Genomic DNA, 60,948 nt, shown 5'->3' with positions numbered 1-60,948 from the left:
GTTGGCCACGCCATGGGCAGGGAGCAGAGGCACGTCACAGGCAGTAGGAAGACGTGGGATCAATACAAGCATAATACTAGCGTTCACTTTACCTCCTGGATTTTGCAGCATTTGATAACTGTTACAATGTCGTATTTTATTTAAAATAAATTTTAAACGTTGTGCTGCCTGGTAATGGCTGCCTGCCCCTTATGTTCTGTACTTCGCTCTGATTTCAGCTTGTGAAGATGAAGCACAATAATAGCACAGTGCTCGTATTGACATACATTGACGTTCTCTGCCATTCTGGTTAAGTTTGAAAAGATTTTAGAAAAAATGAGAGTATGTAATGCTGAAGACTTTTCTTTACTTAAACGTCCCTGGCAAAAAGTGCAAACTATTAAAAAATGTTTTTTATTGCAGGCGAAATGCCAGCCCCTGAGCAGACCCCAATGGTGGAAGAAGGGCTGCAGACAACGCAGGAAACTGCCACCAGCCCGGGAATGGAACCGGAGGCCACTGCCACTACCATTTTAGCTTCTGTAAAGGAACAGGTACGGGCTTGGTTTCAGTAGTTCAGAAATCTGCTCTTTCAGATGTAGCCATCATTTCTTCCTACATTGCTGGAAAGAAACATTGTTTCTGAAATTTATTTCCTTCTATTAATGTAGTGTATCTTATAGGTCAGATATTAGAATCTGAAAGGGATCATTTAACTGCAGTAAAGAGAATCATCATTGTGGTATTTGGTGCCCATTGCAATGCGTGCGCTGTTATAAATCAGATTTGAGATGCAGGTTTATTGTTTAAGCAAAAATGTAGGGAAAATAATCCACCAACATTGTGGAATTGATGCAATTCTGAGATCCAGACCCTTTTGTCCATTGTACACATTTGTGTGCAGTGTTTTATAAGGAGACACGCTAACTGAAGATTTTGTTGGGGGGAGGAATAGAGAGAATGGTTTGGTTTTCACTCTCAGAATAATAGGTAATCATCATCTCTCTTGGGTTAGTACAGAAATTGTAACTTACAAATTTCAGAATAAATGTGTTTTGGTGTCTGTTTCAGACATTGTAAGGTAAATTGCTACCCTGATAAATTCAACCCTGAGTGTAAGCACTTGATACGTTATTATTTGTCTACCATTGATATTAGAAAACAAAACAAAACAAAAATAACACAAAAACAAACAAACAAACAAAAAAACACCAACAGAACCGAACAAGAATTAAATTATGTGGTCTGGATACAAACAGATTTGGTACCTGTGGAACCTTCAGTCTTAAATGAAAACTTTCTGCAACATGATGAAACTTAGATCTTCGTTCTCATGGCTAAATACTTGTTTCAAAAGCTCTTGAGATGGAAGTAGGCAGCCTGTTCATTTCTCGGTGGTGTTGAAACTGATCTTCCTGCGTTAAGGAAATTAATGCCTGAGGCTATCAAGATGTGAGTAATTGCAGTCAATTGGGTTAAAGTGATCCTGAGTCACCTCATGTGAAACGCTGTTGGTCTTGTGATGTCAGCTTATCACAACTGTCAGAATTTGTTTGCCAAAAGTTCATCTGTGGTGATTTGAAGTTAGTCCATTTTCTTTTGTTGTGGACAAAGGAAAGCTCGAAACGGTAGCTCAGATGGCGAGATGCACTGCAGTAAATGACAGCACTGCAATTCCCAGTGATCACCAGCCAGTAGCTGCTGGGATTGCTATCCAGAGGTGCTTTTGTGCAATTTTAATGTGGTATTGTTGAAGCTGAACATACCATTATGACAGCATTCCCTACATCAAATTGATACAGAAGTGTATATAAAAAAGGCATTGCTGACATATCCTTTCTTACCCAAAAACCATTTTTTTTATATCTTTTACTTTGAGAAAAAATTGACATGGAATATTTCTTCATTGTAAAAAGGAGATTAAAACCTCTTCTCATTTTCATAAAAAAGACCATTAATATATGGACTATTAAGTTACTCCTTTCTGATCAAGAGGAAAAAAAAAAATTACAGTTGTGTTTTTGTAGTTGGTGAAACACAAACATCAAAACTGTGGTCCAGCTCTGTAAAGACATATAGGCATGTTAGAATGGGTGGAAGGAAAGTCGTGCTTCACCCTTGGAAATAATGTGAAGGCAGTAAGAACCAATCTGCAGCTTTTGGTTATTTTTTTCTGTTGATATTAATTACAGACAGACACTGACATGTTCAACACCCTTCCTGTATGGCAGAAAGCCCAGAACAGAATATTTTCCAGAGCAGTTATTTACTTTATTAAGCTTGAAAAGAAGCTAGTGTGATGTTTACTATGGCTCAACTTCCTTTTAGTCAGGAATCTCTCTTTATTTGCAGTGAATCTGGTATTTGTACAATAGAGCTGCCACACCTTAAATTCATTACTTCAGAAACATTTACTAGAGTGGAACCACAGTTCAGGGAGAAAAAATAACTTTATTCATTAAACTGTACCAAATCTTAATGTGACCAAAACTTTTAAAATTACTGCAGTAATAGTTCTGAAATAGGCAGGTACTTTTATTGAGTGACTTTGTTATGCAGCGTCTGCCCCAGTGGCACGTATATGACTATGTAAAAAGTTACAGTAATTACTAAGCCCTTTAACCTGACAAGCCATTTCAAATAAATTCTCCATTTGTTTCTTTTTCATGTGAGCGCAAATCAGTTTGAAGCAGCCTTGTTATCAAACTGGAGGCTGAGCTTTGAGCACTCCCCTCACTGAGACAAAGTTGTCAGGCAGCTGTCTGAGTCTCTTGGCTATATTTTTGGGGAGCAGCCATTTTCACCAAACATTAATTGTAATGAGCAGTAGAAGAGTGAAGAAAACAAGTCTGCTTACAGCTTTGTCTGTGCTCTTCTGACACAGCTCAGTTTTTTGAAACTAAAACGCATCCCTACAGAGTGTACGTGATGCCCCTGCTGCTATCGCAGCCTGACGGGGTAGGGAGGATCGTTCCTTCACCAGGAGGAGCTTCTTAGTTTGCCTGACAGGTTTGGATGAAAATCGGTGGGAACTGACTTAAGAAAGTTGCATTTCTGGTAGCAGATTTCCTCTTTGAATGCAGGGAATTTCTAAGTGTAGTGAGGTTGAAATGTGTTTCTTCTGTTAGTAGTTGTATGGATTTGACGGTGTTTGGTTTCATAGCAATACTAGGTGGTTTTTATTCGTTGGTTTTTTTTTTTTTCCAGTTTGCTTTTTGTTTGGGGGTTTTGCTCTCCTTCTTGGAAACACAAAGGCAGCTGGCTGTCAGCTACTTCTCTGCATGAAATTATAGATTACTGGAACCGCTGCCATTTTACAAGTGCAAGCTTTATGCTACTAAATTTAAAATGAATTGCTTCTGAATACACAAGATCGAATGTGTGACTGGATGGTTTAGAATTTAATTTCCTGCTTAGTGATAGTTTTCCTTTTCAGTGATTGGGCTGAGAGAGGAGGAGGTCTCACAGGAAGAACTATCCATGGCTTCAGCTTTGAAACGTAACGTGAAAATACTGCCTCTGATTTCTGTGCCAAGGGAGAAGCAGTTACAACGGTGGCAGACAGATAAACCATGTGTGTATTTAGGTATATACATTATTGTTTCCTTGGTCTTGTTGTTTTTGACACTTAAAGATGGACAGCTTTTCACCTTTTCCTTTTTAAGTAGGTGATAACAGAGAGAGAATGACTGGATGTGCTTGTAGGTGTGTAATCATAAATCTCTTAGGGTTTCAGAAGTGTTTTTCTAGAAGCGTTTAATTTCAGCACTTCAGTAAAAACGTTTCATTTTCTAGAACTACATTGAACCACATACTAAGAAACATTCTAATATTTTTTCTTGCTTCTTTGCTGTCTAAGTACAGTATTATTTAGATGGCTCTTGAGATTCTTTTCCTGTAGTCTTCACTGCTTCTTCTGATGAGAAATTCCCTTTGAAGAAGGGCCTGCCTGAACCTGTGAGTACCCATCAGGTATATTAGAGTACAGGTCTTGTGAGGCTGTGGGATTACCAGCCTCTGCTCGGCAGCAACTGACCTCTGACCAGCAGTTGGCAAACAGTGTGCTTAGCCCCAGCAGCAGTTTAAAATATCCTGCATTGTAACAAAGTTTTCAAAGAGAATGGTGCTCGAATGAAGTCACTGAATACCTCAAGTGGCATTCTTCCTTTCTGTCATTGACTAAGAGTACTTTTGTATGAATTGCTTAAATTTTGATCCCTCTTCTGCTAGAGCAGCACTAAATTGTTTTACCAGGCCAGTGAACAGTGCAGGCATAGAAGTATTAAGGGCTTTAATGGTCTACTGCTATTGAATACAGAGTAAGTGTAATCAGCCAATCATTGTAGCAGTGTGATTTCACAACCTGTAATCTGTGGTTCTCTTTACCCTGCCCAATTTTATTTTTTCTATCTTGTATTTTGGAAGCTACTGAGATACTGAGAGCGTGAAAATGTGGTTGTGTGCATGAGTAAACCTTTTTATTGAAAACTTTAAGGCTGATCTAATGCAGTTAATTAAAAGTTTAGTGTTGCCTCAGTAGACTGTGGTGGAGAAATTCAAATATCGGGTCACTGAAGTACAGTATTCAAGTTGGGACAATATTTTATTCAGCGCGTTTTGTTCGGTTCCTTAACCTACCTCAGAACTGCAGCAGGTGTGAGCATGCAGGACTCGTATTATGAAGAAGGTGCAAATGAACCTAGCTGTGTGTGTCCTCTGCTTTTTTTGCACTTCTGTGTCCTAGAAATGTCCAAAACATGGTTGTCTTTCCTTAGCACCATTCATACCTTCACAGGCAGTGAGAGTTGTGTGGGTCTGTGTTGTGTGTTGAAGCTGACCACGAAACAGTAACTGCTGGGGAGAAGCATTCCTTTCAAGTGCTGGCTGTGTTTCCGTAGGTTGCTGGCTGTTTTTATTGACTCAAACTACTGAAAGAGGCTCAGCTGAATGGTTCTACAAAGTGACATTTGGCAATTCAAACAGCTTAGCATATCACGACACTACTGCGGCTTGACATAACATCCCATCCTGGCCCTGTATTCTGCCACAGCTTGTTTCAGGTACCATTCAGAACTGGTAGAAAGATGCTACAAGATGCATCTCTCAGTGGCATCAAGAGCATCATGTCTGACATTCCAAGTGCCTGATCCCGGTCTGATGAGTAGGGCTACACGAGTACAAGTGTTGTCTTTGTTTGTGCTAGTGCTACTGATTCTTGCATGTCTCTGGAAAGCCTTCAGTTGGCCAATTGGACTTCCCACCCTTTAAATAAAGCTCTAAGTTACCTGTATTTTGCCAGAGGTCTCAAATCACAACAGGAGGAGCGGGGAAAAAGGTTCTTTTTATTTTTCAACATTATGAATCTTGAGTCCTCATTTTTATCCATAGTACTGAAGGAGAAAAGTTCCTGCTTAATGAAAATAAGGTCATCATATCTCTGCTACGCAGTATTATCATGTAATTACACAATTGCTTCTAAATCACTTATTGTCCAAAGCTAGCAAAAAGAGAATGATGGTCTTTATGTCCGTCAAACAAATTACATTCCCATTACTTACCTGTTTTCAAGTATTTGTTTTAATAGCCAAGCAGTGTGTGTTCACAGTTTCTTTTCAGTTGGCAGAGAGCCACAAGCTTCTAAGAGGAACTCATCTCTCAAATGAAGACAGCAGTGAGCAGAGTGTTTTCAGGATTGATAGAAATTGTCTCATCTGTGGTTTCTGGCGGCAAAGACTGTAAACTGACTTGTGTGAGAGATTGCAGTATCATTGCGGAGCGGTTACTGCTTGGCAGCAGAGCTAGCTCTGTTTTCGGTCAGCTATGGTATACACCACAATATCAGCACCCCATGCAAGCTTTGCCTTCTGCCTCCAAGAGGAAAGTTACTGAGCTCTGGAAGCTTGCCTGCCTGCAGTCAGTGATTGTCTTTCGGTAGTTTGTTTCTTGAACCACGTGTTATGCTTCCTCTCCCTGAAAAGTCACTAAAAAGATAGCTTTTTTTTGGTTTCATGAAGTGACTGAGTAGTTACTGCCAGCAGATGTTACCGATGCTAATAGAATTAGTACTTTCTTCAATTTTGGAAGAAAAAGATAGCTCTGATCAATGCATTATAATTTCAGTTTCAGAAGATTTGGTTACTCTTTCATGCAGTATGGAAGTCTGTGCTGTCATCTGCATATATAATTTTAGTATTCCCTTGCCACGTAGATGTTCTACAAACAAAAACAAGCATACTCTTTATGTTACTTGACTCCTGTCATTTTGTTGCAAGCCAGTGCTATAAAAATTAGTTGATTCTGATGTTGGTCTCAGCCAGCAGCCTTGTGTCGCCAGCTGCCAGCACTCTATGGAGCATCCTGCACATCCCAGTCATTTCAGAGCAGCTGGCTAGAGAAACAAATCCAAATAGTTTCCTGCAAATACAAATAGTGTATTACCTGATAGGCACACATTAGTGGTAGGTGTTCTTTCAGAGTGCTATTTCCCCCTTCTCCCAAGTTTGTTGTTATCAGCATATGACCTGCATTTAAAACAACAATTACAAAAGCTTTTTGGTTTTGTGTATTCTTCTTATTTATTCTTATGGAACTGACTTTGAGGTCTAAAATGAAGGATAAATGGTGGTTAATCAGGCTTAAGAGTAGGGGCAATGCAAATGATATGAAACAGCCCCAGTTCCTTTAGGTCCTTTAGACCTAACAACTACAGTCACAAATGCTGAAGTAAAGAAGAGACGGAAGTCAGCATCCATTGTTTCAGTGTAAACTTTGTTACTTCATTGGAAGCACAGGATTTACATTTATTGTAAATCTGGGCATTTTCCACTAACTAATTAATGATGGGTTGGTGAATTGGCTGTGAGGTATGTTTCATCTATATTAGAACTGGACAGTACATTGTCATGTATAAATTCCTTTGACTTTTTTGTTTAATACACTCTTTTATGTTTCCTCTCCAAAACTCAGGCTGCCCCAAGAGCTGACAGGCTGCATGTGTCCCTCTTTGGTATCGCATGGAGGGGCAGCAGGCTGAGGCCTGGGATCAGACTCTGAAGGCTGGGTCTGTGCTGTTCAGTGCCATTGCACGTTGTACGAACTTCCTGGTAGTGCATCCTTCCTTCCCAATAAGATTTGCTGTGGTCCACATGTTGTCACGTTTATGCTACTTTTTGCATCAGGTCATGGGACTACAAGGACTTTCCTTTAGAGTTCTGTTCAGAAGAGGATTTTAATAAAATCCCAGGTTAGGGTGCATCTGCTTCCCTTAGCCCCCGTGGTTTGTGTAATTGTTTTCAGGGAAAGGTAAATGATTTTTTTTCTGTAAGTATGGAACTATTTTGAAGTCAGAATGCTGTGTGACATGGAAGAAGGCATTGTATGCCTGGGTTTAGGGAAAGCCAGGTGTTTGGGTTTTTTTTAATGGTTATTTTGTTTATCTGAGTCCAAAACAACCTGAAGGTATGTCAAGTTTCCGAAATGTCATCCTGCTTAACGAAGCAAGTTAAATTTTTGCTTCCAATAGAGACCTGAAGTTGGGTTTGACCACTGCCATCCAGTCAGACCTCTGCTTTCAGCTCGGCAGTATGTTGTACTGTATGACTGCAGTTTTCAGGCTCCCTGAAATCCATCTCAGTGTTTTCTTGCGTATCGTTTTTAACAGTTTTTAGGAATGTTCAGGTATTCCTCCATTAATATTTGATTAGGGGAGGGCAGGCGTGTCAAGTCTATGAGGATGCCAGTCCAGTCTGATGATTCAAGGGAGTGCACTGCTCTGCTGCAATTGCCGTAGCAGAGCAGCAGCTAAGTGCAGTGTTGTTCTGTGAGCGATGCCGTGTCTCGTGGCAGCAGTGGGTGAGCTCTGCATGCTGGAGGCAATGAGCTCTACCAGCCAGTATTTACAGTGTGGGGATTCGTTCATTCACTTTGGTTGCTGAGCTTTAAGAAGCGCTTAAAACGGCCTGCAGTGATGTGTTCCTGCTGGGAGGGGCACTCGGTTCCACGGCGTATCTTTAACCAGCCTGTTTGTTGCACAGCACTCAAGTCACACCTTTGGAAGGAGATTTCTTTTTCTTTAGCTCATTGTATTGAGCAGCATAGCCTACAGGTGGCTTCCTGAAGAAATCGGTTGTAATTAACCTGATATTTGGAGCTTTCGTGAAGGCAATCTCATTGCAGAGATCGGAAGAAACCATATCCTGAGTCCTGCTGGATGATCCTGCTTTCATGGTATCAATTCCTGCGCTCTGAGCTCTTTGCCTCTGGGGCTGGAGATGGGAGCCATAGGTGCATTGCTGAGCCACGCCTGATCTTACTGAACAGATGCACAAACAGCAAAAAGTAGAGAGTTCTTCAGGGACCACTGAGGAAAATAAAGTGTTTAAGGCTCGTTCTGTGTGATGTAAGGTGTGGAAGAACTGTTTGCATTAACTGTAACCCAAGAGTGAAAGTGACTTCTCTGATGTGGCAAGGCTAGCAACTAACATGTGATATAATTATGTGATACACATTCATCAGGAAAAGCTTGTTAGTGATTCACTTTTTAGAATTAAAGGAATACTTGTATTTCATATTTCAGTAATTTTCAGTATTTATCAAAGTATAAAATAATGATGTTCATCTACTTTAAATTGCATTCAACAGTTCGTATAACGTTCAGGGAATGGAGAATATGAACTTGAAAAATAATAAGAGTTGCTCTGATAGAATCCTTATCTGTATTTAGCAAACCCTAACAGTGGAGTAAAGCTTCCCTAATACCCCTTGATGGCAGTATAGATTTCAGAGTATCATGTTTATAAAGCAGTATTTCCTGGTTTCATCAACACAAAAAGATTCTGAGCAGCTGCTTGTATTTCCCAGGTCTTTCTGGGAGCACGATGTTGCAAAATAAAACTGGCTTTCATGAAGGCTGAGTTTTGGTACCGTTGACCAAGAAATACAACAAAAGCTGAACAGAATAGCACATTTCTATCATCAACCAATTTCAACTAACAGGCTTTGAAATTTTGAATAAGAAGTCAGAAGGTAATGTAGCTTAGGATTTGAAGTTTTGCAAGTGAAAAGGATAGAATACAGTGTTTTCCAGTGTGACTCTGTTTTAAACAAGACTGAAGACTTTGTAGGCACCAAGTTCCTTAAATTGACAACATAAGTAGATACCAAACATTTTAATTGTGGAAGGAAAAAATCCACAAATGCTTAAACGTGTGTCTTTTTGTAGCAGATAATTAATGTTTGCATGAATCACTGATATAAAGAACCATTAAATTCCCACTTTCATCTAGTAGTTCCACTGAGGAAGACTCCAAAGAAGTAACGTGACTGTGATGAAACTCATTATTTTTCAGAACTAATCCATACCCATTGTTTAACATCAAGAATGCTTTTCTTTTGAAATTTCAGGAACTCCAATTTCAAAGACTTACCAGAGAACTGGAAGTGGAAAGGCAAATTGTGGCTAATCAGCTAGAAAGATGTAGGCTTGGAGCAGAATCACCAAGTATCGCCAGCACAAGGTACAAGTCCCAATGACTTCACTTTCATGTATCCCATAAGTTAAAGGGCCTCTTATGTCCTGTATCCATGTATTTCCACTAACAGCTGTTCACCTCCCATTAATATCTGAAGTACAAAAACACAGATTTGCTTTTAAGAGTTATGAGACAGTTCAAAAAGGCCTAGTCGTTCATTACATAAATGTAAAGCTTTAATTTCTCTTTAAGTATGTTGAAATTTGTTTTTAAGATTCAGCCAAAGAGAAATGCAGTAGACTTGTAAATATTAGCACTAACAGTGCTAGTTCAATGCAGTAATCCTGACAGTTTGTTTTTCCTGAATTAGTTACCTGGTTTCATCCAGCTCTTCTGAAATCCTTCCTCTTGTTGCATTTCCTTTCAGGAAATACCGTGTGTCACGTTCTTGTTAGCGTACTTTTGGCAGTGAGAAACATGCCTAATAATCTAATGTGTGATGACAGTAACTTTAGCAAAGTGTTTCATATTTCAGCTGTAATGAGGAGGCTGATTTATTTACTTCCAATTTCTTAGCAAACTTCATTCTCTTATGAAGCACTTAAACCTCATTTCAAGATACAGCGAGCTTCATTTTGACATACGCATAGCAGATTTGCTCTGAATACTGTAATTTTTTTCTAGATAACTTTGTTTCTGTATTCTTTCAGCAGTAAACTCAGGTATCATTATATAGTGTTTCCTTCTGGGATCATAACAAATATTTCCACAAATCAAATGAAAAGTTATTCCTACAAAACCTTAAGAAAGTGGGCATGATTATTTGCAATAAATAAATAATCCCTTGCACCATCCAACACGGCTGTTTTACTTGATCATAGCACTTAGCTTATGTTTCATTTGACAGTATTGTTCCTGGCATGAAGTTTCTATTTGAGAAACTTCAAAGTACTCAAAAATATTCTTTGGACAAGACTCCAGCTTTATGCCGTTCCTGCTTGTCCATCTTTGCTCTAGCTATTGTTCAGATTTTGTTTTGAAAGCTTAATTTAAAAAAAAAAAAGTTCTCATGGAAGAAAAAATAAAAAGCCTTTGTTGTTAATTAGTTGTGAATGTCAGAAGGTCCAATTTCAGTGAATCTTAATGAGTAGTGTACAAGGGAAAATGTTTTCTGTGTCCCAGTCTAGAGGATTTGGAGAGCAAAGAGCAGTACATAAATATGAGTGAGAAGTGTGTGTAGTTTTTAAAATTATGTACAATTACTGATATCTACACAGAGTTCAGTACCATACGGGTATGACTTAGACAGGCCTGAGTAGTGGGCCCAGGTGAACCTCATGAGGTTCAACAAATCCGAGTGCAGGATCTTGCACCTGAGTTGAGACAACAGCCCCTACCAATACAAGCTGGGGAATGCAAGGATTGAGCACAGCCCTGCCCAAAAGGAGCCGGGGCTGCCGGTGGGTGGAAAGCTAGACATGGGCCAGCACTGTGCCCTCGTGACCCAGAAGGCCAACCCGATCCTGGGCTGCATCAAAAGCAGCGAGGCCAGCAGTCAGGGAGGAGATCCTGCACGCCTGCTCTGCGCTGTGAGACCTCACCTGGAGCACTGCATCCAGATGTGGAGTCCTCAGTACAGGAGAGACATGGAGCTGTTGGAGAGCGTCCAGAGCGGGGCCACAAAAATCCCTATGAGGACAGCCTGAGAGCTGGGGCTGTTCAGCACGGAGAAAGGAAGGCTCTGAGGTGAGCCCGAAAGGGCTGCAAGAAGGGGGCAGACTCTTCAACAGGGTCTGCTGTGTCAGGACAAGGGGAAATGGCTTCAAACGAAAGGAGGGAGATTGGGATTGGATACAAAGAAGACGTTTTTTACAATAAGTGCACTGAGGCCTTGGCACAGATTGCCCGGAGAGGTGGTGTGTGCCCCATCCCTGCAGACATTCAAAGTCAGGCTGGACCAGGCTCTGAGCTCCCGATCCGCCTGTGGGCATCCCTGTTCAGTGTGTTCAGTGCAAGGGAGTTGGGCTACGTGTCCTTCAGGGTCCCTTCTGACTCAAGCAATTCTATGATCTATACCTCTGTCGCTTACCACGGTGGTTGTTATGGTTTGGTATACAATCATTAGTTCTTAGTTCCTTTCTTTATAGCTAAGCTATGTCTACTTATATGAAAAAGTTGATGAGAATTTAGGGGGAGAAAATGTTAGTGCATAAATTGGTTTATTATATACTTTTGTGTGAGTGCACTTGAGTGTCTAGATAAGCTCTGCATGCACTTGTTTTCAGGTCCATAAAATATTATTAATAATTGTAGAAAATATAGACATTCTAAAATAAAGATGAATTATATTCATATAAAAAAAGCATATCTGCATGTTCATATACATATATTTTTGCAAGCACCCTTGTATTCTGACTGCTGTTCTACCTTTTTTAAATTGTCTTATGTCATCTGAATCTAGTCCCAGAAAGAAAAATTCTATATTTGAATCAGATTCTTCAATTTTTTCATAACCAGCTGCTTCTGATCAAGTTAGTGTTCAAAAGAATTAAGGTAAAACAGTAGTTTGGAGGAGTTTCAAAGCAGATGCAAATATAATGGCAAAATTTATATCTTAAAAAAAATATCGGTGTGTTTCCTCAAACTAAGTGATGTAAATATCTTGCTAGCTGACAAGGTAACAAGTAAATATGAAGAGGGCACCTGAGGCATAAGAAAGCTTGGAAACCGAATGCTTAGTTGAAAGAGCAAGTGGGAATGGCTGACAGCCTGCTCGAAGACCCACACTGAAGTTGAGCACTTACGCAGCAAAACAATATTCCATCTAGCCGAGAATTTTCCAGCATGCTCTTACCTAAAAATAAATAAATAAGAGGTGTGTATGCTGCCTTGTTTTTACCATTTGTTCGGTTTTTCTTCCCCTGAGGAAATCAGTAACACTTTGTTTCAGAGATAGTGCTTTAATCTTCTTTAATGCGGTTAAAGCGGCTGGGAGCGTTTCATGTCAGACATCCAACTGGAGGCTGTGTTCACCTCAGTTGTGTGGCAGCGTCTCTGATGTTCTTGCTTCTAAACTGGATTCCTGCAACGCTATGTTGCTTGCAAAACCGATGCTGTCCCCCAGTCGTGGGTACTTCTGAGCCCATTTGGTTGTTGCAGCTTGGGCTTTAAGCTGTTCTACGCTTCAACCAAGTCATCCTTCTGAACCAGCTCATCAGCCTGTTGCAGGAGTCCCAGCTCAGTGGAAGTCATTGTAACAGCTGTGGTAATGGGGAAGTACAGCACCACAGGACAGAGCACACTCCATGCAGAAGTAGGCACCATTTGCACATCCATGCCTACAGCCACCCTGCAGGTTGGCACCAGTGGTGAGACTGTAAAACCCTGGGAGCTCACCCAGAAGGACTGGTGTTGCAAAAGCATGGCTCGTTCCCTTTCTGTTAGTCCTTAAGAAATGTGTTTGTTGCTTTATCACATGTGAGCAAAGGGAAGCAAAGGGTAGTTTGCAGTTTAGGTTTGTTAGCCTGTTGCCTACCTGCCAGATTGCTACGTTCTAGGAGCCAGCCTCACACAGGCACAGCTGACTGTCTCACTCTCTTAAGAGGGGTATGAATGCTGACAGAAGCAACAGATCTGCAGGTACTAAGGAACTGCAGTGTGATGGGTAGAGAAGCAAGAATTAGATCATCTGCAGCCCTGAATTAAAAAATGTTTTTATTTTTGTGTACTTGTAGATGACTTGCCTGTTAAAATGATTTCATCTCATAATTATATTTATAAATGGGTATTTTGCTCAGCCTTTATAAGATATTTCATGCCATCCTATATGTTTTACAACATCTTAAGAGACTGAAGGAATACATGGGGATTAGAGTTGCATGTAAGTATTAAACATTTTTAATGCATTATATGCTACAAAATTGGAGATGACAGAGTGGGAAAAACAATACCAAATTTCAGTTTTATCTTCTTATTTTTTTTGTGTCGTGTTATAACATGCACAGGTTTCTCTGAAGAAGCCACTGGGATGTTCAGCCTCCCATATAATACAGCACTGCAGCTAACTTTCCGTCTGTAGCGTTACTGATTCAGTTGGACTCAGTCCTGGGCTGCCAGGTGTGCTGGAGTACGTGCTGATGCAGGTAGATATCAGTGTGTGTCGAGGGGAAGAAGTCAGACTCTCTTTGTAAAATGCATTGCCTGACCTCTCAGGTGGGACTTTGCTGTGTGACTCTCAGGGTCAATTCCTCTCCCTCTTTTCATGAGTTATCATGTGTAGCTTTTGAAAGTGGTGTGATCTGAGAAACCAAAAGACTCATAGTTATTAATTTAATTGTAAAGTATTAGGCTCATTATAGCAGCTTGACTTGAATGCTTTAAGAAAAAAAGTGCCATAAAAGGCACGCTAGGCTTGGTCATTTAAAGAATCCAAGTCCTTTTGGCAGTATGCTTAACTCAGAAGCGAACACTTCAAGTACTAAGTAAACTAAATCAATCACGTGTGAGTAACGCTGTGCTTACCTGATGTCTTTTGACTTCTGTGAAACGATGTATTTACAGCTATCAGGATGGTTTATGTTCTCTGCTTTCTGTACATATAATCCCTTTTTTCCAATACCGATTAAAGTGCAGTGCGAGCTCTCTGCAATAGTAGAAAATATTCCAAACTGATTCAGTAGTGTTGCCCTCTAATTGAACACTGATCATTTTCTGTGAGACTGCATACTGCGCTTTCATGCTCAGACGTCGGTTCTCACGCAGTGGCAGGATGCTGTCAGGCAGTCAGCAGAGCAGGTGCTTTCTGCTTGCAGGCGGTGCCCCGTCACGCCGCGCTGGGAGCCTGTGCCCCCCAGGAGCAGCGCTGCTGCCACGCTTCCAGCCGGGCGCCGATCCCCAGCCTGGGGCACTCGGTGGTGTGCAGCAACAGGCGTGTGCTGACAGCACTGCTCACTGCTGAGCGCGGCCCTCTGTGCAGATGCTGCGTGCGTGTTGGTACGGCCTTCGTGAAGCCTGACGTGTTTGATGGATCTATTTGAAATTGCCTGCATGTATGATTCCCCCGATTTCGTGGCACATTTTGAGCACATTCCTCAGACTTTGTAGTTCTCCTTAGGGTATTATAAATCCTTTTATCTAGTGGTAGGGTTTCTGTCTTCTATATTACAAATAATTGCATAGGAAAAATAAGAATTTTTTATTTTATAACTCCTTGGACTGCAATGATATCATGACATTGTTTTCCAAACATCAGAGTGGACTGTTAGCCTTGTTTGTTCTCCTGTTGGCAAAACAACGTCACCGTGTCCTGCTCTGTCGGTACCAACTGATTACCCTCTGAAATGCCCTTACTTCAGAGCTGTCTCAGGGAACGAACCCATTTTTTCTTATATTCCATTTCCCAAGTAGAAAGAATAACAAGAATGGAACCATTTGCTTTTGTAACAGCATCAGCAATTTTTCAAGATTTTTCATGTTTTCTTTGAAACTTACTTCCAAGTTACTTTTTTGATTGGACTGACGTACCAGAAATTGCCACTGTCCTTCCCTTCTACTTCTGCAGTTTCTTCCTTGCTACACATAGGACTTCAGGTTTTTAGGTTGTTCTGGGCATGAAAATACAATAATCATGCTTGTAGGCATTTTGTTAGTGGTTAAGGTGGACATAAAAACTCTGTTGTGTATGAGATGATCAAAAGATTCCTTTCTTTGCCTATAAAATTCAGTTATCCACTTGAATTATTCTTGGGTGTTGAATAAGGTAATATCTTCTCCAGATTTCAGTACTCTACATAGAGGTTCTTAAGCTCTGCAGCTAGAAGAAATCCTGGGACTCTTCTACAGATAATTTTTGTCATTAAAATATCAAGTAACTTATTGTAATCTCATGGATTAATTTCTCATGACTAGACACATAACTGTGCCATAGGCTTTGTCAGAGGCTTTGAAATGTGGGAGCAATCTGATAGGCTTGCTGCTCACTGTCTGCTCTGACCGCAGCCTGAGCAGGTTAAAGAGGCAGCTGGTCTTTCCCAAAAGCTGTCTTGGCCTGCTCCTGTCACAGACACTTCAGTGTGTGTTCCTAATTGGGTTCGGGTAACAACTGAAACTCAAATATCCAGCATGTTCAGTATGCTCTGCAGCTCCTTTAAAAGTGGCACTGGAAAAACAGCTGCTTACAGCAGGGCTGGGGGTGTTTTACCGTTCGGCAGCAGCCCTGCCAGCAGTCAGTGCCATTCAAGCACCACGTCTGTCAGTCCCAGCTGAGGGGCAGCTCGGTGGATGGGAAGCTGCTCCATCCCCTTCTGAGGTGGTTTTGAGGATTCGCTCGGCCCTTCCGTGGTGTTCTGTTTCATCTTCTAGTTGAATGGATGTGGTTTCTTGGTTTTTTTAATTACATTTTTTTTTCTTTTCTGATAACTGGAGCAATTCAGGAACTGCATTGTTCTTAGGTTTTCTTAATTCTGTTTTGTTTTCTTTTTCTTCTCTTGAAACTTTGCTTTGATGTTCTGTTTACCCAGAAAAACAGATAACAGGGTAATTTTCTTGTTACAGCTCTGGTGTGGTATGTTTGTTTTCTGCTCACACAGACCGTAAGCATTTTTGGAGGTCTGTCAGAGCTTTGAATGCCCATGAAATGGAGGCATTTTGCTTTTTATACAATTTGATTTCTAATTTTCAAATATGTAAAAATGTGGTTTGCCGATGGGCTGCTCTGCTGATAAATTGAAGAGCAATGAATTAATATTGACTCGAGCCGCATATGTAAACACCTACTGTGTTCTGCAGTCCTGACTGGGCTGTGAAGCTGGGCTGTTCTCCTGTGAGCAGCCCCCTGCACACCATTTAGCTGAATGAGGTGAGGCTGGCCAAGGCCGCGTCCTGGCTGTGCTCTGTGGCTCCAGCAGGCAGTGCTGTGTGCGGGGCAGGGCTGGCGTGGTCAGCACCAGCTTCAGGATTCAACCTGGAATAGCAGAGCCTTCCAGTTGGGGGCCAAGTTTGGGTGCAGTGCTCCAGATAAGGCCTTCTAAATTCCTACCCAGAGCACGAGAGGCTTGCCTTTATCAGCTGAAAACCCTCCCTGCAACTCGTCGTGCCACTTGCTCTTGCCACGCTGCTGAGTTGCACGTGGGACGTGAGGTGGCTGTGGTACAGCAGAGCGGGTGCAGTGCTGGCGTGTTGGTGAAGGCAAGAAGGTGCCAATAGAAAAGCTGGAGCTGAAAAACCATCTTGAAAGTGTATCCTTAGTTCAAATGTTACTGAGAACTTGTGCTTTCAACAAAAGAATCAAAAATACAAAATCTCATTATGCTTATTTTGATGGTTACTCGTTACTAGTAACGTTTATTACGGTATATAGATTTCAACATATACTTTTTTTTTTCATCTGCCTCTACCAGGAATTTAGTTATACACAGCTTTAAACCTTCACACTACTATGAGTGTGCTCCTGATGTAGGTATTTAACACGGCAGATGAAGGACAGCTAGAGCATTCTGTGTGAACAGACATGAAGTGTTGACTGGCAGCTCTGGCCAGGCAGTAGGCTTACAGCCCTGTAAATAAAGCACTTCCCCTGGGCATCAGCAGGTGGGATAGCACAGCTCACATCGACACAGTGCTGAACTTTGGGGAAGGTAGTTGTTGGTTGTGTAAGTTATACTCATTATGCCCACAGGATGATATTTGTATGAATCTGTTGCTTATCCCGATTGGCACAGAGTTGGATTTGTTCATCTTTGTGTTTAGTGATTCTGACACTGGACCTGAGTTCTGGAGCTCCTAACTGCACGTTTGTTCACAACAGCATCGTCTCTAGAGAATGTTCTTTGTTTTTATAGTGCATAGTACTTATCCAGTATTGTTCAAGTTGCTGTGCTCAAGTATTGTTTATAATTGGTAGCTTTGGTAGAAAAGTACAACAAATAATGCAGAAATAGATGCATCTTATCCAACAGCCCAGTTGCCTGCTGATACATAGACATCATGAAGTCTGATGGAGGTGCTCATATTTTCTTCTAAACAGTTTTTTGTTTGGAAAATACTACCTTGCAATCGTTGCAAAACGGTGTAACACCCGAAGTTTGATAATCAATATGTAGAGTGAGGGAGCAACGTTTTTTATTTAAAAAGAAAAAAGTATCCAATGGATGAATTTAGCATTTGTCTGTAAAAATAGTCGTGCATTGATACTATATCAGCATGTGAGAGAGTGCTTTTGTAGAAGAATCAAAATGATTAAGATAGTTCTCTGTAAAATAATTATTTGTAAAATACAAGTAGAGATTTACACAGTTGATAAACACCTGCTGGATCCTGGAAGCAGTTGTTTCCCAAGGCAGGTTCCACCTAAACCGCGTAAAAATGTGTTACCTGTTTGTACTTGGAGGTAGGCATGTTGCGGTGTGTCAGGTGGCTTTGCTTTTTACCGTATGTGAAGGATCAAATTCTCTCTAGGATCTTGGGAAGGAAAACAACAGCTAAATGTGTGGGTTCCATTTCTGCTCATTTATTCAGAATGCATTGCACGTCGATGCACACTGCACTGGAGCTGTGATTCCCGAGCTTCTGTGCTAGGCTCTGCCATCAGCAGTGAATGCTCTTTTTGGAAGTTGTTTTACTGCTAATCCAGCACACGATTCTGAACTTCTGCTGTATAGGATTGGTTGCACCATTGGGCCTTAATAAGGCGTACATCACACCCTTAGCTTTGCTCATATGGAAAAGCCAAACTCTTTGGTCATTTGTCAGACAGTGAGTTACGTGGACTTCCTCCCAGTTAGTTCAAAATGAAAGCCAATACCCAGAGGTTTAGTTGCAGTTTTAGTTGTGCTGGTTACTGAAACTTTGTCTGCTGGCTATTGTACAGTTTGGTACGCTTGGTTTAGAAAGAAAGAAAGAAATCCTGACTAGAAATGTGGTTCTGTTAGTGATAACTTTTTTTCTTTCCGCAGCTCTACTGAGAAGTCATTTCCTTGGAGATCACCAGGTATTATCTTCTATGCGTACGTTTTGCCTTATGCCACAAACCCTTTATTTCCTTGGCATTTATTGCTTGTTTTGATGTGCTCTGAACATTAGCAGTAATGCTGTGTGTCTTTTCCAGATATATTTTCTAAAGCAGTCTTAATATACTTTTTCACACATGGGCTTTTTTGTTCCTTTGTTATTACAAAAGCTTATTTAGCTTAGGTAAGGGTGGTTGCGGCTGCTTTTCTTGCATCTTTTTGTGCCTTTGTGATTTTTGTGTTGTATGATACTAACAGAAACTTTACACGTTTGGTGTCCTTCACAATTAACTCAAAAATAATTTTGAGTCTTCCCCATAGTCCATAAGGACCATGAGAACAACGTGTGTGCTTTAAGCCTGAAGTCTGTTTTTCCTTCGTATGGCTATTCTTACTTAACCTACATCCTCCAATGAGCAGAGGTTTCTCTGAGAGTTCTTTTTCTGTTTCTGTATCTCAGGATATCTCAAACTCTCTTTCCAAAATATGAAAAATTACTCTTATGGTTCTTCTGAGTCTACTATTAAGTATATTGCATGGAAGTGGGTAGGACTGTAGATTTCAAGTGACATCCAAGTGTATAATCTGAAGGAACTGTCAGAACCATCCGATCTGATCGGCACAGATCAGGGCAGTATTTAATGATTGAAGAGTCAACCTTCGACCAGCTGGTAGTTTCTTTAGAGTGATGAATGTATCTGCAGAAATCAGCACTGTCAACACCATAGAGCAGGACCAGAATAGGACCTTGGCTCCCTGCAAACTGCTTTTTGCATTGGACACTGTTTTCCTAACTCATTTGTAAATTCTTGAAAGAATGTCATGTTAAGCAAAACTGGTTGAATATAATAAAAATGCAAATGCAATTGTAGATAGCTTGTTACTAACTGAAGATGTATTAATACTGTGCAGAGCCCTGTATAAAGATGCATGCAGTTTTAAGAACTATCCAATACTTTGCATCACGACACACCATAAAAAATAATGCACCGTAATTGTCTGCTTGCTCACTCAAATGTATTGACCATTATCCATATTCTTGGTAAATCCATCTCTTGAACCATCTTCTTTCCCTTTTTATTGTTTGTTTTGTTTATAGATACTAAGTTCTTAAACCTTGTGTGTAATTCTATTTGCACAGTTTCAGTTGCCATCATGGTATCACCTCTGCTGACATGAGGTATATTAGCTTTTTTATATTCAATCTAATGTTGTCACAGCCTACTTCCCATGGCATTCAAATTTTGCTAATCAGGGTGGTGCTTTGGGGGTATTTTTCTAACACTATTTTGAAACAGAAATCACATTAGCTGGACTTTTTGTTTGATTTTTTTTTTCCAAGTAATTGAGTTACTTTGGTGTGTTGTTTGTTTTTTAACTTTCATTCTGAACATTATTTGCATGGCTTTATGTTCTGTTATTTCCCTTGGCTCTCTAATGTTCCAGTGGCAGTTCACCACTGGTAAAGGTATATTCTGACACACCTCAGCCTCTGTTTTACAGACTTATCCATTCACATTCCATTCCTTATTTCCTCCTCAGTTGTCCCTATGACTTACTCGGCTGTTGCTTTTTCTCCTCGTCTTTCCATTAGTTTGTTTCCTTCATCTCTCCGCCCCTATTTTTATCTTATCCTGTTGCTCTCTCCTCCCGATTGCTGTTTCTTTTCCTTAGAAATCCCCTGCTCTGAGGTCACTTTGCATTTGGCAAAATGGCAGAACTTAAGAGAGGGGAAGTCCGAGAAGTCAAGGAATGCCTTGGAATGTCTTGTTTTAGAACAGGGTTTGTGTTCAAGCTGTAACAGTTAACAAATACACAAGCTTTAACTTAAGAGCTTGTGCTTCTGCTTGAATAGTGCACGTGTATTGCCCAACGAGATGTATGTTGTGCATATCTGGGTGAATCTAAGGCTGTTCTGCAGTAATGGCCCAGAAGTGGGCATGTTTGAAAAAAAAGTATTTTTTGCTTGGAACTTTAACTGATGATGGGAATTTTATTTACTGTTCGTGTATACGTGGTGAGTGTAGCATGATGGTTAGATACTTACTTACGAGTTCACTTTGGAGCTTTATCTTAAAGAAATATCACTCAGCGATGTCTTACTGACTGTGATCTGAAAAATACTGGCATCAGAGGTGAAGGACGGGGCTGCCTGCAGTCAGCTTATCTGACTTGCAGACGGCAGTTTATGTCGAAAGACATCAGCGGAGTGTGGTGCAACCTTACCTGAATGCATCAGTAGAAACGTACAGAAATTTTAACAGAAATGTAGCATGACGTTGTTTTGCAGATGCTTATAAAAAGAATATTAGATCAGCAGCCATTTATAAAAGTGCTATTATTTTTTTCAGGGCATTCTCCTCATGATTGATAGTAGCAGAGAGAGAGAGAGAAAGACAAGACCTTTTATTGTGCTTTCTTGCATTTGTTAGGGAGCTTAAACAATCTTCATTATTTAGCCTTGTGAAAGCATTTGCTTGGTGGCAAATGTGTGATAGAAGTGAGGTTTTGGTTTGGATCTCTGTTTTAGGAACAGCTGTGCAGCGCTGCACAATTGAACGTTATTCTTCGGATGTGTTTCTCCCCAGATCAGTTATTTGTCAGCTTGGAATAGATTTCATAATGATGTGACAGGCAGGAGGCAGCACAACAGGGCCTTGCATTACTTAAATAAAAAAGGTCAAAAGTTAAAATGTTCAAGTTAAAAATAATTGTAAATTGTAATTTAACTGCCCCTGTCCCTGCAGCCTTTTAGTTTAAAGAGCACGTGTAATACCCACTTCTGTCTGTCAGCACTGAGTTACTTCAGCATTGGTTTTCTGTATCATATCCAGAGATACTTGTGATGAAATTAATGCAAGTGTAGTAACACTTCTTAAATCTTAATTAGATTTGGTCTATTATACTCCCATTACAGTGAATTGATTTAGCATCAAGTACAGTAGAGGGCTTGGCCTAAGAACGTTCTGCTCCCCGGTAACTGTGCTGGCTGCATGTCATCTGTAAGGTGTGTTGTCTTTATGTCTTAAATCTGGTGTTTGAACAGTGTTCAAGCATTCCTCATAATAATAATTAGTAACATTTTTAGTATGGAAATCTCATTACTGCACAAACAGCACGTGGTGTGCAGCTATTGGTAAAAATCAGGTGAGTGTATTTCTGCTTTGGCTTGTCAGAGCCAGGAGCGTCCCTTCCTCTTGGAATTCCCTTTCACGGTGTACTGCAATAACAGCTGGAATAAAGAGTTTTTAATAGGCCATCTGTTGTTTTTTGTGATTTTTTTTCCTGTGACTACTGACAAATTTTATATCAGAACCATTATTTGTCAATGTTAGACCTTTCTTTAGCCCCTGCATGGAGTTTTTCAGCCCTCTTTCATATTTTCTTCCTCAGTCATTCTCAGCACAGGTCTGCTGTCAGTCTGTGCTGGTTTTTACCCTGCTGGGAGGTCTGGTTTCCAGGAGTGCTCCACAGGCGTCGCAAACGACTCACAGCTTTAACGTGAAGCATTCACAGCAGTTGTTAAACCATTGCTTCCCAGCATGTGATTTTGGGTTTCCCATCCAGGTGCATTCACAAATTCCTCCAGCACAAATGTACATCTCTGGTGATAACTTTAAATGCAATCCACATTCCCTAGCATCTCTGACACCTGTTCTTATCAGTATAAGTGTGACATGGCAGTTGAACGACAGCTGAGTATTTTTGTCAAAATAATTTTGATTCACTTTTCTGTTTGGTGCCCTCATCTTTGTCCTTGATTTCAGACTGTTCAAATTTCTCCTTTCTTCATAACACTGCTGTGATGTTTTCTTTGCTTTCTCTTACATATGATGAGCCTTCCCTTTGCTACAAAGTTCTGCTAATATTCTAAGAACTGATGTTACCTTATGAGTCATTAAAAAATAAGCACTTGGATAGCAATATATTAAATAAAGCATTCATAAAATTTGCAACAGCTAGTCGATGATACACAAGTAGGGATGGAGTTCAACTCAACCTTTTATTTATTCAGATCTTGAGTGTAGTTAACAAAATACGCAAGTTAGAGATGTAGTCAACGAAATACGTAAAGTGGGAGCTGTCAAGGTCATCAGGCGTAACCAGGCGTAATCTGTGTGGGCCCCTGAGTAGGTGTTTAAGACCAGTAACTACTATTCTGTGCTCTGCAGTACAGTTCCATAAAGTTTCTACTCTGCAAAGTACATTTACTAGGTAACCAATCACGCTTTTTTATTCATGTATGTTGGAAAGTATTTTTAAAAATTGGGAACTGTAGAACTACCTCAAAACTACAGGAAATAAGATTCCCAGACCTGAGTATGGTAATTTCTTTCCTTTAGTTTGGTAGACAGTAACTGCTGCCTACTAGTAGGCTGCCTTTATGTTGGAAGTTCATCAGTAGTGTTTGAGAATTATTATTGAGTTTGCAGGGGTTCTGCATGTGAAGTACTACATTCCTCTTCTTAATTTATTCTTTCAGATCCAGCAGCCACCAGTGCAAACAAACCCCTCGTATCAGAGGGAGTTCATACCAATGCCTATCACATTAGGACAGAGCCAATACAAGGGAACCTCTACTCACCGGAACAGACATCTCTCCATGAAAGTGAGGGTCTGTTGTTTGCATTTTCAGTATTACAGTACATTTATTTCTGTATTAACTGCGTTAAAATACAATACAGTTATGAATGTAGCGAAGAGCAAAGTTCTGAAATACTTTATTTTCCTACTGTTATGCAGTTCTTGTATTCTTATGCTGGCTTCATATCTCCAGGGTCTGTAGGTAACTCAAGAAGTTCAACACAAATGAATTCTTATTCTGATAGTGGTTACCAAGAAGTAAGCAGCTTTCATAACAGCCAAAACTTGAACAAACCAGAAAACAGACAGCAGCATTCCCTTATTGGAACTGCTACTAACCACTTGGTGAGAAGCTCACGAGCTGAAGGGCAGACTCTAGTCCAGGTATGCTCAAAACAGTCCACTTTCTATCTATCTGTATGCTGCCTTTAGCACACTTCTAAAGACACTCAATGTATAGCTGGACTTATGCTTTCTGTGGGATGTAATTAACATTATGTTAAATTCTGTTATTTTAACTAACACCTGCACTGGTTAGAAAGTGGAAATGGCTTACAGCTGAAGTTGAATAAATCTTGAGGTCTCCTGAGTGCAGAGCATGCTGCTAATACATAAATTCCAGGAAAGCATCTCTCAAAATTCTTTCAGTTGTGACGTTTGGGAAAACCTCAAGATTTTGCCCACATGTGAACACGGTGCTTAAAGAAAGATGGTGTTGGTGTTCCTGTGCCTCCTTCCTTTTCTAGCCTTCTCCCCTTTCTTTTTCATTAGTCAGAATGTTTTTAGTTGGAAAAGCTTTATTAGCTTATTCTAGAATTCTTTGCAACGCTGTTCCTCAATTTCCAGAGTTAATTATTGAAGTAGTAAGAAAGCGTGTTAACATAGAAAGCCAAGTAAGAACGAGGAATGGAGCACTTCTGAAATGGCCATTTCAGATATGAAATTCTGGCTAGAAAAGACTGTTTTGTAGGGAATCTTGAAGGGATGATGTTTAGAGTAGCAGTTATTCTTCAGCAGCAAAATGTATTGATAAATTGCTTATATTTCATGTTGGCTTCTGTCTTATGGGAGAAAATTATCTACTGCGTGGCCTACGTGGTAATACTGATAGATGTTTTGATTTTGTTTTTGAACAGCCTTCAGCAAACGTCGCTACCAACCGAGCCATGAGACGCGTCAGTTCAGTCCCGTCCAGAGCACAGTCTCCCTCTTACGTGGTCAGCACAGGTGTCTCCCCTTCCAGGGGGTCTCTGCGAACATCTCTGGGTAGTGGGTATGGCTCTCCATCAGTTGCTGAGCAAAGATCCCTCGCTTCTCATGCGTATTCATCCACTACTCTGCCAGTACAGCGGGCGGCATCCCCGTATGCTGCACAGAGACCTGCTTCCCCGGTGACTGTGCGGCGGATTGGCTCGATCACATCCAGACAGACAGCAAATCCCAACGGTGGGACTTCCCAGTACCAAGCATCAGCTAGAGTTGGCTCTCCACTTGCCCTCGCTGATGTACAAACCAGAGTTGCTTCTCCACCCCAAACGCAGCTGGGATCATCTTCCCCAAAGCGTTCTGGTATGACTGCAGTTCCGCAGCATTTGGGAACAACACTGCAGAGAGCAGTCCATGATATTGAACAGTACGGACAGCAGTACGATATATATGAGAGAATGGTTCCTCCACGTCCAGATAGCCTTACAGGTTAGTAAAAAATAAAAGGTAAAGACACAGATTAAGTCTTGTTGCAAGCCTAAAACAAAATTAAACAGACAAATGTTGTAGCAGTAGGACACGACTGTGGTGCATTTTGTAACTGCTAATGTCAAACACTGTGTGTCAGTACAAGAAGCTCAAAGCAAATACCATCTTTCTCTCTGGTTTAGCGATCAAGCTAGCAGTGCGCTGCATTAAGTCGCATGCTCTAAGATTTATGTGGCTATGTGAAAGTCTAAGTCTTGCAAACAGAAGCATTGTGGTATTTTTGAAGATGAAGTACATTTACGTGTATGTGCAGGGTCTGCACACAATAGAAGATGTTATGCTGGGACTAGTTTCACGTATAGGTCTTTCTTAAAATAGGTAACAGTGCCATTGAATTTTAGTCTCTCTTTTTTTTCCTAGTAATTCTGTTCTCTCAAAGTATTCAACTTAAATATAGGGTAATATGGTCTTAAAACAAAGTCTTAGACACAGACTCTATTAATCAGAGAGGCAGGTCCTGTTGAGATGCAGTTACTGTGTGCTTTAAGTTCTTTCTGTTTGCTGTTTTTGTCTGACCTTCATCCAAAGGAGCACAAACAGGTGTGATCTTGCAGTTAGGACTGTATGCTTTTCGGAGCAATGACTGCAACATCTGTTTTCTTTTAAACTATTGTATTTCAGGCAATCCCAAAATGTTTCCCAGCAAATAGAATAAGGTGTCTTGTCTCTGACCTCCATTTGCAAGGCTTAATGATCTACCAATTTGCTATGGACAAAAACTGAAATGGACACGAAGGCAATTCAGTAGTTAAAGGGGACACAGTCCAGTGGACCACATAGTTTGACAGAACAGTAAATCTGTACTCTTAAAGTACTGTTAAGGTACTTTGCAAATATCAGTGCTTCAGATTCTCTTCTCTAAACAGGTGAATTAATATATCCTCTTAAAAGAGATGAAAAGACTTACTGGGTTAAATCTGATTCAGAAACAGATTTTGAATTCAGAGCATTTGTAGTGTTAGGGAAATAATTAGCAACTGCTGTAGTCATGCTTAGCAATTCATTTTGTAGCCATTTTTACTATAAACTTTCTAGGAAACTTGCAGAATTATTACTGTCCTGTGCTTAATCCAAAAGTGAGAAAAACCTTACCTTTCCTCCTATAAAGTAGTTCTCATGTTTCTTTAGGGGAATAATTTAATACTGAAATCTTTATTGGGCCCAGGGGAAAGGTCGGTACTGATGCAGCTGTGCTTTTAGTACTGTCCAGAGCTCTTCCCTGCTACATAAGCTGGATGAGATGTTGGCTCTGGCAGTGGTGCAGCAATAGCAGTAATAAGCCCACTGCTGAGGAAATTACTTTAAACACAGCAGAGGTAAAATAAACAGAACTCAAGGTAGCCAGCTAAAAGGAAGGTGAAAAACAAGCAACTCCTACAGTTCCAAAGCACAGGATATAGAAACACAGAATCATCTAGGTTGAGAAAGACCTTCAAGATCACCAAGTTTAACCATCAGCCTGACCTGTTGTGCCTAGACAGATTATTCACCGTGCTCAGTTTGTGAACTGTGTGTGCTGACTTGGCTTTCACTCAGACTTTAGCTGTAGATGCTACAGTAAAAAATTGAGTTGGAAAACTTAAAGTTGTCAGTATTTTATTGAGGGAATGCTGACTTGTCAGTGAATGTTTTGATATGCATCATTTAACAGTGGAAAGAAGTTTAAGGCAGAAATGTTGTGTTAGAGTTACCTAACTTGTGTAGCTATAATGCAATTTTTTCTTGGCTAAAGTAAGAAAGATACAATCATCTTTATTTTCAATCAGTGTGGGCTGTGCACACATTTACCTCTTCTTGGTTTCAGGCCTGAGGAGTTCGTATGCTAGTCAACACAGTCAACTAGGACAGGAATTACGATCAGCTGTATCTCCTGACTTGCACATCACCCCTATCTATGAAGGCAGAACTTACTACAGTCCCGTGTACCGCAGTCCAAATCATGGAACAATTGAGCTCCACCAGGGATCCCAGTCAGCACTGTATCGAACAGGGTCAGGTAGGTAAAGGGCTTACAGAGCTCTTCCATCAGCTGTACCAGAGCTGTGCTTGATTTACACAGTGGAGCTTTTCTGGGGCCTGTGGCATATGGGAGATAGGTAGCTTTGATTTCGAAGGAGAAACTATATGGCATAAACCAGAGTGGGTAGAAAATAGGTTGGAGGTACTTAAATGACCAGCAGGAATTTAAAGTTTTTATGATGCTTGCAGGAAATACTTTGGGCTGTATGTCAGTGTCAGGTTAGGATCAGAATATGTTCTTTGATGACGTGCACTCAGGTACATTCAAGCAGAGTATTTCATGACGTAAACATTTTATTGCTTGCTCTTTCATTCTCTGTGCATCATTCACATACCAGCTGAGCATGTTCTTTTTTTCCTTTTTAAATTCACCAGGGCAGTAAAATGATAACTTGCACAAATAAATTATCTACCATGTCTTTCACAGTAAAAATACAGTTTTTCCCTAACTTCCTAGCTGAGGATAATGTCAAAATGGTACATCTGAAGATAGCACAGTGAGAATGAAATATTTCTGTAGTAATTGGTAGAATTGCTACTGACAGATTATGAGGTGCATAGGCATTATTAGTAGTATCAGAACTGATTCTCTGTAAAGAGAACGGTTGATTAATTTATGTAGTGGAGTAATTTCTAAAGACTGTGGAAATAATAGAGTTATCTAACTGAACTCTCCAGAAATATTTACAGAGAAGTGTCCAATTCATATGCCTTACATCTCTATATCTGAAAACTGCTTCTTAGAGCATTTCATATATACAAAATACAAAATACAGAGAGCACTGGATATTCAAGGAGGCAGTGGCTTTTGCAGTTATCCTCTCTTCCACAGCATACGGTAGATACGCCAGTATTTCCACTAGATATAACTAGCAATTTGAATTCTCTGTTTACTTGTCCACCTGATATTAGTTACTTTGGAAGAACAGAAGCTATCACAGCAGTTCTGCTAAGTCAGGAAGCTACATACATGTTCCTGGCTTTGAAACCATTAGCTTAATACTTTGAAATCATGCCCTCACTAGCTCTTATTCAGGGAAAATGTACAAGTAATTGTGAAAAGTAAAACAGAATGTGAACTACGTAAACTTTTGTTTAATTCTTTTTCCTTTTTCTTTTTAGTACTGTTGGCAAATTGAAGTTACTGTTGGTAATTGAATTTTATTACACACCTTAAAACATTTTGCATCCTAATTTCTCCTTAATGGCACAAGATGCATATCTTTCTTTAAATGCTCAGGCAAGCTGGGGCATAGGCCTGATTCCACCAAAGCTATATTTCTGCAGCCAGCCTCTCTGCCTTCTCCGGGATGTTGAGTAACTGTTCCCTTATAACTGGCGGCAGCTTTCAACGTTGAGCACTATGCACCTTTTTTAGACTGATTTTTTTGCTTACACTTTTAACTTTGTATTGTCTCTTTTCTTCAATAGACATTTGTTACCTGGTTTGTTTTAATACTAATTTTATACTAGGAGTTGGAAATCTGCAAAGATCATCCAGTCAGCGTAGCACACTCACATACCAAAGAAATAATTATGCTCTGAACACAACTGCTACCTATGCGGAACCCTACAGGTCAATGCAGTACCGACTGTCAGAGTCTGGCTATAACAGGCTGCAGCACGCAGCGCCCGCCGACGATGGGACCACACGATCTCCATCCATAGATAGCATTCAAAAAGACCCCAGGCAAGTCCACTTGTGTTTCGAGAACCGAACGTTCTTTATCATAAGATGATATTTACTGTATTTGTGAGAGAAGTCTATCGTTGCCATAGGGATGGTCACCCTCTGGAGCAGATCGAGGTGGCCCACGCTCTGTGCTTGTCAGTATTGAAGATGCATTTAGGTAACGCCCTGGGTAATGCGCTGCTAATGTTTGCTTAGCCAAAAGCGATCGGGCAGTTGGGCCAGATGACCTCTGAAGGTCCCCTTCAGCTGAGTTATTCTTTTCTACTGTTGTTAGGGAGGAATAAATCTCGAAGTAGTTGTTGAGTGACTCAAACCAGATGAGTAACCAAACTTACCTTTTCTGATGAGTGGATTCTGGGGTGATCTGACAGGACAGGCTGCGTTAGCCTTTGAATAGCTATTCAGTACTCTTCTTAGCACATCACTTCCTTAGGGTTTTGAGAATAGAAAAACTTAAATGCTGCTACTTTTTTTCCTTAACCATTCCTTTACAAAAAGAAGAAAATGGCCTAACAACAAATGGTAATGGTAATTTTTCATCTGGGAATTGGGCTTAAGTATGCTTAATGACTTCTCCAGGATTTGACTACACAAAACTGCTGCGTTTGATAAAGTTTGATTAAAGTTATTTCAAGTTTAGTATTCCTGATTAACTCAAGTCTTTCAAATTTACTGCATCTGATGATGAAATCTTGAGACTGCACAGCTTTTGTTCAAGTACAGTTGCCTTCAAATAAGAACACTGAACGCTGAGGAAAAGATATTGCATGAGGATACGCACTTAAGTGGCAACGTTCAGTGTGCATCTTGCACTATATATTTCAGCTGACAGACATTTATACTTAGTTGCAGTGTTTTAGTTGGTATAGTTTTAATATGTATATCTGTGTTGTCAACAACCAAACTAACTCAAGAGTACAGAAGACGAAGGGTCCTTTTCCACGAAGAAGACTAGAAGCTGATGTGGCATAGTTATTCTAATGTAGTTGGTTTTCCTCCTACTCTCAATACTCCAAAACAAAAACAAGTTATTTACAATACTTAAGATACTCTAGTAGTTTTACTTAGTAAATAAATGTACATTTGTCACTAATGCCTTTCCTTCACTGTGTTCGTCCAATGAAGGGAGTTTGCTTGGAGAGATCCAGAACTGCCTGAAGTCATTCACATGCTCCAACACCAGTTCCCATCGGTCCAGGCGAACGCAGCCGCCTACCTTCAGCATTTGTGCTTTGGAGACAACAAAGTGAAAACAGAGGTACTGTAGTGAGAGTATTTCTGATCCAGGGGAAGCTATAAACTAAAAGAGCAACTGGAGCTCTGGTCTTTGTTTTCCTTTCTTGTTGCAACACCATATTCTGGAGCTTGTGTGTTTCTGTTTGCGCTAAGTGTACATTCGTATTGAAGTACACTTGTGTTCAGATGCGTGGAATTGCAGACAAATACACACACATCTTTCCTGCATAGCAGCTGGAAGTGATGTGGATAAATCTAATGTTGGGTAGTGTAATCTAGCAGAAAAATGGAGTACATTTCTTGACACCTGTGTTCATGGAACCTGTTGATGTCTGTAGACAAATTCTAAAGGAATTTGCTTTTTCATTCATATGTGGGTTTTATTTGTTATTTTCATAATAAATATCATGTAAATAAAGTGTTGATGTAAGTTCTGCAAGAAGCTAACCTAGCACAACTCGCTGTTGCTCAGTGGTGGTAGTTTCGATCTTTGCTAAAGATGGCAGCGATCAGAAGATGTAGGCAGGCTCATAGGCAGTCTTGCCATTTTTTAAGAGGTGGGACTGCTTACGTAGGAGTTCTTGGGATGTTATTTATCTGTGAATGTTATTCTGTAAGATCTTGTTTGTTCCCTTTTTATTTTCATTGTTACAGGACTCGTTTGGGAAATTATAAAATGTCTGCTTTATTTTTTCTCAAAAAAGCACAAACAGAACAGCAACATGACACATTTAAGCACTGTCTGAGTGTGATATTAACTTCCCCATTGTATCTGAAGTAGCATCTCAGTTGTTTACCCTACTTAGCACTGCAGCTATTTGGTATCTGACATGCTTTACTAGCAGGTTGAGTACCAAGTACCGTAGCTGTATGGTACCATTCAGAGAACGTTTCCCTCAAAGCAGAGGCCAGCAGCCAGTATTATTTATGATAGGAAAGAATCATGATTAATTTATTGCCAAGGTCTGTAAAGCTTTCTTTGAAGATTGCATCAACTTCGTATTTTTGTTAATTATTTAGATTTATTATTTTATTGTTGTGATGAAGACCAGATAAGTTTTCCAGACTAGACAAATATTAAAAGCATTTGCAAAACAAATTAAATGCCTGCACGTGTTTCATGCTGAAACATGAAGGTAAGCATAAGAGGAAAAAAAATAATTTAAATTAACTATGAAAATGCTCAGAATTAATAAATTATACTCTGATCTAATGAATATCTGCCTGAATTAGTTTTTTTATAAATGTATTCCATGGTACTCTGTTGGTTCAATAATGTACCATTTTGTGAGTGGCTTCCAGTTGGTTTGTTTTGGTTTTGTTTGTTTGGGGTTTAATTTATGAATGGAGTTGCTGTTCGGAGAAGCAACAGCTGCTACATTTAAATATATTTAATGACTCAGTAAAACAAAATTCTCAGGAATGATTTTTTAACTCCAGTTTCATCTTGAATTATATGCACAAAAACTGCATCTCATCCTGGAAAAATGGTGCATCTGTTGTGTCACTTGGAACTTGATGGGAGTTGTGGATGTGTGTGTAACGGTGTGTCAGCACAACAGCGACTCAAACGTACTAAGAGAGATTAAGCAGGCCCAGAGGAGGGCCATGAAGCTGATCAGAGGGCTGGGGCACCTCTCCTGTGAGCTGGGAGGGGAGAAGGCTCCTGGGGGGACTTCATAGCAGCCTTCCAGTACCTGAAGGGCCTGCAGGGAAGCTGAGGAGGGACTTTTATAAAAGGGGCACCTTTATACAGGGTGGGTAGTGACAGGACAAGGGGAAATGGTTTTAAACTGAAGAGAGTAGATTTATTCTAGATATTAGGAAGAAATTCTTCACTGTGAGAATGGTGAGACACAGAACGGGCTGCCCAGTGAGGCTGTGGATGTTCCCTCCCTGGAAGCACTCAAGGCCAGGCTGGATGGGGCTGTGAGCAGCCTGGGCTGGAGGGAGGTGTTCCGTCCTGCAGCAGGGGGTTGGAACGAGATGGTCTTAAAGGTCCTTCCAACCCAAACCACTCTGTGATTCTAAGTGGAAATGACAGTTATTTCTTGCTTCTGTTCTTCAGCAGCATAAAAATTATTAGCATTAAAAGGAAATAGCACCTTAAAAATATTTGTTTCTACCAGCCTCCTGCATTTACTTTGTATGAGATAAATAAACTATAGCCCAGTGCTCGTGGGGCTTCAGACCCATGGTAGCTACAGATGTGGCCAGAGGAATCACCTGGGACTTGAAGGCCACTGGTGCCCTCAGCTAAGGGCTCCTTTTGTTGCAGCAGCGGCTTCACGTGGCTGATCAACGCCAAGCTTTGTATGTCTGGGTTTTATAACATACGTGGTAGATACTAGGTGTGGAACTGTTTCCTTTTGAAACAATACACTTTCATTTTGAAGAATAAACTTTTTGAACAGAGGTCTAGAAAAAATGTACACGTCATCAGTCTTTTCTTTTAATCTACTTCGGGTGTGATTCGACAGGCAAAACAGCCTGTGGGACCTTCAGGTTGGGTGTTGGGTTTGTTTTCGAAGCCTCTTCAATCTGTCTGCTGCTAGGGACAGATGAAGCTATTCATCATTACGATACCCAGTGCCAATTTCCAAGAATGTAATAGAGAAGGGGCTGGTTTTCAGAGCATCAATTTTAACAGATTTGGCTAAACTTCAGTTCTGTTTCCATCAAGTGTTGTTTTATTCACCTTGTGCTGTGGCCAATTGAAGTGAACGTTAGAGTGAAAAATTCATGGAAGCTGGTACATATCAGTGTATTTCAAATGGCCTTGTGTCTTGCCAAGCTAATGGATGTGTCACTTAGAATAGAAAAAGGGCCTCTTTAAATGTGGTCCTGTGCTGAAGTAGAGAACCCCCAGGACTGCAGTTTCACTTGGAGCTGAATGCTTGGCCCAGAACCACTTCCTGGGTAAGAAAAGGAGTTGGTTGTATTTCTTCTGCCTGGGATTTCCTTCTGGGGCAGCAGCAGTTCAGCAGCTGCAGGTGTGGGGGTTTTCATATGCCAACTTCAGTATATTCTGTGGATGGTATGGCATAAATTTACTGTACAATGCTAAAATAGTGCCAGGTTATAACAGACCTATCTAATACTGCAAATAACTCGTGTAAAAAAATTAGCCTTTTGATGTGGATTTTTAACTCAAAATAATGTTAATCTTAAAATAGAAGAATAGTAGGATATCCTGCCTTTAAAAATAAAAGCCTTTTAAAACCATAGAGTGAAATGCATGAAAGCAGCAGGCGCTGATATTCCTGTCCTGTTTCCCAGGTGTGCCGGCTGGGAGGGATCAAACACCTGGTGGATCTCCTGGATCACAGAGTCCCCGAGGTTCAGAAGAATGCATGTGGTGCACTGAGAAACCTTGTGTATGGAAAGTCTACAGATGAAAACAAAATAGCAATGAAGAACGTTGGTGGGATCCCTGCACTTCTACGATTGTTAAGAAAATCTGTTGATGCAGAAATAAAAGAGCTCGTAACAGGTATGTTTTGGATAGAGACCAGTGCAGAACTATAGCATAGATAATGCTTCTGATGTGGATGAGACCTAGAAATAATTGATAAGTGACTGGAATTGAGTATATTAGCTGGATTTTTATTTGTGCATTAGTATTTTGTCAATACAAAACCACGTATTTTGATTACTAATAGTTAAAAGCATTAGCATAGAAGTACAGATTCATGGGGAGAAGTGAATCCTGAGGTTACTACCCCAAAGTTCCAAAGTAAATTTTGTCCCAGTGTGATGCTCCTACAATCACAGCCAGGCCTCAAGTCAACATTTCTTTTGCTCCTAGCCTAACTTTTATTACAGGCACCTTTTTTTTTTTTTTTATCAGCTGCTGTGAACAGTTTTAAGATCCTGCGGAATTCAAAAGACAAAGGCAAACTGTGTATGTGCATTTTACAGTTTAGGTTAATAGTTGGAAATACGCATCTTCTACAAGGCTCTCAGTGTCCAGACTGTACTAGAACAGTCATGGCAAGCACCTGTGTGCTCACCCGCAGCTCTGGATTGTGAGGCACTGCATTTAGCTTATAGGCCATGAGTCTGGCACTTGTTGCAGACAGAAAGAATAAATGACTTAAAGTTCTAATTGATGAAGGAGCTCTGTTTCCTTCAGAAGAAACTGGATCTGTTGAGTATTGCATACCTGTCAGGCAGCAGAATGAGCTATACCTTAGGAAAGGGGAAGGAACATTTCCTGTCAGTCAGCATATGTTTCAGCTGGGTTTCTTTCCTTAAGTAAAAGAGAAGAATATTTGTTCATGAATGTGCTTGCTTTCCTTCCCAGCACTGTGGAAGGATCAGTTGCTGCTCTGTTAGGGCTCTCTGTGGGGGCTGTCCTCTCACCTTCCTGCTCCTTCATCGAAGAGATCGCAGCCTGGACAGTCAGCCAGGATGGGGGATGCCAAATACATCAACTTGAATAGGAGAAAATGTTACATCAGGGTGAAGCAAATCCTTTTATGGCAGCTTTGCTGACTATTTATGGACTGTTACTCCAACTAAATGCATAGGCAAATTATCTTTCTCTTGTTAAAAGCAAGGTCTGTTAAGTAGCCAGTATTGCTGCATATCTGTTACCTCAAGTGACCACAATGGAAATCTTTTCTTAAGGGGTGCTCTGGAACTTGTCTTCATGTGATGCGGTGAAGATGACAATCATTAGAGACGCTTTGTCAACGCTGACAAACACTGTGATAGTGCCACACTCCGGGTGGAACAGTGCCTCCTTTGATGATGATCATAAAATTAAATTTCAGACTTCCCTGGTTCTGCGCAACACGACGGGATGCCTGAGGTAACCTCCTGTTCTACAGCACCCCATGGTACACAACAGCCCTGCTTCCCACCAGGTCCTCCTTACCCTTAATCTTTAAGGCAAAATTGCTGTTGCGTTCCATTTAATTCTATCGTTTGGACAGCTTTCATTTATTTTTTTTCTGTATTAAGAGAATATGAAAAGTACAAAGTCACCAAGAGGTGTTAATTATAATGGCTAGTAATTAAATTTTGGCTGGTTTTTGTATGAAGTGGAACTGATCATTGTACTTTTCCCATCTGAAATACTGCTGGTTTTGCACTGTGCTTATGGCTCGTGAGTTTTATGTGTCTCTAGTGATTATTTCCTAGGAATATGTTTACAAACATTTTCTATATATACAAGTAATGTTTGACTATTCCCTTTGTGGATTTCTCAAACAGCAATAAGAAGAAAAGTACTCATCTGAATAATAAAATATGAAACTAAAACATCTGAAAAGAGAAATCAAAGACCCAGGGCAGCATATGAGCTATTTCTGTTCATTTGTACGTTTCTTTATCACTTCAATTTATTACTTTTCAAACTTTTCCATTAAGCAACACAGTAAGACCACTGTTTTTCAATAGATACACTGAAACTGCTTTCTATTTTCTGGTAACCCTTCTATACTCCAGAATATTTTCACATACTGCTATTTTTTATTTATTGGGTTATTTTTCACGGCAAGGTTCACACTGTTGTTGGAACATTCAGTGCTAGTATAGCACCTAGAGAACGTGCACCTTCATGGTCAGCATGCAGACTTAGCAGCAGTCTGGTCTCACAGCACACCCACTCACCACGTGCATGTCAGGATTTGCAGGGTGGTTGCCTCAGAAGCAAGTAATTGTCTGCATACCCTTTGCTGCTTACTCTGAAGCACAGTGCAGCCTGTTCCTTTCCCCACACCCTCGTTTATACTTCTATGTATGCATATTACAAATGTTAGTGGCATTGCACCATACAACACAGCACTGAATGAATCCAGTCTTACGACGAGGCAGCAAAGGGTATTTTAACAGAGACGAGCCCAACACCTATCCTACAGCATACATGCTGTATTTTTGTGCTACTGCGACAGAGACAGCTTGTGTGGAAGAAGTCTGTGAGAAAGGCATTCTCTTTATGGCTTGTTTTGTTCCTGAGTCAGTTCTACCTTGGAATTATCATTTGAATCTTATTCATCTCTTAGGAAAGTTGGGAGGGGGGTTGCTGCACCAAATGGGATGTTTGCTTTTAACTTCTCTAAGTCAGCTATTATTATTATTCTGTTGGGGTTTTGCTTGTTTAAAAAAAAAATGAAAAAGTCATCTGCAAACTGTCTGATAAATGATGTCTGTCTGTCGGTGGGTGCACCGCATTCGTTTCTCATTTTGACTGTTTAGGAATCTGAGCTCTGCAGGGGAAGAAGCCCGGAAGCAGATGAGGTCCTGCGAAGGGCTGGTTGATTCACTGCTCTATGTGATCCACACCTGTGTGAACACATCGGATTATGACAGCAAGGTGTGTGCTCGGTTCATCTGAGGGATTTCTAATGCTAATCTATGTGTCTGATCTGATCTCTTGGGGTTTGTGTAGTGCAGTTTCTCACTGCGATGTTTTTAACTCAGCTGGTCGTCTCTCAGCCCCAGGTCACTGATGCACAATCAAATTCTGTCCCGTAATGCAGTCGTAATTTGTCCTGGACTATTCACTTCTGCCAAGTATTCATTCATTTAATAATAAGCTCTCATGCTTTTCATTTGCAGGTTACTAAAACCAGTATAGTAGGGAAGATTATTGTAAATATTTTCATGTTTGGTGATATCAGGAGAGAGATTGCAGTTTTCCCAAAGAAACAAGTGTAATAATGTCCAAGGCACAGAATTAGAATGTGGTGCTTGCGCTTTAGGATACCTTTTCATCTGTGCTTAATCTGTTTGGTGTGTTTCATCACTACATGAGAAAGCAACAAGTTACGTGATGTCTTTACAATTTGGTTTCAGACAGTGGAGAACTGCGTGTGCACCCTGAGAAACCTTTCCTACCGCTTGGAGCTGGAGGTGCCTCAGGCACGTCTGCTGGGCATCAATGAACTGGACGACTTGCTGGGAAAGGAGTCACCGAGCAAAGACTCTGAGCCAAGCTGCTGGGGGAAAAAAAAGAAGAAGAAAAAAAAAACTTCACAGGAGGACCAGGTTTGCCTTTTTTCTTTGATTACAAATGTTTAAAATGCTTAGCTAACGATGAACGAAACTTGAAGAAAGATGCCATACATTGAATGAAAATACAGAGGCTTACTGTACTTACAAATACGTATTCATTTCTCAGTGGGATGGAGTTGGCCCTATACCTGGATTTTCCAAGTCTCCTAAGGGGGTAGAAATGCTGTGGCACCCATCGGTGGTAAAGCCGTACCTAACGCTTCTAGCAGAAAGCTCCAATCCAGCCACTCTCGAGGGCTCTGCAGGATCTCTCCAGAATCTTTCTGCTGGCAACTGGAAGGTACCTGAATTCCTGCTCTTCCTCCTGTTTCTTTGTAGAGTGTGGCATCAGATCTTACGTGCTATGAAGCTGTTATTTCTGCCATGAAAGGCAATGTCAAAGATGGTAGGCGGGAAGAGCAATCTGGAAACTGTACAGTCAAAATGTATAGGCAGTAATAACACTTCGTAACATCAGCACTGTGGTATGTGGTATATTAGTTACGAGTTTTAAAAAGTTGTATTTGCTTTTATCATTTTTATTTCCATGTATTGCTGCTTATGGCTCTTGCACACAATGTTTTACAATGGCATTAGGTGAGAATATTTCATTAATGTTATGTATTTGTCACAGAGATGGAGAAAATGCTAATTGCTTTCTTTGCTGTAGAAAACCAGATAAGGCTGCTTAATTTTATGCCTGTTTTAAAGTTGGCCCTTTTTAAGAAAAGTACTTCTCCTTCTTCAGTAATTTGTCATCTATTAGGACGTTTTGTCTGTTACATCATTTCTTAAAATGTTGTGCCATAGCAGGAATGAGTGAAAAAGAGCAGAGTCAGCCCTTTTTCATAATGATAAAGGGAAGCATTTAACTGTTAACATATCATCTTTGCACTGGAAAATGTAAAGATGTCCTTAAAATGCTTAAGAATTATCATCTAATAAGAGACAATTTCAGTCAGAATGTCGCAGTAGATCTGCAGCTAACTTGGAGCTCTGTTACAGTTTGCAGCATACATTCGAGCTGCTGTAAGGAAAGAAAAAGGACTGCCCATCCTTGTGGAACTCCTGAGGATGGACAACGATCGAGTCGTTTCATCTGTGGCAACCGCCTTAAGGAACATGGCGTTAGATGTTCGGAATAAGGAGCTTATTGGTGAGTCCAGAGCTGTGAGAATGGAGGATAAGTCTGACCTAATATTGAAAGAGTACAAGGGGAGATTCTACCAATGGAAATAGCATACTTGATTTTACTGTATCACGTCACTTGTGCCCCAGAAATTAATCTTTCTGACAACAGGAGCTTTCCACAGTAATACCGTTCCTTTGGTTTGCCTTTAGCCATCTTGCATGCCTGTCTCTTCACAATGGGCTGAAGTGACCTCAAATGAACTGGACAGGAAACTGTCAGTACAAAATATGATGGAAAACACAACTCTGCTTCCTTGGAGCTAATAAATGGTAACCTGCTGAGAGGGCTTCAGGGTCCCTTATGAGTACTAAGAGAACAGGACAGCACTGCTGCCAGAGCACCAGTAGATACTTTAATAGTGCTGCAGAGGGAGAGAGGGGAAAAATCCTCTGCTAGTGAAATATTTCCACCAAAACCCAGATGTAGAGCAGTGTATATATGCCTTTGCTGAATTAAGTAATCAGTGAGGATGTTTGCTAGAACTTAATGGTTTTCTTCTGACAGTATTAATATTTAACGTTTAAAGCTCTCATCTATGCCTTTCTCATCTACCCTTTGAAAACAAAAGTAAAAACTTCTCCTGCCTTGGTTAGGAATCTGTCTACTATGGCAAGTGTTGACCATGCGTTGCTTCTGTGGCCCAAAGGAACCTGCTAACTCATGGGAAGATGTAAAGATGTTTGACTTTTCTAACAGGAATTTTCTATATTGTAGGCTAATGGGGTAAGCATGCAATAGTTATTATACAGATAAGAGATAGTTATTCTCAAAAAAATAAATGCAGTTGAAAATTATGTATTTCTGGAGCTTTACCATCTGGGATGTTCAGAACATGTTTGCATGCAGAGCAGGTATTATATCCATAAAAGATTAGGAGAAAAACATGTGCTTACGTTCCATTGCATCAGCCATATACAGGCAATACTCTGTGATAATCTATTTTCAGAACTTTTCCTTTCCCTCACAGCAGAACTTGTCAGTTAGGAACGTCCCTCCACCTGTGCTCTCTCTGTCAAAGCTTTAGCAATCAAAGAGTTATTGGCTTTGTAGGCATAAAATATTCTGAGAAACAAAGTGAGTCAGAACCTAGCCCGTGCCAGTGCCCTGTTTTATACAACTTTATTGGCATTTGTTGGTGCAGAGCTCTCAGTGATTGAATCTCTGAGGGGGAAAAGGTTATTTAAAAGAATGGGTACTCTAACAAATAGCAGTATAAGATGCGATGTGGAAACCTGTGTTGCTGAGCTTGCCAAAACATTGGCAGTGACAGAGTAGTACTGTGTACAGCCTTGTTGGTGGGAACTTTCCACTGTGTTTGAAAAGAAGTTGCTTTGGTGTGCAGAATTTATTTTTGGATAAAATTTTTCCCCAGAAACGTTATGCAATTAGACAGCGAAGGGCTTTGAGACAGGCTTCTTCATCAAGCACCGCGGCGTACAAACACAAGTCTTCACTAAAATCAATTAATAATCATTTAATTATCAACAGGATCTAAACAGGAAAAGAAAATAAGAAACACTTCGGCTTTACTTGATTTCCTTTGTTTGCAGTGTGATTATCCCTGTCAGTAACTGAAACTGAAGGAGCTGAGATCTGATCTCTTGTGGCTGACAAACAGGGTGAACAGAATGTCAGAAGGAAAAAGGCCCACATGGCTGTAAGGATTTCTTTAGCCCCCCCATAAATGAAGCTGAGGAATGTGCACAGCTCCTCAAATCGCATGAAATAATGTAATGTTTTCTCTTGAACAATTCTGCTTTCTCCAAATAATCTCTGTTTCCAAATGCTCCAGTTTTAATACCAAAATGCAGGTTACTTCTCATGGTTTTTAAGCCAGGAGAGAAGGGAGAAAAGTGATCTCTACTCTCACTTACGGTATAAAGTGTGAAGTCTTGGAGGTTTTCCATGGATTGGATCCGGTGTTCCATTTGACTGCTTTCAAATGCAATTTATTGTTAAGTCTTAGGATTTCAAATCTGAAGTACCAGAACATACGTTCTGACTTGGTTCTGTTGATGGGTTGTTACAGGCAAATATGCTATGCGAGATCTGGTGAATCGACTGCCAGGAGGCAATGGCCCAAGCATATTGTCTGATGAGACTGTAGCAGCAATCTGCTGCGCGCTGCATGAGGTCACCAGCAAAAATATGGAAAACGCCAAAGCCCTCGCTGATACCGGGGGGATAGAAAAGCTGGTGAACATAACGAAAGGAAGAGGTGACAGGCAAGTAGGCAACAAATGTCATACGTCGTCTGTTTATTTCATTCCAAATGTGTAAGAATGCAGGTAACCGGGGGGAGGGGGGAGTTTCAAAATAAAAAGAAATTTGTGAAAATCAGTTGGTTTTTTTGACTGTCCTGATCTGAGTAGCTACCAAGTCTGAGTCACGCTGGAACAGAAGAGGCAGTTGGTCTGGTACCTGCCATTCTTTTACAGTGTATTCCTTACAGCTTTTGGAGACTATTACAGGTGCAATTAATGGGGTCTATTCAGGGAAAAGAGTATTTAAAAACTTATCTTTTAAACACCTACAACATTAATGGAGTATTTAGAGCTTTTTGAAATGAGAACATGTTAACACCTTCATCAGGATATCTCAGTAACTATTAATTATATCCAGCGTGGCCAGTTGTTAGGCTGTGAGGAAAATCTGCCCTACCAAACAGTAACCTTGGCAGTGGGATTGTCTGGAATAGGACTGCGAGTGTTTGTTGATGGGTTCTGGCTGTCTGCAGACAGCTGCAGGTCTGTCTGTGCCACCTGGTGTGCTAGGGCTTCATAGGGCACCGTGGGCAGTAGCACTGAAACCCTTCAGAAAAATAGGTGGGTAGCAGAGCTTCACATCATGGGAATGCTGCAGTGTCTGAGTCATGCAGTGCCAGCACTAAGCCAGCCTCAGGGACTCCCTGTAGCTCTGATCAGGATCTCTGCTTTAACCTACTCAGCATATCTGATGGATCTCATGCTGGCTGGACTCTTGTATAAAGTAGAAAATCTTGGATCTCCCTTCTGTGGCCAGCAGAAAGCTGACTATCCAGTCAGCCCCGGGTTCTGTTCCCACTATTTGATCACGTAGCAGTGGGGAGGAAAGGATCTGCAGCTGTGCAGAAGTGCGAATTAAATGCACAGCATTTTTATCAACATCTGTCTGAAAAGAAACTGTGGACTGTATTTTGTGTATCTGTGATTTATGATAGTTTGTATGTTCAAGGTGTCAGCTGTGACTATAACTTTGTTGTTCTGTTGGGATTATGTGGAAAGTTGCTCTTACAACTATAGGAGAACAGGTACATAGAAGAGATCTGGAGGAAATGACCCCAAGTTATGCTAGGAGAGGTTGAGGTTGGCAGTTAAGAGGAATTTTTTCACAGGGAGGCGGTCAGGCATTGGGATGGGCTTCCCTGAGTGACAGTCAGTCCCCGTCATGGAGGTGTGCAAGAGCCAGGGATGCAGAGCCAGGGGACGTGTGGTAGGGGAGGTGTATGGAGCTGATGGTTGAGATTCGTGGTTGTTATGAAGGTCTTTTCTGACCTACATGATTCTGTGACTGAAAATCTTTGAACAGCTTAGAAGTGGCTACTCATTGACTGACACTATGAACTGCAATTTTTTTCAGCTTTTTCAGTCATGTTTTTCTTTCAAAAAGTGTGTTTGGATGAATCTTCACACTGACAGGAGAAGGCACGTGTTTGACACAGATGTGCTGTGGAATTTAATTTCAAATCCCTTCTTCAGTACCAACAGCAGGCACGATGACATGACTGTTCTTCATAACAGGCAGAGCAATTCCCTCGCCTTGCTCTTGAGAATGGAAAAAGTCTTACTGAGCAAACCTCTCCTGTGGTAGCACAGCACGGGTTGGAGAACCGAGTCCTACTCGGAGGATGTTGGGACACATTCAGTACCAACTCTCTGTAATTTGCTATTTTTCTACTGCTAGGAACGCTGTATAAAATTTTAAAGCATATAGTCTCCGTTTTGTGGAATGTACTAAACGATGTTTCTTATCACAAAGTTTTGTCCTTGTGTATGATGACCACCTGTATTCCTCGCTTGGGTGAGCTGGAGAGAGAATTTCTAGGCTGAAGAGCGAAGTAACTGTCGTGTCAGTGTACATAGCCTTTGTTGACCCTGCTGACACTGCTGTACTGCAGGCAGCACTAAGAGCTGGCTTTCTTCACAGCTGCAAGGTTTAGGCTATTCCAGCACTCCAGAACACCATTCTGTTTTAGTGGAGTTAATGCTTTCTACTAATGCAATGTTTTTTATTTCCTTAGATCTTCACTGAAGGTTGTCAAGGCGGCTGCTCAGGTACTCAACACGTTATGGCAGTATCGAGACCTTCGCAGCATTTATAAGAAGGTAGACTGCAAAATTAGCTTACACTGGAAAATGGTTGTATAAAAACTCTTAAGCTAAGGTAAAGCAATAATTTATGTTCTTTGCTTTTTACCACTCCTCAGGATGGATGGAATCAGAGTCACTTCATTACACCGGTATCAACGCTTGAACGTGAGAGATTCAAATCCCATCCCTCGCTATCAACAGCCAATCAGCAGATGTCACCGGTCATGCAGTCAGGTCAGTGCAGACGCATGCAGAGATCTATTGAAGGGATACCTTGTATTTCATTAACTCAAACAGCCTTTGGGTTGACTTGGCATTCTAAAGCACAGAGGCCCTGCTGTGTTTTCTCTGTATTTAACCCTACGAACAGCAGTGCACAGGTGCTTCACGAGTGCTGTGTGTGACCATGTCTGATACTGCTGGCAAGTTTCACAGTGTGTCAGATGGTGGTGGTGTGCTTCCAGAACACCAGTAGACCCCAGCTGATAGCGGGCATGCAGCCGTGGGACCAGATTAGATGTAGTCCTAAGTGAAATCCTCAGTGCATGCTGCGTGGATATCTGGACTTTGTCACTGTTTCCCTCTACAAAATCACTGCTTTTCAGCTGCATGGCACTGCGGGTCAGGCCTCTTACTTAAAAGCACACAGAGCAAACCCACTAGTGAGGGACCTGTTTTTGTTCCATTATAATGAGCAAAACAAATGCAACACATCTTACTCTTCTGACTCCTCATTGTTGCAATAAGCTCCCTTTTGTTCCTTTAACATCTCCAGGAGTACGATCTAGATCTTTGTGACAGAACTGCCATGCAAGGCGTTCAGTGGATTTTGTATCCTCTGAATTTAGAGTTTTATTTCATCCAATTTGCCCTTCTATTTTTATGTGAGTAGATCTCTCTTACTACTGAGAAAAATACATTTGCCATTTGCTAAAATAATTTACCGGCTCCTACAATACAGTTGATTAATTACTTACATAAATAAAAGGAACAACACTCACGCTACTTTGTGAAATAGGTGACTGAGGGACCCAGGCTGGGATTTATTTTGCTGTCAACCATATCCTGTAGTGATCTGGGGAAAGACAGGACATCCTTCCTGCCCCGAGTTCCTCTCAGCCACTACCATTCAATACACAGGACTGATTTCTTCATCTGGTGTCAATAAACAGCAGACTACAGTCTTCAGTTCTAGAGCATTTTGTTGTCCTGATCTTTTTGGTCAGTTACATGTCTGGTTTTCTCCCAGTCCTTTGGGATCCTGAGAGATTGTCCTGAACAACCATCCCTTTTTCTCTCTCCAACCACATGGTACCAAAGGCAGTTGCTATGTACTCTTAGATCTAGTTGCTAAGTTGCACATACTGGTATCAAAACTGCACCTTGAATTTGTGGACTGTTTAGGCCACATATCTACAGCCAGAACCAAAAATACGTTCTCAATAGAAGCAGTGACACTGAAGCAAATTCTGCTCAGGCTCTGGGAACTACGAGCTTTCCCCGAAGCTCTCCTAAGAAATGCTAGCAGAATGACTGTGGTGCTCCAGTTCTGTGAGCTGCAGGTAGGAAATAAGATGGGAATTTCTAACATAATATTCTGAGGCTGTTGGACTTCAAAGAGCACTGAGCAGAAACTAACAGGAAGTGCCCGTTTTTCTGTTCCAGAGCATGACCAAGCTTAAACTATTAAAATGGAAGCTCAGTGCATAAAAATTATCTGCAGAGTACTGTGGGAACAGCCCTGCAGGTTGCAGCACACACAGCAGGTGTGGTAGAACGTTTGTACCTGGTCTGTAGCAGTTGTTCTTCATTAGGGTCACTCAGTGCACGCATTAAGTTGACCGCTTTCAGATGACACTCCCCCAGTTTAGCTTTTTTAGCCTTGGGCATGCTAGGAAAATATCAGTAATTAAGCTATTCTTAGCTCAAACCCAAAATTGTGAATATGATATAAAGGACACAACTACTGGAAGAAGAAAAACAGTTATCTGTGAAAAAGAAAAGAGGTAGTTGTACAAACTTTCTGCATCGTTCACTGTAATAAAAGCAATGGATTACATTGTATTGTTTTGAGATGGCTGTCAGCCAACAGGAGCTGACCAAGTGGCCAAGATTCACTTCTGTGTGATAATGAAAGGAAAATGGTACAAGCCTGTGCATGGGTGACTTCAGCCAGGCAGAGTGTAATGTTTTCTGACCTGTCCTGGGTGACATGGTGGACTTGAAAATTCTATTTAAGCATAACCTAAATACAATCATAAACTTTAACAATGAAATGGGTAAGGTCTCTTATTTCGAATCATTATGGAGTGGTGACTGGTTGTAAGAGCATCAGTGGCAATCTCATGGTGCGTTGGTGATAGCTCTCGTCATTGCAGCCCTTCGTACAGGAAAGGCTGTGCACTAATTTTGGCCATTACCCATGAGTTTGCTCATCTCGTTTGCTGATCCTTGGAGAAGGAAAGAATAAGGAGAGAAGAGAGAAGGTCGGGTTTGAGAAAGATGATCAGTCTGTACAATAACAGCCTTTCTTTTTGCATCAGTCGGCAGCACATCTTCATCACCGGCTTTATTAGGAATTAGAGAACCCCGCTCTGAATACGATAGAACTCAACCTCCTATGCAGTATTATAACAACCACGGCGATATCATTGCTCATAAAGACATCTACACAGGTAAGGCACTAGCTAGGTGACCTCCTAGCTGGAATAGGTAAATATTCCTTCTATGTGGAGTTTGTGCAATCATAATATGGACAGCTGCATTAGCAGAAATGTTGCTTTTAATGTTGTTTTCACTTTTATTCATAGCATGAAGAAAAAAAAAAGAGGTTTTTTATTTACCTGCTAATTACTTTAAAATTACAAACATCACCAGAATAACAGATAGTCTTTGAGGTCCCTTCCAAACCAAGCCATTTTTTGATTCTATGAATAAGAAGAGATCTGTTTATACACTGGGAAATGAAGTGCTTGGAAAACTTATTTTAGTTTAAAAATCTGTTGCAGAAAATTACTTTATTATACGCTTTATGTTATAATCAAACATTATTTTAATATGCATATATATCGTCATGTTATTGTAAAGCTATACCAGTATTTCACACTTTCCTGATTTTGCTTTTCCTTCTTCAAATCACAAAATAAGAGATGTCAGTAAAAAGGGAGAAATAAATTTCTCATTTTAAAGGTTATCAGCAGCACACATGCATGGAGAAAGGAAAAAAAGCATTGGGGTTTCTGCTTAACTACTGGTGAGGGATAACATTCACTTGTATCTTATGACCATATTATTAGTAAACTATAAAGTCTGCAGACTTAATTGTTGGAGTGCTACATAATTCTTCTAGATAAAATAAAAGCGCAAAGACAAAAAATAGACTGAAGTTGATGCCAAAACCTATTTTCTCACAGGTTCCAGCAAAACATCCCCAATTTACATCAGCTCCTATTCCTCACCAGCGAGAGAACAGAATAGGCGGCTACAGGTGAGTCTGAAATTTGGTTTTGGAGTGATACTGAAATGACTCGACTCAGCACATGGTGTTTTAGTGGAACGTTAAAGAGTTTAAGTACACTTTGCAGTGTCAGAGTCTTTTCTGCAGAGAGCTGAGCATTTCTGTCCTCAGCACTACGTAAGCTGTTGTCAGCTTACCGCCATTTTCTTTCTGTAGTCCCACATCCTTGTATGTTCTTGGCACGGTTGGATCTCAGACTGCTGTTCTGACTTGGCAGATATTTCTGCCAAGGTGCTGTATTTTCTACATGTGCCCTAAAACCTCAGCTGTGGATTGGTACTGGCTCTGCAGTGGATGCAGGTGGGTGACCTGTAGACAGGCTGAGAGGTTTTTCCTGCGTTAGTTTTATCTGGAGCCTTAGGGGTGTTTCATGCAGGTTTCGTCATTGGAAGAGCTACACTGAACTCTTCAGGGAGAGTTTTGTGCGTAATGTGTATGAGTTCTGAAAGCAAGCATTTTCTCTGTTTAATTACATTTTAAAAGTTTATTTTTCTTTCACGTTGTCAACAGCATCAGCAACTGTACTACAGTCAAGAAGATACCAACAGGAAAAACTGCGACGCGTACAGGTTGTACCTGCAGTCCCCACACAGCTATGAAGACCCATACTTTGACGATCGAGTTCACTTTCCTGCTACTTCAGACTACACAACACAGTATGGACTGAAATCAACCACAAATTATGTAGACTTTTACTCCACCAGACGATCTTCTTATAGAGCAGAACAGTACCCGGGTTCACCCGACTCCTGGGTGTAGCATCAAAGGAAAAAAAAACAACAGTGTATTTCTCATCGTGCTTGAGAAGAAGTGGAATGGCCTCATTTGATGTCTCGGTTATGAAATCTGAAGGTGAAATAAAAGAGGAAACGAGGAAGTCTTTTGGTTTGGGTTTTGGAGGGCATTTGGCTTTGGTTTGGGTTTTTTTGTTTTAGTTTTTGCTGGGGGTGTTTTTGGGTGAGGAACCGTCAGAGAGAAAATCTGGAAGGGATGCTTCTTTGCTCTGTTTAGATGTTAGGTATTATTACTTGTAGCTTCTGTAGTCTGGTGAGGGTGTGGGCGATGTGATGAAAGGTTTGAGAATTGAGTAAAATGAATTTGGAAAGTGCGTAGGTCAGAGCAAATTAAACCTGTTTTTTATGTGAATAAAAGTCTTGTTCTGATAGTTTGTACAGAAAAAATAAAATGGATGCCCTTGTTTTATTGATATTACTAAATGTCAAGATTGTATGCTATTATGTCGTGTAAATTTCTTTCATTGGTGTAAATATGGAAATGCCACATTGGTTTAAAGTGCCATCCATTTGTAATGCAGTGTGTCATTTTGAAAGAGATTTGAAACATCGTACACAAAAAAAAAAATCCAAGAAAATGTTATAAATTAAAAAAAATACAATTAATAGCATAATTTTGAAGCACAAAGTCCAGTCCAGCATACCTGCACCTCTCCCATTCCCATTCCCATTCTCTCTGCATATTTCATACAAAAACAAACAAAAAACTTCACTGCCATTTTCTATGCACATGGAAGAACAATAAATATGAAAGTCTCATCCGTGGAAAGCTGGTCCCTGTTCTTTTTTTCTGAATTATTTTTGGCGTGTGGAATTTCAGGAACAAATCCTGTGAATGCGAGGTGCAACTGCTTTTTTTTTTTAATCAGGTTAAATGCATCAGAATCGCTTTGGCCACTGTCCCAGCATTCCACAGTGCATGTGTTCCAAAGGTGCCAGCATGAACCACCAAAACATGAAGTTATTCCTACTCACCCTTTATTCCCCAATTACTTTGGCTACAGGCAATTGGGGTATGTTGGAACTCCATCCTGTGTTCTTCCCTGCACTCCTCCCCTTGTTCCCCCCAGTAAAATTTCTATCTTCTTGCTTTCAGAGAGTATAGTCTGTAGTTTGCACTTCCCTTGGATTTATTACAGTCCAAATGATTGATGATGTTAGTAACCATGGACTTTCCTCACGCTGTACAGTCTGTTGACTTTGTACTGTTCTTAGTTTTTCTTTCCCATCCTAGCAAATTTCTTCAGTTTTCAGTGTCTGCAAATGCCCCCGTTGTGTCGGTGCAGTGATGACAGCTAAAGGTAAGCAGAACTGCTCCAATTAAATTCACCTCTCCTTACTTGGTTGGGGGGTACTTCTGTCCCCTGGCTGTACGAGGGGAAAGAAACAAAGGGGTGAACAGCCCAGTAGAGGAAACAAGTTGGGTTTTAACCTCTGTTACAGAGCCAACTCCCCACTGATTGCAGCGTGATGTTACCGAGGGACAGCACTGTGCAGGTGGTGCCTTTTCTGTCCTGGACTTCAGTTTTCTCCTTTTAAGGTAGGAAAGAGTTTCCATTTAATTCAGTTTGAGTTTGTTTCTGGTAAGAACAGTTTGGTCACTGACAGTTCAGTGACAGTTCTCACTGCCTTCAGAGTCGTGTACAAGGTTTGCTACAAGGATGAATGCAGATCAGTGTTGATCATTTGGTACACCCACAACTGTACTGAGCCAGATGTATTTCTTTGGTACTGCGTTGTCCCACGGTGCTTTAAATTAGTGCTGGATAATGACAGGATCACAGTCTGCTCTGATTTCCTTGGAATCTGCTGACATCTTTGAATCATTCTTACCTCTCAGCTGAGACTTTAATTAGGATCAAAAGCAGCAAGGTGTGGGCGGGCAGCCAACTGGGATCTCCTGTGATGTGGCAGATCTATTTTGTTATGGTCATTTTCTTTGGTTTTTAATGGCCCCATCATCTGTGTATTTCCACACTTTGTCTTGGTACTGCATGATTACAGTCATCTCCACGGTATGCTTGTTGCTTAATTTCCCTTTATGTATGGTTTCAAACCAAATGCATGAAAGCGGGGAAAATCAGGGCACAATGTAATTTCTTTGCTCACCTTCAGGATGCAGGCTGGTGCTTGGGCCAGCCAAAGGGCTGGGAGTGTAAACGGAAGGCAGGGGCTTTTCAAATGCACTGTATTCATTGAGTTACATTCAGATTTATATTCTGGTGAGAAAAATAAAAGTTAACTACTTAAAACACCAATGTCCTTAGGACAGGGTGATGTTAATTTGGAAGTTAAAAAGTTAAACACTAGTAGTACCCTGGAAAATGTTCTTTATTTCCATCTTTCTAATAATTAAATTGTAAATGTGATGAAAGAAGTACTAAACCTTATCAAAATCGGAGAGTTAAATAGCTTACAGTTAGAACAGCTTGAGATGTTGAGTCGTGCAGTACAGCAGCACTGTGCTAGTCCTTTCCCTACGGACTGCAGAGGGCAACTAAGAGCAGCACTGACCTCAGTGAAGCAATTATGCTGACTAAATGCTGAACGATGGGAAAGAAGGGCTGAAGTTAACATGTCCACGATTCCTTCTCCTGAGGAGGAAGTGCCTGCTATGAACAAGTCAGGGAATGTCAGCCATCCCTGCACGCTCCTGGCTCTCGGCTGTCAGCCCCAGACTGGTGCCCTGGCTGCCGTGCAGCTGCTCCGCTCACTGGCAATGCGGGTTGGCCAGCGGCTCGCACCGCCTTCTGAAATTTCTCCTGTGCGTCAAAGACAGATGAGTGTTTTGGCAACATCCCAGGAGAAGCACTGAGCGACTCGGAGGGGCGCAGAAGCTGCAGGATGTGTGCCGCAGCACCAAGAAAGAACCGTGCCCAGGGCTGCAGTGAGACAGCCTGGCTGCGCGGCGGTGGCGAGGATGTGAGAGCTGCTGAGAGACAGAGCCTGAATGGGCCGAGCACAAAGTTACAGGCGCTCAGAGGAGGGCCGTGCAGCTGAGCCTGCGAGCAGCAATCCTGCTGCCATGAAAAATACATTGGCTACAAAAGTTAATTTCTAGTGGGCTTTTATTTGGAAAGCGTACAAAGCCTCTTCCTTACCCTGCTGCAGGGACTGTGGCACTGCTCTGTGCAGTTCTCATAGCCAGCAGTTTTCTCGTCTGCTGGCTTATCCAGTTACTTCCTGATTAAAGCATCCCGACTGTTTCACTTTGTGAAAATATTGATGACAACTTTGCAAAACATTACAGGAAAAGTTACAGGAAAAAAAAAGTGTTTGAAATCATCCTTTTTGGCAGTTGTTCTTTTTTTTTCTTTTTCTTAATATCTTGGCCTTTAATTGAGGCTAAGGACATTTTACACTGTATACCTAAGTGTGCTTTTCTACCTCGCAGCGTCGATATTCTGCTCAGCTTACTCCATACTGATTTCCCATATCACTGCAATATAATACTGGCATTTGCTTGTGTTCCCATGTTGGCAACCTGTGTGCAGTTGTGATTTTGTGATGGCTTGTGATGTTATCCTCAGAGCACGTTCTCTGGGCAGAACAGTGTGCACCACTAGCAGGTGATGAGTTATTTGCAACCTCCCCAGCACCATCACTGCAAGACAGAATGAAATCTTCCTTACAAGAAAATGACTTTGTGCTTCAATTAGCTCAAATATTTATAGCAGTCAGTCTGCTGCGATGTTTATCTCTGTCATCATCATTAGCATGTAATGAATGTTGTCTTAGGATCTTGCAGCAGCATCTTTTGGCCCTACAGTTCCTGTTATCACAGGAGAGTGTTTGGGTTTCTGAGTGAATTCGGCTGTGTTTATTGTGTGAATTTCACAACTCATCCAGACCCAACCGTGTTTCTGCATTAGAATGCCCAGTGTGCATTTGAAAGAAATTGATGCTTCAGTGAATGAAACGACTCAAGTCTTTTGCTTCGCTGAGTCAAATGACTCCAATGGAGTTTGCACAATTGGAGATTAGAGAGTTCAAGTAAGAAGTTATATTCCTGTGTGATGCTGTCTGCAATATGAGCTTTGCCAATTTCAGCTGATGGGCATGGAAATGTTTTTTTTCCTAAATTAAGTCTATGTCCTCATCTCTGATGTGATACATTTATGGATTTTTTCATGAGTTTTTCACAAAAAAAAAGGCCTGCTCAGAAAAGCTTACCTCCAGCCATGAAGGACGCAAAAAGCTCGAGCCTTAGTATATTTTAAGTCCTGGGGGGAAGTTGTCATCAGGTTTGGAACACGACGACCTTAAAGGTCCCTGCCAACCCAAACCTATGTTTATGATTACTTAGATTTTTTTATGGTATTTTAATTAACAGTAGAGTTGGCAATTATATCATAATTAGACTTGCTTGTGTAATCATCTGAGCTGTGCCACTTCCATAAAACCTAATCAGGTGTGTCTAAAACTGGAACACAGTAGAGGTCTTTCAGATCACCTCGCTGCAGGCACTCGCTGCTGACTGCTGCGGGGCACCCTAAATACTGGTACCTGTCATCTCAATACCAATTATTTCTGATGGTAAAAGTCTCCTTCATGTGGATTACATGAAAAATACAAGCAGCAGAGTATTTGGTGAGGTGATTTCCAGCTGGTTCCTTAAGGCATTTGTGAGTGCATTTCTCCTGACTGGGAGAGTGAAATGAATGATCTCCCTGTGCACCAAGTAATCATGCACTATGAGAAGAGATTGATCTCCTTTAGGACTAAATGCAAAAATCTGTGGCTCACATAGATGGCTCATAATCAAGTCACAGTTCATTCATCGTGTCCTAAATAAATCAGGCAATCAAGTAAATCCAGAATCAGCTGGTGCACCTCCAGAATGGGTAGAGATGCAGGAAACTGAGATCATCACGTCCCATGAAATGCTGACTGTTGAGAATTTTCCCTCTGCCCAAAAATCATTCGTCATATGTGAGTGCTTAACATGGGAACAAAATACATAATCCTGCACTTCTATTTATACAGATCCTATTTAAAGCTGTCATTCATCCAGAGAGGTTGAAGAGGATTTATCTAATTCTAAATATTGCGTGCGATTATTATCTCAAACAGTGAAACAGGAAAAAGGCCGTTCATCAACTGCCAAGAAGCCATTCAGCTTGGATCTGCCCACCTTGCTGATGTTGTTAAACGTTCTCACCTCAGGAGCAAAGAAAGAACATTTTAAAAACTTTTGGCTATGTTAACCTGTAGCAGCCTCTTCTCACACAGGACTGTAAGAGCTGGAAAGGAAATTCTGCTGCAGCCCAACTGCAACGTCTGTCCTGCTTGGCTGTTTACCAGTTATGCACTTTGACAATTAAGTTTGTAAAGAACGCAAAGCAAAACCACTCTCAGCTGTTCTTTACCAAACTTTTCCCTTGAAACAAGGAAACTTCTGAGAGTATTTGAATGAGACTGAAAATGCCCCACATCTGAAAACGTGCTTGAAGCAAAGCCTACCGACTCAACTAACCGCACAGAACAGAACATGGCACTGAAAATGTTAAAAGTCTCCATGCATTTTTTTGCAGACTTGGCTGCCATGCATTTCTCTTTGCTACAGTGATTACCTGCTAAAGATAACTGGCTTTAAGCCAGTGCACAAGATATGCTGGCAGCTAACAAATCTGACCATCAGCCGGTTTGGTGCCATAGCTCAGAAGCTCTTTTGCAAGGAGCACTGACCGGCCATCGGGACAGATGGACTGAGATGCAGTTCTCCTCAAGCAAAAGGCATGAAAACGCCCAAGCGATGAACAGGGGTCTAAGCAGCATAGTTTGGAAAGTCCGTGCTGTGAGAAGGTACGAAGGGCTGTGAAAGCTGTTTGCAGCTTGCCCGCCCTGCTGGTCCCGTGCGTGCTAAAATCCTCCACTTCGCGACCGCCATCTAGAGCCGGCCTGTCTGCACACCGTTACTTTCCTAACGCCGAAACGCTTTTGCTTCCCCATGAAGTTAGAACTGAAAAATCACTTCCTGCGCTTCGCAAGCAACGTGTAAACAGGATCCCAAGGAAGAAGTCCTTTCCCAAGACTTGTGTAGCTGCCACCCGCCCTTACGCACAGCCTCCATCCGAGCCGCGCTGCGCCTCTGCGCCGCTCCGCCGCTGGGTGCCACGCCCCCTGGTGGCCACTCGCTCTAACTGCAGAAAGCTGCGCCCGTCAGAGGAACGGGCAGGGAGGCGAGTGACAGCGGCGGGCAGCTCCGAGCAGGCGTGGAAAACCAGGCACACAAAAATTGTTTTACTTTCCTCTGCTACCCTCCATTAAGGTCTGCTTTTAGGGATAACGGTCCGGAGCCGTGATCAACAAAATACATGATTTTTTCTTCCGTGTTTTGATTTTGCAGTCTCTAAACCAGCTAATTTTTGTGGCACAGAGCAGAACATGTTCGCAGCACACAAAAAAATCTCTTTGACACCCAGATTTATGGCTTCAGGGACTGCACACAACCAGTAGTGACGAGGTCTCATCACAACACATGCAGATTTTGCTCTCTGACTCAGGCAGAGGCCACACCGACATGATTCAAGGAACCATCAGCAATACTTCTGTAACTGGATTTTTAAGCCACGGAATATTGCAACACAAAAAACCAGTGAGGGCTGTTTGTACTCTAATATTGCTGTGTATTCTCCCTCGGCACCGTGCGTGCATTGAGCCCACAGGGTGGAGCAGGAATTGCCTTCTGCTCTCCCGGCCCATCATCCCACACAAAGCTGAGTGGCCTTAAGGCCCCGTTGTCTTCCTACAAAATACTATCAGTGCTGACAGATTCAAGACGATGCCAAAACGTAAGATCTTCATCCACAACAACATTTGCACCACTTATGGTGCAATTTATTAGAAAAGAATTCCTTAATCGAATTAATTGGATTTTTTAAAAAATATATATTTAAATACTGAAAACGAAAGTGTGAATGAATGTACCAAACAGTTACAGACTGGGTACATCCACTTCCAGTTCAGTGCTCCATTCTAAGGTTATATTCAGACATTCACCTTGAGTGATGCTACTTTTGCACAGGCCATCGATACGGATGATGCTAATTCTACAAAGTGTAAAACAGGATTAAGGACTGTAACTCTGGGATTATAAACATCACAGAAAAGACTCGGAAAATCTTACCGACAAGGTGGTTATTCAGTACCGATCACGTCAAAAACCCCGTGTGGAGTAGGAAAAGCCGTTACGGAGTTCTGCCTTTGAAGGCAGCTCCGTTCCGTTCCCGCAGTCGCTCCCCCGAGGCGCCGCACGGCGAGCTGCCAGCGGACGGATCGCCGTGCTGCGGTAACACGGAGACGAAGCGCCGGGCTCTTCTTTAAGAAGAGAAGTAAGTTTACAATTAACTACGTGCGTTACGTAAAGTGACACGTGAGAAACCAGCTTGTGCCATCCGCGACGGGAACTCCTCGCACGGAGCCACACCACACCGAGCATCTCGGGCGGCTCGAGAAACGAGGCGTGCTCGCCGTTCGCTGCTGCGTTGGAGGCGATGTTTGGCTGTGCAACTTTATCACTGATTGGTTCTTTCCTCCCTGAACGCGCTCCATAATTACCGCAGCGCAGCCGCCCCGCCCGGCCTCCCCGAGCCCGGCGATGGCTCGCAGGACGCTCCGAGAGCCGCTCGCGGTGCTGGGCGGCCGCGCTCCCTCAGGTACGGGCCGTGCTGCCGCGTGCGCGTCCCGCCGTGCGCCTCAGGGCCGCCCCGCCGGGCTCCTGCAGGTCCGCGCCAGCGCGACGCACCGGGCCGCGTCGGTAGAAGCCTCTGCTGCCGTTCCGCTCCGTCGGGTACCGCGTCTCGGCCCTCGGCGTTGCGACCGCCGCGTGCGGCTGGCGGCCCCGGGACGGACGGCGGCGGGCGCAGCGCGGAGCTGAGCCGCGTGCCCGGTTCGCCCCTCGGCCGCGCCGCTCCCCGGGCCGGGCTCATCCCGCGCCCGCTGGTCCCGGGGCGCGCTGACACGTGCTGGGCGCTTCCGGAGCCGCTTTTCCAAACGCAATTCTCTAGGGTCGGGAGGTAATTTTTTTTTCCGGTTTCTCCGGCTGGCCTCAGCGCTCAGCTGCCCTTCAGGTGACGGGAACTCGGCGCCCGTGCAGGCCGGGTCGGGCGCGCCGTCCCGGGCGCGGTGCCGTTGCGGCGTAGTGCAGCTCAGCGTTTCTGCGCCGTGCCGAGTTTTGTTGCCGTTGTTTTTTTCGCCTTACTCCTTTGAAAGTTGTGGTGCTCGTTAATTTGGAAGCCAGAGGGGACTTTGGGCGCCTCGCGCTCAGCTCGGCTGTTTAGTTGCACAGCTTACAGGCACTCACTAAAAAATCTGAGCACCGCACGAAAACTTTTGACGTCTCTCAGTTGCTTTGAAAAAGCAGAAGGCGGTTTCCCCGTCGGGCGGGCAGAGCCCCGGTTCCCGCACGGCCAGACCGCGCAGCGCCCCGCTGGCTCTCGCGCCGTTGGTTTGTGCGCTGCCCGCCGCTCTGCGCGGCCCCAGGCGGGGGAGGGAAGGGGAAGGGAAGGGGAAGGGAAGGGGAAGGGAAAGGAAGGGAAAGGAAGGGAAAGGAAGGGAAAGGAAAGGGAAGGGAAGGAAAGGAAAGGAAAGGAAAGGCTCCCTGCTGGCCTTGGACGCTCCCCCAAAAAGCGAGCGCGTCCTTGTGCCGTCGCGTTGCAGCACGGTCAGCGTATCGCAAGAAGCTGCAGAACAGACCGTGCCGAGACCTTGAAATATCCTGGCTTTTCACTGTTGTTAAACACGGCTAACGAAGCCCTGCCCCGAACTTCCACTTAACAGAAACAGGGATGAGCTTCCCCAGGTGGGAGCTTGAGGGCATTTAGAATCCTGCTGCTCCTTACTAAAAGCTAATTAACTAAAAGAACACGGTTTCCATTTCAGAGACGTCTCATTTTGCAGTGATTGCCCAAACAACGGCGCTCCGGGTCTGTGGTGGATCTGCAGCTGTAAGATCAGTAGGCTGCTTATTTACTGCTGATGCAGCAGCGTAGTCAGGTGCACGTAAGCGATGCTAGGAAGGACAGCCAAGCCCAGGTACTGCACAACTCCAGCACTGTAGGGCTGCGGCTGGCATGGCTGGAGAGTTGTTGTTTGTAAGCCTGAGTTTGTTGGCAGCTTTAAAACTTGAAGTGTCTTTGTGAACAGGAAGATGTTTCAGACAGTTTGTGTGTTCTGTGTTCAGAACTGAAGTTTCTGACAAGCCTCAGAGCTTAAATCGTTACTGTCAGATCATCTGTACTTTAATTAGTGCTAATTGGTTTTGTGATTGGCAGGTATCTTAATGAAGCGTAATTAAACTTGTTAGGACACAAGTGTAAGGTGCATCTGGTTCTTATCTGCATTACTGGCTTTCTTCTGAAGTGCCTTGATCACGTTGTGGAACCTTTCTTGCTGTTTCAAAACTCAAAATGTTTGGAGTTGTGGAATTTTTTGTTTCTTGTATTTAAAATGGAATCTTGTCCTTAAAATGGATTGATTGTTCCATGAACTTACAGTGCTGGGATACATGTAAGTTGCAGTGACCAGAGCCTCGCTGACTTCCTGATTACAGCATCTGGAAGCTGATTTGAGTACGCTGTGACAGCATTTTGCTCTTTTTGGTGGATCTCTTTGGTTTACTTCATGCACACGTGTATATATAAGTGAAGTAAAAATAGAGTGAATTTGTGAAAGAAAATTTCTTCTTAACGTTTATTCGGGGTGTATTATTTTGTCTTCTCTGTCTAGCGTGCAGTTCCATCTATAATGCTACATAAGTTGTATTTTCTTCTTGCAGTCAGAGCTGGAGGTGTGAGAGTGTCTAAAAAGCAAGAAGCCATACCTGCTGGGAGAAACACTGGGCCCAAGGGAAGGGACAAGACAAGGTACTGGTCTGCAGGGCTCAGACCCCCGGCCCGGGATTACAGGTCATAGGCAACGGGCTGAAGGTTAGAAAATAGACAACCGTTTGATTCTGTCGAGTTTAACACTTAAATTAACTTGTGCAATTCATAAATAAAAGGCAAGTTGGGGGCAATTTTGTGCTTAAAAAAACCAAACTTCCACATGTAAGGAAGATGCCTCACGAAACAATGAAAGGAAAAAAAAATGTGGAATATCTGCTCTCTATGCTACGGAACAGAAATAAAAACATCACTGCTTACCTGTAATTAGCAATTTTCAATTAGTTTCCAAAAAATAAAATGATTCTAGGCTGTCCTGTATTTCACAAGGGTGCCTTATGCAGGTCCGCGGGAGTTGGTGGTAATGCACTAAAATTGGCTGTGCCTCATGAGTCAGGAGAAATGGGTTTTTGCTGTTTCAGTGACCCGGCTCGTGCTTGCCTTTTTTCGTGGCGCATTCTGCCTTACTTTCTGTCACCGATCGCAAGTCGTCTGGGTCCAGTCTTGCTCCTGGCTCTTCCAAAGTCATGGTTGCCTGCTGACACACACAGACCTTTTTATCCCATGTTTGTCACTGTGGCAAACGATTATCAATTGCTAGATTGAAACTTCAGCAGGGAATTTATCTTGCTGCAGCCATGAATCATTAACTTCACTAAATCAGTGCCTCCTTTTTCAAGAGCTACAGTTCAGGTGTCCAGTTCCATCTGTAAGGACTTCATTTTAGGCCACGGAGGTATGAATGCAAATAATGGCATTATCAGAAGAACGTGCAGTCTTGTAGTGCTGAGCTAAGTTATTTCATATCCACAGCTTGTTTATTTGGAGCATTGGTGATGTGGCTGTTCTGTAGTATTAAAATATTAAGAAGTAATGGGGTATTCTTGTACAAGAAGTTATTTCTTGAGAGGTTTTGATGTCAAAAGAAAAATTGCTTCTCCTCCAACCACCCCCAGCAGAGCATGAATGCTTCTTGTAGGCTTAGATTAACATAAGGAAAATGGCAGGTCAAGCTTTGCGGGTCTGAATTCCAGTTCTAGAGTTCTGTGAAATTATCCATGGTGCATTAAAAAAAAAAAAAAAACCCTTCTTGAAATATTTAATGATATTTGTATATAGGTTTTTCTTTATATATAAATACAAAGGAAACAACGTGGATTTTCCATTTCTCTATTCTGAGACAGCACTTCCCTTTTCATACTCTTGTATTCTTTAATGTGATTAAGGGATTTGGCTCCAGAACCTGAATTTCTATTACAAAATATGTTGTGTTAAGAAGTCTGAAAAACAGTTGTCAGTGTTTTTGCAAGTTAGAGATGCTAACTGCTATTTTTTTCTCTTTTGCAGTGTTGTCAGTATTTCAAAAATCCATCACGTGGATGTCATGCTGCGCAAAGTAAGTAGGCCTGGAAGAACAGGATGTGTGTTTGTCAGGACCTCTCCATGAAGCTGAAGATAGAATGTCAGAAAGTGAATTTTCCTTAAATTGCTGTTGCCTGATGTTTGTAGGTTTGCCATCTGCTGCTGGACGTTCCTGACATGATCTGTTATGTCAGAAGTATGTGGCTTACATGTAACTAGTTGTCTTCTCTGCTATCTATGATTCCACTCCTATTTAACGTTGAATAAGTAGACATGGAGTTGCTGTGTGCACCCCTTATAGAAAGGCACTGCGACATATCAAGATGTGTGGGTTCTTTTAAGGTGGTACATTGCAAATTTATTGAAATTGGGCAAAAAATAACAGTGACGTAGTAAGTTGTTCTGGCTTTAACCCCAGCTCTGCCAAAAAGAAAACCCACAGTCCTCAGCATCGCCCAACTATAGAAATAGCTTTAGCTTCTCTAAAGGTTCAACTTGGCAAAGAGAAGAGAGCGCTTAGAAAGAAGTGAGTAATGTTGATGAGAAGTGCATTGCTGGTAAGCTAATGTAAAACTGCAGGTCGTGCAGGGGCCGCGTGTTCCACCGTTGATCTGTATGCAGTTATGTCACTCGAGGCCTGGTGCTCATTTTCTTGATTTCTCTCTTGGAAAGACTGTGAGGTTGTACTGTGTGTATATAGATTTGTGTCACAAATCTATTGATGGACTCTTCATTCATTATAATGGCTCTGCCATTAGATGCTGTCTCGTAACTCTCACTCGGTTGATGCAGTCTTACCCTTACACACTGCAAAAGCTGTTTAACGAGCTGCTTTTTAATTTGCATGCTAATCAGAAAACCTGACAGCTCTCATCTATTTTTCATACATATGTGATCTCTAGATTGTGAAACATACAAGGGCTTCCTCATCTGTAGAGCTTGGTTAAAAAAAAACCAAACCATCGGTCGCATTTCAACATGAGCCTTTCATCAACAGATGGGATCAAAGCTTTGCTATGCAGATCTTGAAATTTGGCTTAGACCTATTTGCTAAGGTGAATAGTTACATCGTCCTGTTTTTCTTCTCCTTCCGATCTCCTCTGCTCTTAACCAGCACTTTCTTCTCCAGCTGGCTCCTAGACTCTTGCACATAAAGCTCAGGACTAAGTTTAGAAAGTAATAATTAAATACGACAGTGATGGTTGTTTGAATCAGAAAGTAAGAATTTGAAGCAGCCTACTGTTAGCTGTGGGATACAGTTTTTGCTCTGCTTTCTGTATCTTAGCAAACGATCTTGCAGACAGCTGGGAAAAAATATGAAAAAAATCAGTCACAAAGTCATGCTGATGTTCTGTTTTTAAACCAGGGATTTTTAATTGTGCAGTCTCTGAGTTGTGATGTGTTGATCACTTGAACTTTTTAGATTTAGGTTTTACTATGTTCTTTAGCCTGCTTTCATGTGATCAAATTTAGGAAGCAAACAGTGGAAAAGCTGTATTTCATTACAACTTCTTTTCCCCACTTTTAATGTTACAGATAAGCCACAATATCCCTGCAGCAGCGTTACAAGTTGCTCACCAAAAGCCACTGCCTGCCTTGGAGAAGTTCATGCTGCCTAAAAGAATTTATATTATTCAACAGCCACGGAAATGTTAAGACATGCCTTTAAGAAAACAAAAAAAAAACAAAAAAACACAAAGCCCACCACGTTCACTTGGAAGCAAATTTCTATTCTAAATAGCGTGTAGCATACTGGTAAAAGGATCAAAAGCTTGGCTGCCTTGTTATCCCACTGCATTTCTGTTGGTGACAATAAAATACTTTCTAAAGAGAGTTACTGGGGTTGTATTGAAATGTCATGGCTCTGTCTGATCTGATTTTGCTGGTGTTTGGTCATTGCTCGGTGCTGAGAAGTCCAGCAGCCTCACCTGCCCTGGGAGTTTTCACTGAAAACTGCCCACCCTCTTTTCAGTAATATTTCCTGTTTTGTTTTTTTAGTGTACTGATAGCAAAGCTGAATGTGATCCTGAGCAAGGTCACAGCTGGAAGATGTTCCCTGATGGAGTTTACAACAACTGTAAATGATCTCAAATGCTTCTTAAAAGCCAAACTGCCTGACGTGTTGACCTTGATGTTTGTTTTGATCTTTTTGCAATTATTTTTTTTTAATGATTTAGGCTGAGGGGTTCCATACTGATTTTTGTTTCAAGTTCAATCTTAGGAAACTTCAGAAGGAAGTATCCTTGAACCTTGCCTGCTTATACTGTCAGCAGAGACAATAAAATAGTCCGAGTCCTGCAGAGGATAACTGTAGTCTGCTGCTGGTTGGTTGGTTGGGCAGCTCAGCCTTTTACTGCTCTGAATTTAGCTCTGCTGGGATCTTTTCTTTAAGGTAGCAATTGCAGATAAATATGCCACTAAAATTACAGTAAAGCAGTCCAAATAGACTTCCTCAGTATATAAAATTATGTTTAGAATTACATTAGTGTTGTCACTGAGACTTCTTTTGATGGCGTGCTTTGCATGTGACTGCAGCAGAAATCGCTCCATCGCGGAGGGATCCCCGATGGGCTGCCCAGCATCAGCAGCACCTCTTAACGGGGATGTCTGCTTCACCTTACTTGTCCATGAAAGGTAAATAACTTTATGTTGATGAGAGATTCAGTTGTGATTGCAGTAGGCGGTGATCAGAGTAGTTATGTGCACTAAGTAATGCAGCTGCATCCTCAGCAAGTAGGACAAATTCAGATATCGGTGCTCCTGTGTAGAAGGCTGTTTGTTCTCTCATGGTCCTTCTGTGGCTGACTGGCTGTAAGATACTGCTGTTAGCCTGGACAGCAGCAGCGGTGCACTGTGTGGGTATTTAAGCTGCAGGTACAGGACTTGGAAAACAGGTAGTTCTGCCTTTCTGTCACACAGCTCGTTCTTCCGCCTCCCAGGCTGGTTGCATGTGGAAGTGAACATGAAAGGTTTGAGTTAGAGAAGTCCAGTGTGTGGAATTATCTGTGCTGTTGTGGCCAAGAGCAGCACAGAGGGCTCCAGCGTGTCGGCTGATACGTGTCAGTTCCCAACGGAATGAATGCCAGGATGTTCTTTATTCTAATCTT

General features: G+C 41.7%; 1 protein-coding gene across 4 annotated transcripts; it reads left to right on the top strand.

Moving 5' to 3' along the window:
• Window positions 1-407: 407 nt before the first annotated feature.
• Window positions 408-46,560, top strand: PKP4 (plakophilin 4; the record flags this gene model as incomplete). 4 transcript variants are annotated; one of them, XM_079539388.1, is made up of 21 exons in its annotated part: window positions 408-533; window positions 9,382-9,494; window positions 18,401-18,435; window positions 22,947-23,069; window positions 23,232-23,422; window positions 24,175-24,733; window positions 26,598-26,789; window positions 28,286-28,506; window positions 29,635-29,763; window positions 33,021-33,234; window positions 34,374-34,557; window positions 35,946-36,063; window positions 36,546-36,737; window positions 36,871-37,044; window positions 37,749-37,899; window positions 39,965-40,160; window positions 42,215-42,299; window positions 42,401-42,518; window positions 44,828-44,959; window positions 45,698-45,771; window positions 46,312-46,560. In XM_079539388.1, the coding sequence occupies 21 exons, from the start codon at window positions 408-410 to the stop codon at window positions 46,558-46,560; spliced, it is 3,576 nt and encodes a 1,191-aa protein (XP_079395514.1). The 4 variants fall into 4 exon arrangements, with proteins under 4 accessions (XP_079395514.1, XP_079395513.1, XP_079395512.1 ...); XM_079539387.1 differs by having other exon boundaries at window positions 22,938-23,063; XM_079539386.1 differs by having other exon boundaries at window positions 22,938-23,069.
• Between the last annotated feature and the right edge of the window lie 14,388 nt (window positions 46,561-60,948).

This window comes from Tetrao urogallus (genome assembly GCF_951394365.1).
Source record: "Tetrao urogallus genome assembly, chromosome: 8".
NCBI classification, from domain to species: Eukaryota; Metazoa; Chordata; class Aves; order Galliformes; family Phasianidae; genus Tetrao; species Tetrao urogallus.
Note: the sequence above shows the minus strand (reverse complement) of the source record. Positions and strands in the feature narration are given on the sequence as shown.